Source organism: Lichenostomus cassidix, chromosome Z (genome assembly GCF_008360975.1).
Source record: "Lichenostomus cassidix isolate B80296 chromosome Z, HeHo_3.0, whole genome shotgun sequence".
In the NCBI taxonomy this organism is placed as follows: Eukaryota; Metazoa; Chordata; class Aves; order Passeriformes; family Meliphagidae; genus Lichenostomus; species Lichenostomus cassidix.
The window spans coordinates 63936116-63993353 of NC_139511.1; the positions used below are offsets into that span (position 1 = coordinate 63936116).

The 57238-nt window shown below is 42.8% G+C and overlaps 4 protein-coding genes across 6 annotated transcripts; 2 read left to right on the forward strand and 2 right to left on the reverse strand.

The window, feature by feature from the left end:
* The first annotated feature begins 548 nt into the window (after window positions 1–548).
* AGXT2 (alanine--glyoxylate aminotransferase 2) lies at window positions 549–14923 on the forward strand. The gene is made up of 14 exons (XM_085043385.1): window positions 549–710; window positions 2098–2183; window positions 2604–2788; window positions 3098–3221; window positions 4045–4139; window positions 5260–5353; window positions 6394–6487; window positions 7336–7436; window positions 8508–8600; window positions 9343–9475; window positions 10587–10675; window positions 12047–12196; window positions 12543–12641; window positions 14117–14923. Exons 1-14 carry the CDS (start codon window positions 596–598, stop codon window positions 14225–14227), a joined length of 1569 nt encoding a protein of 522 aa, XP_084899511.1. The 5' UTR covers window positions 549–595; the 3' UTR covers window positions 14228–14923.
* An 805-nt stretch (window positions 14924–15728) lies between these two features.
* DNAJC21 (DnaJ heat shock protein family (Hsp40) member C21) lies at window positions 15729–29739 on the reverse strand. 3 transcript variants are annotated; one of them, XM_085043383.1, is made up of 12 exons: window positions 29582–29739; window positions 29355–29448; window positions 28356–28479; window positions 27362–27484; window positions 22698–23002; window positions 21318–21469; window positions 20897–20984; window positions 20499–20657; window positions 19816–19855; window positions 17769–17959; window positions 17279–17354; window positions 15729–16275 (listed from the first exon to the last, which is right to left on the reverse strand). In XM_085043383.1, exons 1-12 carry the CDS (start codon window positions 29676–29678, stop codon window positions 16123–16125), a joined length of 1602 nt encoding a protein of 533 aa, XP_084899509.1. In that variant the 5' UTR covers window positions 29679–29739; the 3' UTR covers window positions 15729–16122. The 3 variants fall into 3 exon arrangements, with proteins under 3 accessions (XP_084899509.1, XP_084899508.1, XP_084899510.1); XM_085043382.1 differs by having other exon boundaries at window positions 17279–17357; XM_085043384.1 differs by having other exon boundaries at window positions 17279–17347; window positions 17765–17959; window positions 29582–29738.
* Window positions 29740–32341: 2602 nt separating this feature from the next.
* On the reverse strand, window positions 32342–37411 carry BRIX1 (biogenesis of ribosomes BRX1). Its single transcript, XM_085043386.1, has 10 exons — window positions 37206–37411; window positions 36410–36521; window positions 35977–36020; window positions 34853–34923; window positions 34443–34492; window positions 34265–34338; window positions 34116–34166; window positions 33710–33811; window positions 33031–33159; window positions 32342–32737 (listed from the first exon to the last, which is right to left on the reverse strand). Exons 1-10 carry the CDS (start codon window positions 37371–37373, stop codon window positions 32468–32470), a joined length of 1071 nt encoding a protein of 356 aa, XP_084899512.1. The 5' UTR covers window positions 37374–37411; the 3' UTR covers window positions 32342–32467.
* Window positions 37412–37505: 94 nt separating this feature from the next.
* Window positions 37506–48729, forward strand: RAD1 (RAD1 checkpoint DNA exonuclease). The gene is made up of 5 exons (XM_085042398.1): window positions 37506–37772; window positions 39254–39362; window positions 45999–46257; window positions 46589–46687; window positions 47005–48729. The coding sequence occupies exons 1-5, from the start codon at window positions 37578–37580 to the stop codon at window positions 47186–47188; spliced, it is 846 nt and encodes a 281-aa protein (XP_084898524.1). The 5' UTR covers window positions 37506–37577; the 3' UTR covers window positions 47189–48729.
* The last annotated feature ends 8509 nt before the right edge of the window (window positions 48730–57238 follow it).

A 57238-nucleotide genomic window follows, 5' to 3' on the forward strand; every position in this document is an offset into this window, starting at 1 on the left:
GGATTCTCTTGGCCTTCCTGGCCACAAGGGCACTGCTGGCTCACAGACAGTTTGTTGTCCCCCAGGACCCCCAGGTCCCTCTCTGCAAAGCTGCTTTCCAGCAGGGCAGTCCTGAGCCTGTGCTGTACCCAGGGCTGTTCTTCCCCAGCTGCAGGACCCTTCATTTGCCCTTGCAGAATTTCAGACAGTTCTTCTCTGCCCATCTCTCCAGCCTGTCCAGTGCTCTCTGAAGGGCTCACAGTCAAACCGTGTCAGAAGATGACTCAAGATGGGACAGCACGGGATGACACTGAGTGGACAGCATGTGATGCCAGCAGGGTCACAGCACGGGACACCAGCAGGGTCACAGCACGGGATGGCAGCAGGGTCACAGCACGGGATGGCAGCAAGGTCACAGCCCGGGATGGCAGCAGGGTCACAGCACGGGATGGCAGCAGGGTCACAGCACGGGACACCAGCAGGGTCACAGCACGGGACACGAGCAGGGTCACAGCACGGGGTGCCAGCAGGGTCACAGCACGGGATGGCAGCAGGGTCACAGCACGGGATGGCAGCAGGGTCACAGCACGGGACACGAGCAGGGTCACAGCACGGGATGGCAGCAGGGGCACGGCTCGGTGTGTCCGGCCGGCTCTCAGCACACGTGTCGGGGCGGTGCTGCTGTCCGGAGCGGGTGGACATGGCGTGGCGGCTGCGGAGGCTCGGCAGCGGTGAGGGACCGGCGGGGACAGGGCGGGATGGCGAGGCGGGGCGCTCGGGCAGTCTGCCGGAGCTGGGCTGGCCGGGGCTCCGGGGGTCCCTGCAGCCGCTCCGTGCAGGTTTGGGAGGATGGCAGCGCCGTGTCTGTGCGCGGAGCAGAAGTACTTTCAGTGTAGCTGCAAACCCCGTGGAAAAAGTTCAATTAATTTTTTGAGACCGGGCTCTTGTAGATGCTTATTTCCTTAGTGCTGTAAGTGGTTGTAAGGGAAGTGAGAGTGTATGCAATTAATTTCAGGAAACTTTCAGTCATTTACATTTCACACGTGGTTTAGAAATTGTTTAAAACCTTAGGCTTTTAAAATCAGATGTGTAACTCTCAGCAGAGAGTATCCTAGGTGCAGAAAGAGAGTGTTCTTAAGTCCTCACAGAGTCACAGGATGGGTCAGGCTGGAAGGGCCAACAATGGCTCATCTAGTCCACCCTCCCTGCTCAGCAGGGCCATTCCAGAGCACATGGCACAGGATTGTGTCCAGATGGTGCTTGGATATCTCCAGCGAGGGAGGCTCCACAGCCTCGCTGTGCAGTCAGGTATCTCTTTCTCACACCTGCTGAATTGCATTTGCAGTTAAGTGAAAGGCAGAACGGTGTAATGTTCCCAGGATTTTGGAGCAAGGTTGGAAGATGGCAGTGGGAGTTGTCAGGGCCCTAAGCAGAGCTCAGGTCCCCTGAGCAGACTCTTCCAAGGCTGTACCCCCTGCCCAGGAACTCTGTTTCATCTCAGCCCTGACCCTTCAGCTGTGCTATGAGCATTGCCACCAGTCCAGCTATCTCTGTCTGCTGCATGGACCTTGGCCTTCTGGTGTAGCCTTGTGTCCAGGCCTGTCCCTGGCCCCATTCACTGCTGCTCCTGGCTGGGCACCCTGGGTGGACCCTGGACCTGACTCAGCTCTGGTTATGCAGGGCATTCTCAGTGAACCCTGCTTTGCCCACCTCGTTCAGGTTTGTTGGACTCTGCCCTGCTCCCTGGGAGCTCTGCTGCTGCTGCAGTCACCCTGGGCTCCTGACTGGAGAGCATTCACCCACTGCTTCCACATAAGAATTTGTATTAGAGACACTTCCTGTTTTTAAAATAAAAATTCTGCTTCTGTCAAAATAGAAGTCCATGGGAAACTGAAACCTTCTGTTTTACTGGGTGAGAGATAAATGCCTTTAAAAAAAAATTACATGTATTCTGTCTTTACAAAGATGTTATTTTTCCCGAAGGCAGCTCCTCACACAAAAAAACTCTCCAAAACTTGCTTTGACTGTAGCTTGTGTGCTGTCTCAACAAGCTTACTGAGCAAATCTTTTAGATGTACATTTTGCCAAGTGTTTGATAATACTTTTACTATTTTGTAGTTGCCTTTAGGCAGCAGAAATGGAAAAGTTCTGTCTCCACACAAGCAAAAATGCCTCCTTGTGATTTTGTACCTGAAAAATATGAAGTAAGTCATGCATACTACACTGAATTTAAATAAAACTGCACTACTGGGTTTGAGTGATAGACTCGTCTGCTATTCATAGTCAGTGCATTAAATATGATGATAAAATTTACTTCTTTGGTCACAACCCAACTGTTACAACCAGGATATAACCTGTAGATGTACCTGTGTGACAAATACGTGATTTCTACATTGTTCATTAGAAAACGCTTACGGAAGAGATAACATGCAGAACAGCAGTTTTATTTCAAAAGCTGCTTCAGAGGTTGGTAGAACAACCTTCTATGTGTCAGAATATGTTATAACCTTAGTCCTGTGAACAACAGCTGTAGACAGCTGTGTAATTTATGTGATCCATGACAACTCCATCAGTCTGGATCTTCAGAAGGCATAGGTGGATATTGACTGTTTTATTCCACTCAGTCCTACCCGTATGAACGTATGCAGAACATCCGTGAACAAAATATTGCACCTTCACTGCGAACATATTACAAGAAGCCACTGCTGCTGCACCAGGGACATATGCAGTGGTTGTTTGATCATGAAGGACGAAGATACCTCGATCTCTTTGCTGGAATTGTCACTGTCAGTGTTGGACACTGTCACCCGTAAGTATGTTGCTTTTTGATTTATGGTATAAAATACATGAAGAGACATCTATGTTTGTTTTGTTCTTCATTAATCTGCAGCACTGTGAGACTAAAACCAGAATACAATTTACTGAATTGTCATGTATCTCACCGAGTTCAATTTCTGCTACATTTTGAAGAATTCATTAATTCAGCCTACTCGTTCATCCATCTGGCACACAGTGCAGCATCTGCATTTGCAGAATCAATATCACAGAGGTATGTGCATGTACGAGTGTGGAATGTGTGTGGAATTTAATCCCTTTGTCTCTGCTTTGCTACATGCAGGAAGGTAACTATGGCTACCCAGAAGCAGCTGGCTCGCCTGTGGCACACCACCAGTATCTACATGCACCCACCAATCCACGAGTATGCTGAAAAGCTAACTTCTCTTTTCCCAGATCCACTGAAGGTAAATTGCTCCCAGCAGGAGCAAGGGCTGGTAAAGTGGGTGTCTGTCTGTAAAAAGTATTTATTAAATAAGTGAGAGCCATGACATCTCTAGAGAGAAAATCTGTATGGGGATACAGACTGTCAGCTAAAGAGCATGAGGGTCCTCAGGGCCTTTTCTTTAGATCTAAATGTAGACAAGCATAATATCTCAAGCTCCTGCTCTGTTTTGTCCCTGCACTTTTCACTGTGGAGAGGCTTTGCCAGCTTAAAAATTACTGAAGGAACAAAGAAGATGTTTATTGTTCTTATATGTAGCTGTAATTTTCTTGATCTTTTGAAAATTCACAGTGAAAAGTGTTTGACAGTATTTTGTGTAGTGAGCTTTACTGACATTTAAATAAATAAACCACATAAATGTCACGTTTCATATGCAGCGAAACAGTAGGAAAAGTAATTTTTGTTTTCAGTTAAAATAAATTGGTGATAAAATGAAATTGTGGTAGCAGAAGAGTATGAGGCTATTGCAATCTTAAAGATGGAAGGAGAATAAACCAATAAAATGTCATGTTTAGTTTGAGCCAACACTAATTTCTTTCGATCGTTATTCCATTTTAGGGAAACCTGTAAAGAGAAACCCTTTGGGATTTTTTATGCTCTCCCTGAGCACATAATTGGATCTTAATTCTCACCTATATTGTAAGGGCAACCCTAATTTTATTGTGGTGAGGTCACCCTGTGGCAGTGCTAGGCTATAGCTCATCACGTGATGAAGTGCCGTGGTCTGATGCTGAAGAAGAAGGTGGTGTTTTAGTGCTGTCCTGATCCCAAGTGTTCTCTCACAGGTGGTTTATCTCACCAACAGTGGGTCAGAAGCCAATGATTTAGCTATGTTCATGGCAAGGCTACACACTCGTAACTTCGACATCATCTGTCTCAGGTAATGCCAACAGAGCTTTACAAAACTCCTCCGAGTGTGTGATCACTCTCAACATGCCAAAACCAAGAAATAACAGAGAAGTCTTTCACCCCAGGTCTGCAGAAGAGAATGCTATAAAATTACTTTATCTGGCAAAGAGGTGTAAACCAGGAGCTAAAGTTTTGATACAGCATGTTAGGACTAGTTTGCAGTAAAAATGCAACCTGTAGTTTTTGCTTATGTAACTTAGAAAATGGTTTGATGTCTGTGTTCAGGTTAGACACTTTTTTGTTTTGTGCTTTGGTAGACTTTTGTTCATGGCCAGAGCAAGATTCAGCAACTGCTTATTCCTTCATTTCTCTTCTGCAGTGCCCCTTTGTTGGGGGTGCCAAGGTTCCTCTGGAGCAGCAGTGCAGTGAACTCAGCAGGGAACTGCTCTGGCTGAGAGCTGGTTTTGTTGTCTTTGTTTTGCTGCCTTGTTTTTCTGTCAGAGCACTGAACCACAGTTCACTGCACAGGTACACAAACAGCTCTTCTGGCTTAATGACAGGGATGGAGCTGGGCTGAACACCAGTACACTGCAGACAGCAGTGTGAACAGTTCACTTTACTGCACAGCCCAGGGGGCCTCAAATATTAGAATAAAAGGCTGTGTTAATGGAGAGCTGTATCTTTCTGTTGCTGTGATCAACAGAACATTGGGTACCTAGCTTGCTCGTGTATTCTCACAAACCAACTTTTGATTTGTGTATAAAACTGACAGCAAACCACCATCCAGTTTAATGACTGGCACCCTCTGTTGGAGACAGCAGCTGCTTCCAAGATTCAGAGGACAGAAATGTTTGCTCTGAAGGGATCAGGTACTACAGCAGAACTTCATGAGGCACTGTCCGAATTCCTGTTGGTTCCAATCATTGTACTCATCTCCTTGCAAACATTTCTTCATATTTGATATTTGATATTGCAGTCAGAGTAAACAGGCAAAGGAAAAAATGGCAGTAGGAATCTTATTTGTTTTGGTGCAACAACGCACATTTTTCCCAACAATTTATAGCTCAGAAGCATGGCTTCTCAGAATTTGATATTGCTCCAGACACTTCTTGGAAATGAATGATATTGATCTGCTTTGTTTGTTTCAACAGGGGAGGATACCATGGAGGCAGCCCTTACACGCTGGGTTTGACATCTCTGACTCCTTATAAACATGGCGTTGCCAATGGCTTTGGCTGTACAACTGTGAGATTTTTCTTTTAATTTTTTTTATAATCTGAGTGACTAACAATTTATTTGTATATTTCAGCAATTGCTATGTTTTCTGCCCTCAAGTGCTTTCTGGTCACTAATCAAACCTGCGGTGTAGCTGTTTCTGCTGCATAAGGTCAACAGGAGCCAGAGTCCCCTTTTCTTCTGTGTATAGCTCCATAGGCTAATTTTGAGTCAGGACAGCCATAACACAAATGGTCATGATTTGCAATTCTTTAGTCATGCTTAATTATTGCATGGGAGTCTAAATAAGGAGCAAAATAACATTCTGAACCCCTTTTTTCAAGTTTGTTTTGGCAGATCGGTACAAAGCTGCTTTCATGTGGTCTGCAGCAAATCCTTCACTGTAATGAATAGGAACCCTATTTCAGCAAGACAGGAGACATATCTGTTAAGGAGATCCACTGAGGTTAAAAGCCAATATGTTATGACCCTGCCTTTAGGCAGACAGGAGTAAGTTTCTGTCTAGAAGCTGGCATTGGTGACCCAGTAATTAGAGGTGACAGCTCAGCCACAGTATTGAGCATAGGAAGGCTCGTTTACAGCAGCATCCCAACTTCTCTGAGTTGCCTCAGGTCTTGTATCAGCAGCAAGGACTAGAAAGCTGAAGTTCATAGTGTTAGATCTGCTTGCCTTGCTCTATTTTGCAGATTTTTTTTATACTTCAGATTACTGAAATACCACCAGCAGCTCTTAAAATGCTGCCATTACTCTTTGCTAATCAATGTGTTGACTAAGTTAAAGAACAAAAAAAAGGAAAGAAATCAATTGAGTGAGTATTGCTGGAATAGTCCAAACCTGTCAGTTCCAAAACTGTCTTTGTTCCACCAATTTGTTAGGGGGAAATTTGGTGTCATTCCTAAGTGTTCTTCAGACAAATTCATTGAATTGTATTTGCCCCCTGACTCCAACAGATGGGTTTGTTTTTTGTTGTTTTGCCATTAGTCATTAAATCGAAAGATTTCTTAGAGAGGTGTCATCAAATCCATAGCTATTTCTCTTATGCTTAACAGACAATGTTACCAGATGTTTTTCGTGGTCCATGGGGAGGCAGCCGTTGTCGAGATTCTCCGGTGCAAACTGTTCGAAAATGTAGCTGTACTGAAGGTTGGTCCATGACAAAAATTTGGCTTTCAGATTACAGAATCTAGAGAGCTGTGAAAATAGGATATAGTTACCTCCTCAAGAAAAGCAGATGTCTGGTTAAGTTTTGCAAGGACAACCAAAGAAAATGTTGCAGATAATTGCAGGACCCTGCATCCCAATGGGAAAAATTTGGGATGGATGACAGCATGTTCTCAGATTTCCTCTTGAAATCCCAGCCTTTGTTTCCAGTATTTGTCATGATATCTCTGGAAGCTGTGGAACTCACTTTAGCACACCAAGAAGAGCAGAAGTGTTGATAGTGTTTTCTGCTGTTCGTGAAGTTTTGGCATCTTTCCAGCTTTTATATTGGAATAAGGCAAATAGTAATGACAACCTGCAGCCAGCAATAGGCAAAAGTCTTCCATGGGGAAAAACATTCCATGCACAACATAGTGTGAAATCTCATCTACTGCTCTGCAGTTAACAATTGCAATCAGTTTTTCTACTGTTTCAACAAGCTTTAGTATTTTAATTCGTATGCACATGTAATCGAATGTGTTTTTAGCTTTGCCCTCCCTAGTGAATAGGAGCATTAGCCATACTAATTGCTCTGTTCTTTATTTAAGTACAAACTGATATGCAGCTGTTCTGTCCAGAATCCTCCTACTTGCACTAACTTTAGAGTACTCGTGGTTTAAGAGAGAAGGAGGGACTCTCTCCTTTAATGTTTAGCTTTCTGCTGCTCATTTGAGAGGTGATATTTACCACGCAGTAATGTATTTGTTGCTTAGATGTGTAATTTCATGTTTTGAAGCTAGTTTTGTGTCTCATTAAGTAAATTCCCTTCAAACTGTTTCCACTATAAACAGGTGCATGTATTGCTAAAGACCAGTACATTGAACAGTTCAAAGACACTCTGAATACCTCAGTGCCCAAGACAGTAGCTGGATTTATTGCTGAACCAATTCAAGTAGGTAGTTTGCCATTTCTCAGCTACGATAGCACAAATAATGTGAAATACTCAAATCTGCTATTCTTTAGCTGCTACCTGAACATTGAATTTTGCTGATTTTTATAATGATTTTTTAGTGCTTTAAACACCTTAAATCTTTGTAAGATTAGATGCATGGGATGCACCTTGAAATTTCAGCTTTGTTACTGACTTCAATGGAGCTGGAATTTTGCTCATGAAATTAAACACAGAGTCATGATTAAACATACATATTTTTTCTGCATTTAGTGGATACAATGCATGCTATTGTTTGGTTTCTAATACCTTCTTCCAATTCTCATACTGCTTTTCTCCTTACTATTTCTGTAAACTTTTTACTCAAGCCCCCTTCCCCATCTTTTAGACATGTTGTGCGCTGTATTTTTAACAGCTGTTCAGCAAGTGGTGGCCACAGGAGTCATTCTCCTAATGTTTCACCTGACATTCACAATTGCTGTATATGTGGTTTTTCAATAGGAAAATTTGAGAATTTATACTGGGCAAGGAAAAAAATGTAAGAACTTTGACTGCAAAGAAAATTGGAGCAGTTCTCTGGTTTTGCTGTTTTCTAAGCACTTATGTACTTGAGTCCTAAAAGGTGTTCTGGTCCAGGTGTTGGGTAAAATTGAATTTCAAACCCAAATGCAAACTGTCAAGGTGAAGGGAAATTGAGGAAGCAATGTTTTAAACAAATTAACCAAAGAAGGAATGTGAATTCCCTGGTCAACTTCACCATCAAACACAGTTTCTGGGTTTTGCTGTGTGTAGATTTTCAAGGTCCTTGTTTTGGCAGTTTATTGTTAATTGACTTGGTCTTACAGTGGTCATGGCCTCACAACACTCATGCCAGCAAGCTAAAGGAACAGCACGCAGCACTGTGGAAAGGGAATGCATGACCTGAGCAGGAGCTATTTGAAGATGTTTCATTGCTGAAGCCAGAAGCTTTAAACAACAGTCTTGCTGTTACCTGAGGGCTGCTAGGTGTTTTTCTCACATAGAACTCATGTTTCCTTGTTTGTTCCTGAAGACATTGTGTTTCTCTCTTGGCAGGGTGTTAATGGAGCTGTTCAGTACCCCAGAAATTTCTTAAAGGAAGCTTATCAGCTGATCCGGGAAAGAGGGGGCCTTTGCATTTCAGATGAAGTGAGTTGGATTTTTTACATAAGAATTCTACAGTTCAGGGTACCTTTGAAAATTATCATAAAAGAATCCAAGTGAAGCCTGGAAATAATCTAAGTGAAATGCTATGCACTTCATATCTTAACACTGTGTTAAACTGTCTCTTTCCAAGCATAGGAGCCTCCCAGCTTTTACTGCCTTTATTCTCACTTTAGGCAAAGGTAATGAAGTTTATAACAGACTTCAGTCCTTACCTTCTGGGAGCAGTTGATTTGCACAAACATGCAGCTAACAAATGCCACTTGTGATACAAGTGAAAATAATGTATTTGTCAAAACAACTCCTCCTGTGAGTATTGTTGACACACATAAAGTACAGAAGAGAGCTGATTACTGTACCTTTGAAAATACATTACAGAAATAGAATTTTCTTAGCTAAAAATACATTGAAATAGTATCAAATGCTTCTAATGCTTTTAAATGTGTAAGCATCTGCATTTTCTCTCCGTTTTGCAATGGAAGCTGCATCCTATTTGTGCATCCCACCAGGCCTAAGACATGATAACATGTTATCACATGAAAGAAAAACCCCAATGATGATAAATAGCATTTTATGCAGAGCCATCTGAATAAGGATCCTAATACAAGATGACTCCAGGTGTAGTTGCTATTTAATACAACTCAGTAAAATAGAAAGACAAGAAAAGAAACTATATGATAAAGTGTGAGAAAGTGAAGGGTGTTTCTCTGAATTTTTCCTTTGTAAGGTACAGACAGGATTTGGACGGACAGGCAGCCATTTCTGGGGATTTCAAACACATGGTGTAGTCCCTGACATCGTTACTTTGGCAAAAGGAATTGGTAATGGCTTCCCAATGGCAGCTGTTGTTACAACAAAAGGTATAAGTGTTCTGTTCTGCTATGATTTAAAACAGAGTAATTGCAAAATATAATATATGATAATTACATACTGAGAGATGTGTGTTTAAAAAGCTGAGTGTTACTTACAAACTTTATTTCAATCTATCTTTGTACAAATTAATTGGATCCTCGTTACTTCACTTGTTTCACCATGTGTTGTGCTGTAATAGTACAAAGCTGCATTTAAATGGGTTAGCTAGCTGTATAACTAAGCTAGTTAGTTGTGAGTGGTTTGTAGAGCTGGCAAAAGAGCTTGGAAATCCTCACTGAATTCAGCGTTTTACTGACAAATGTACTGTGAGTGAATAGGGCAGGATATTACCCAGCTGCTTGACTCCTGCACCTGACTGGCTGAACCCAGTGAGGAAAATCTGTAGATGTCAGGTGACAGCATATGTTAGAAGCATGACTTTTTTAAAAAAGGGGTTTTTTGGCATCTGCTAGACTCTGTGATTTTTGGTAATACTCATATTTTGCACAGACTTATTTTCAGGACGTCTTGCTGTTTTGTCTCCAGTAGAATCAGAGTCAAACCACAGCAAATGTAATTGTTGCTGCAGTAATAAATGTTAAAGCAATTAAGTACAGTTACCAAACAAAGCAGAGAAGGCCAACAAGATGATCAGAGGGAGGGAACACCTCTCCAATGAGGAAAGACTCTAAGAATTGGAATTGTTCAGCTTGGAGAAGAAAACACTTTGGGGTGACCTAACTGCAGCTTTCCAATGTAAGAAAAATGGAGAGGGACTTTTTACAAGAGCATGGAGTAACAGGACAAGGAGTAATGTCTTTAAACTGAAAAAGAGTAGGTTTAGATTAGATATTAGCAAAAAAATCTTTACTGTGAGGATGGTGAGGCCCTGGCACAGGTTGCCCAGAGAAGCTGTGGATGCTCCATCCCTGACAGTGTTCAAGGCCAGGTTGGATGTTGCTCTGAGCAGCCTGGATTAGTGGAAGGTGTTCCTGGCCTTGGCAGGGGTTGGAACTGGATGATCTTTAAGGTCCCTCCCAACCCAAACCATTCTGTGATTCTGTGATTCTGGGATACTATGAACTGAAAGAGTAATCAGTGTTGTTCTTTTTCTTTTAGAGATTGCAAATTCCTTGGCTCAAAACCTTCACTTTAATACATATGGAGGAAACCCTTTGGCCTGCGTAGTTGGAGCTGCAGTTCTTGATGTAGGAAGAACGCATAAATTGATCTGTACCACAGCTTTTTTGTACCAAAAGCTGAAGAATGCATGTGTCGATTTCTATGTGGGCAATTTTTTAAAATGACTAAATACAGTGCATAAACATATGCATGTGTGCTGCATACATGGCCAGTGTGCCCTATGCATAGGAAAAAATCGTGATTAGTTTAATTGCAAAAATTTTCGAATCTCTAGAAAAAGTAGGGGCCCTCTGATTATGATTTCAGAATAATCTTTATCTCCCTTAGGTTCTTCACATTGTTAATAAAATTGTAGGAGAGTACTTTTTCAAAAGTTTCAGCTAATTCTTTCATAGCACTACACAAATCCACATCTAAAGCAAATCTTTTTTCTGACACACATGCTTAACAAAACATTTTTAACTCGACATCTTTTACCTTACACTTAAAAAAACCTTAATGATCAGACCATTAGAAGTAGAAAGTGCTGCAACATATTTCTCTTATTAGCCTGTAGAAGATCAGTCAGTGGGTAGTAGGTAACTATTTAATTTTTCTTGATTATGTACAGACTGTTCATTCCTGAAGCTCACTTCATTACAGCAGACAGTGTTGCTATTCATTATACTTTCTTGAGTGGTTTGGGGGGTTTAAGCCATTAATAAGATGGATGATTTTATAAAGAACCCACATTTCAGAGTTTTTTTAGCTCTGAAGTTACTTAGAGCCTGGCTCTGAAGTAATTACAAGGAGACTGTTAAAGTCAGGAAGAATAAAGTGGAGTTGAAAGAAAAAGAAAAAAAGAAAAAAACAGTAGAAACAATTACTTTATCTTCTGTAATTATTTTTTAAATGTGATTTTTCAAAATGCAGATGTAAAGTTCATCTAATGGTCTGTTTGTATGTGCCAGTATGTGCCTGCAAATAAGAACTTTGGTAGAGGACAGAGCAAAGAACAAAGAAAAGATTGTTATTAAAAAATATGTTGTTGATAAATATAATTATAGCACTCAAGTTGTTCGCTGCCTAGCACACATAGATAAGCCTTGCCTAATTATATTCTGCTCATGATGCTGAGAAGAAATTAAAATATTTTGGTAAGATTTTGAAAATAATCCTTCTGGTCAGGCATTTTCCAGTTTCAAGTAAATGTGAGCAGGAATTACTGGATTAAACATAAGTAATAAGTAAAATGTGACAAATGCAACAGAAACATCAAAGTATTATGTGCCAGTGTATTCTGATACTGTTAAGAGGATTTTAAGAGAAGGAAAATGTGAGCACTGAAGGAACACAGCAAGGAAGTGAGATAAATATAGTGTCAAGTTAAAAGGGGATTAACAGAATGTGTTGAAAGCTTTACCTGCAACAATCTCATGGTGCTTCATTTTAACCAGGCTATTGAAGAAGATGGTCTACAAAAAAACAGTGAGGATGTGGGAACATACATGCTGCTTGAGCTGGCTAAACTACGGGATAAATTTGAGATTGTTGGAGATGTCCGTGGCAAGGGACTTATGATCGGAGTAGAGATGGTGACAGATAAGGTTAGTGACTTCTACATTCCTTTCAATTTACAGTGCCACTGAAAGTTTTATCACATTTTATTTCAGTCAAAATAATATAAATATTTCCTGTTAAAAAGCAAACAGTGAAGTGGGCAAATATGGCTCTGGCTAAAAATGAGCTGGAACATTCCATCATTCAGCTGTTTCTCAAGTTTTGGGCAAACAGTGACATGCACCTTAACTACACAAACTCATGAGAGCAGATAATTTAAGCAGCAAACATTTTCAGCTAGAGGTGGGATTTATTGGAGAGACTGGAATATACATCTTTGGCACAGAACTAATTTAGAATATCTAAGTGAAGTTTAATACTTCTTTGCCTTAGGACAGTCGACGCCCTCTTCCAGCTGAAGAGATCAGTGAGATCTGGGAAGACTGTAAAGACATGGGGGTTCTGATTGGCAGAGGAGGGCTCTACAGTCAGGTACTGAATCTCTGGTTATAAATAAAGCTTATTTTCTATCCTTGTGAACTACATCCCTATTCCCCTCAAGTTAAAATAATTTAGTTTAGTAAATAAACTAGAAAATGTATACTCTTAGGAAGTATCTTTGTATAATGTTGCTTATTTTTAAGTTGGGCAGGAGCTATTTGATTCTTTTCAAATGTTCTGAACAAGCTCAAAGCTTGGAGTTTTCCTTTAGAGGGACAACTTCCCCTAGAAAACCATGGTACTACAGTCTATGTAAACTAGAACTCATTAATACACAGGACCAAATCTTTGAACAGTTTAGGTTATCACCTGACACATCAGTATAAAACTTGTAGTTCTTTGAGTCTGTGGAGCTGGTAATGTTCTAATTAAAAAAAAAAAAAATGGAAAAAGGTGTTGACAGCAAGTTCAGCAACAGCACAAAAGAGAGAACTGGATGTGAGGGCCATCAGCCCACACCAGCTGAGGATGTACTCCAGGCTGTAACCAGGACACTGCACCAGCTCCCTACAGCACTCAGTTCATGGCAGAGAATTGCCTCAGGGCTGGCTGGGTCAGTGAAGCCCTCTGACACAGAGGCAGCTTCCATGTGAGATGGATGGAGGGTAGCTAAAATAAATCAGACACTGCGTCTGTCACCTCATCAGCTCTTCCCCAAGTCACAGACCAGAGGGCAGGTAACAAGCTGCAGCTCAGTGCAGTAAAATCTCATTCTGTCTGATGACAGGGATGTTTACCTGTGAGTGTTTGCTTTGGCATGGGCTGTGGGTGGGAAAGACCATTATTCCTCTCTTCCTGTATTAAGTCCTTTGAGGAGGTAACATTAAGATCTGAAATTAAGAGTCTTATGGAAGATAAATACTCTTGGAAACACAGATCAAACATTCAGATTTAAGAGCCTATGTTCTTGACAAGCTGCAGATATATCCTTTCCTGATCAACATGCTTTCCAGCTACAGCACCTAACTATAAGATACTATTTAGTGATTCATTCATAATGCATTCTCTTAAAAGCCTTTAAAAAAAGCCTATGATAAAACGGCAAATCAGCTGACACAATCCAAAAGGCTGCCACTCTCAGCAGATACTACTCTTCCCTGTAGTAGAGCTGCAAGAAAGGAAAATACGTCTGTCTCTTTCTTTGTACCAATCCATCTGAGATTTTACTCTGTCTCTGTCTGCAGTAACAGAGCTGCAGACACGACCTACCCTACTTAGGTCTTTTGTGGAGGCAGTTAGGTTATCAAGAGGGGGTTGTGAGTCAGATGCAATTCAATGCAGTCAAGTTCAAAATTGCTCCACTTCAGAGTGCATTTATCATAAGCCTCACTGCCTGTAATACTGTTCTCCTTTTTTCCACACCTTTTTGGGGTGGAAGGGGAGTGCTGACCCAGAGAGGCTGCTTGAAACCATATTCTTTCCATACAATTTGAGCATGTCTTTTTCTTTTTGTTCTCTCTCCTCAGACATTCAGAATTAAACCTCCTATGTGCATTACTAAAAGGGATGTTGATTTCGCTGTGGAAGTATTTCGTACTGCTTTACAGAAACACATGGAAAGAACAGCTGCAAAATAGACTTGATTTGTTTCCTTACAGGAAAGGCACACACAACCTCTGATACTTGTGACCCAGACTGGGCACTAATCTACAGTGGAAAATACAATCATAGTGTGATGATTACATGGTTGTTCAGTATCATAAGAGCATTCTGACAGATGCAGTGTTTAACAAAGGACATGCTCTAATCTGTTTTGTAAATACACAGTTCTACAGTGGTGATTTTTACTAACTGCACATCTATTTTGCCATTATAAAAAAAAAAACATTAACAGGGTATGAGATGGAGAGGCAGGCATTCTTTCGCCTGTGGAAGTCATATCAAAATCAGTAATTTTTAGCAAGAGTGACAGAAAGAGATGGGAAAGAAGTTTCAGAGTTAAAACTGTTTACCCTGTCTACAATGATACACTGTAATTAGAGCATTACAAAAATTTTGCAGACAGTTGAGATGTTTCTAATTACAGTAATTATTTTTATCATGGGGATAAGAAATTCAGTCATCACTCTCTCCAAAATACGCTTCTCTTTTCCTCCTGCTGCTTTTGGGATTGCACAGCACACCCATTAATTATTTTGTAAAGGTGCAAACTCTGGAAGGTGGAATAAGATGTTCTGTCTTTCTTACATAATCACTTTTTAATGTGTAAGGTCATTGCTTCCTTCAGTTTCCAATAAAAAAACAGATGCTGTGAACAGTCAGCAAGAACTGTACATTTATCATTTTACTTTTATTCCAATTTTAGTATTTGAAAAATTCCTTGACCCAATAAAGTACCATGTCAGCTTGGGGGAAGGTGAGTATTCTGCCAGTACTTTAGAGGAACTTGGGTAAACACAGTATCAGTGCCTCTCCACATCTTACTCCATGGGTCCTAAACAACATCCTACAGCCTTTGCTGAGCACTGCCTTCTCCAACTCCATTGACAACTCCTTTGTACAACCCAACTCCACTCCCACAATCAGGTGTTTGTTATGCCACCTTTTTTTTTTTTTTTTTTTTTAAGTGCTACTCAAGATCTGGTAGATTATGCATTTAAACCGAAGTGTAGTGTTTTTCTTTAGAAATCAGAACAAATTAATTCATTCACGTCACTCACTTCTCCCTCACTTATTCCGGCAAGGCTGTTCCACTAGACTTTTCTTCCCCAAACATGTGCCATGGAGAGAGATGTACAAAGCAAATAGGAATTGTCAAAATTGATTAAACAGCTTTGTCATCTTACTCCTTTCCCTTTTGTCTGCTGCTTAATGTGATTAAGTAATTTGAGGATGGCAGAAGAAAAGCCCATGTCTTGGCCGTGTTTCCTATTTGATAGAGGATCAAAGAATCACAGAATATTCTGAGTTGGAAGGGATCCACAAGGATCATCAAGCCCAGCTCTTATGTGAAAGGCTCATAGAGGGACCAAACAAATGACCTGGGTGTTTTTAGCACCATGCTCTCACCAACTGAGCACAGCCCTGCTACTGGCTGCCGTAACCCTGAGCTGAGCCCTCTCAAAAGAAAAGCAGCAATACAAGTGTCAAAATAATTTATTATTTTCTCTGTGCAGGTGCTTTATCCATGCAGGTTTCTACAGGAACACAAGGTGAGTAGCTTTGAGTGACTATTTCCCCACCCATGGTGTGAAAGCTGCTGCAGGTTAAGGGGCTTTACACAAGGTGGCTTGGTGGAAGATCCCCTGCCTGTGCCATTCCACCAAACCATTCTATGATTAAAGGAGGGCTGTTACAAACAGAAGAAAGCACAGATTCCTTCACAAGATCATATTCCTTTTGTTGTATCTTCATTTTTTTCCTACATTGGTACTTGCTGTCTTTGTTTAACTCCAGACAAAGGCAATGTGCATGTTTCAGTTCTGGGAGAGTGTTAACGCACAGTTCTGAGGTCTGCCACTGTAGCAGAGTTCTATCTGTTTTTACGTTTCTCTTTTTTGTTTCTGGCAGTTACAGTCGGTGGTGTTGTTGCTCTTGCATGTCCTGTGGCTTTTAGGTGTTCAAACAATTTATTTCGGGATGGAAACACACAGTTGCAGGTTACACAGTGGATGGAAACTTCATTCTATAATGAGGAAAAAACCCCAGAATGCTTCACATTCATATTGAATATGTAGTAAGTGCAATACACCAATTTCTTGTATATAGTTTCTCTTTGATAATAAAGTGTAAAAAAGCTGCTTGTTTCTATCAATATTCCATTACTGATTAACAATTAAACATATGTATTTTTAAAAAATAATCGCAAATATAACTGCATGAAATTTCAAAGAGCTCCAAGTAAAACCAAGAACAAGAACAGAAGCCTTACAAATCTAATTCAAAGTAAAGAATACTTTTGATTTTGCCTGACCATACAGGCTCTGAGATGCAGTGAATTTAATACGTCTTAGCTGTAGTTACTACAAAGTTTTGCTCTCTGAGAAGCATCAATATTGAGAAAGATGCAAATAGTACTGCCTGTCACCTGCTGGGTGACAACAGCTCTGTCCTCAGTTGTTTAATTTATTTGAACTGCCTTGAGTAGAGAACTTTACCAACTCTCTTATAAACGAAGCTTAGTCCTGCATTATCTATGGGGAGAAGCGCCAAAGTTCCAGTTCCTTTAAAATCACAGAGGCAGAATTTGTGGACTGGAGGTGACCAAAAAACCAGCCTTCTTTGCAGTAATATGACCCCCACCTTTACCCTTCCTATAAAGACAGGCTAGAGAGATGAAGAGAAGCCTCCAAGGAGAACTCATTGCAGACTTCCAGTGCCTTAAGGGGGCTTACATAAAGGAGGAAGAGTGACATTTTATACAGGCAGAGTGACAGGACAAGGGGCAATGGTCTTAAACTGACAGAGGGCAGGTCTAGATTACACATTACGAAGAAATTCTTTACTGTAAGGGTGGTAAGACACTGGCCCAGAGAAGTTGTGTATAGCTCATCCCTGGAAGTATCCAAGGCCAGGCTGGATGGGGTGTCGAGCAATGTAGTCAACTGGAACTAGATGATCTTTAAGGTCCCTTCCAACCTTAATGAATCTATGGTTCTGTTTTAAATAGCATAAGTAATTTGACATACCATTGTTGAGATCTCTGAAGATGCCTTAGAAGACTTTTTTGCTTCCTTGGCTTTTTTCCCTTTAAGAGGCTTAGTGCTGCTAACAGACAAACAGGAACCAAGATCAGTGCACAGGAACATTCAACATTTACAAGTTTCTGATGTTTTTCAGTTATCAATGTCTCTGCTGCTTTCCCCTGTTTTTCCTTCACACAACACAGTACAAGTGTATCCAGAAAAAAAAAATTACAATTTTTTTTAAAAATTTAAAAAATCAATTGTCAATCTCAAGATGTTGAATTGGCTCCTGGGAAGTGATATAGCAGCAATCTACAGTCAAATACCATTTTCAAAGAAGTTCCTACACTCTTTGTTTAGTATCATATTTACTCAAACCAATTTTGGTGAGCAGCCCCCACAGTTCACCTTTGTGAGTAAATCTATACTTGTCTGACAGTATCAAACATGACACAGAATGATACAGTGACTGCAATGTTGCAACCCAACACACCTTTTTGCTTCACTTTTTGTTTCATTCTCTTGGCCGACATCATCTGTAATGCTTGTGTCCTCTGACACAGTACATCTTTGGCCATCATTTACCAACTCCTCTGTTAAGTCACTGTCCTTCTCCATGCTAGGCACCTCCTTTTGTTCAACTGTTTCTTCATCAGCACTGTGATCAAAAGAGTCCTTGTAACTCTGTCCAAACAGAAGAAATCCAAGTTAAATACTTTCAGTTCGTTAGTGACTATGTTTATACTATTATACTCATTTACCTCAAACATGGGTGGGTTGGGAGGGGAGAAAGCCATGGACCCTCTTAATTTTATTATATGTTTTCAGTGAGATTGTAACAGGTAAAGTTCTCCTGTTTTGAAAGATGAGACCACCTGTGGTGAAGGGAAGAAACACCAATAAAACAGCCTCTGAAACTATGGAAGAGGAGAATGAATGTAGCTTTTAATTATACACAGGGTTCATCCTGCTCTGACTACCATTTCTCATTTCACAGATAGTGGCTTGGCTTATGCCTTTGCAAGGTTAATTATTTACACTGAAGTTTTCTGTGCCAAACAACTACATTAGGACACTTGAGCCAAAGTAACTGAGCTGACTGAAATTAGATAGACACAGTATTTTCCTTCCCTAACATTACAGATACTGGCAGCTTTTTCCATATGCCAGATTAGACTCAAAATATGCGGTTTGGCAAAATATCAACTCCCTCTCTGAAGCAAAGCAGCAAAGCTCCAAAAAGCAGGCTAACTAATTTGACCTAACACCACATTAATGCAACTCTTATAATCTCTAGTGCACAGTCTCAGCTACCTGGAAAACACTTAGTTAATGTTAACTTCAGGAAAAGAGAACAAAACCCACAGATATTCCCTGAACTCCACAACACTTGGTAGAGAATGGAGGTTAGGATCTCTCAGCACAAGATTCCAGCTCATGCTATGCAAGAGTGGCACCTACTGTCCAGGCTGTAGCAAACTGATGGAACAGAACCACAGTGATTCTGTGCCACCTCTGTGGTAAGAACAGACCAACAGACCTTCTGGTTTCAGAAGAGGAAAGAGTTAACTGAAGCTTCATGACCTGCATGGAAACATGAAGGTCAAGCCAATACTGCCTCAGACTATGCAACTGGACCAGCCAATGTGATGCCAAGAAACATCAGTTGCTTGAAAGTCTCAGAAAAATTTCTTAAATACAACAGATAATGATGGAGTGGGAGAGGGCAGAGAAGGTAAACAGAGAAAAGGCAGTTAGAGGGGAAAACATGGAAGAGGCAGGACCTGTTACAGAGAGCTCACTGGAACAAGGCTAGGACTGAGGAGTAAGTATGACTTGAAAAGGAGAAAGCCTGAGGAAGGCAGACAGAAGAGTGTCCTGACCATGGCACTCCTGCCACTCAAGCCTGAAACAGCTTGCACGTGGTGAACTTCACCTGTTGCTGTCAGCATAGATCTATCATATCACACACAGACTCAGATCCTGGATTACAACAGACTGGTGTTACTTGTGTTTGCAGGTCAAGAGGAATGAACACATCCATTCCACCTTCCAACAGTTACAATGTCAGCAGAAAGCCAGTACTGTGGCAGTCTTTTTGACTCCCCTCTAAATTAGAGGTTAACAAAAAATACATTATACCAACTCCTGCAACTAAAGCCAAAAGTGACCACCAAACTGAGCTGTTATTGCACCAAGGCCACTGCTGGTCTTCCTGATGAATTCCTTGCGTTCTCCCTATCTGCCTGTTTCTGTCTGTTTTTCTTATACCTCAGACTGCAACCTTTTTAGAGCAAGAACCACATATTAGCATCTGCACTAACAGAACAAAATGAGTTCTATGATGTTACTATCATAAAATATGATTATAAGTCTAATAGAAGCTATTCTGGCATCAAAGAAGAATTAGAAGTATTTTAACTAGTCTTCAAACTCTGTAGAATTTCAAGTTCTCCTATTTTGCAGGACTGAAAAATAATTTGTTGGGAGATAACAAAACCAGGCTGTAAAGTTCCCAGAGTACCATTATGACTACGTACCTTCATTGTTTTCTGTTTCTTCCTTTGTTTCTTTGAGAGCCTGTAAAGATAATTTAAAAATTACCTTTTTTAATAGAAAACCCAAAAAAACTAACAGAATTTCTAAAATGTTATCAAGCTATACTTTTCTCTAATCCTCTTAACATGGTACTAGGGAGGCAGTAGCCCCAAAAATAAAGTTACTCATGCCTGAAATTAAAACAATACGTCTCCCAAACTACTCACTGCACTTAGTAAAACATTTATTCTGCTCAGACTGGACCCAAAGATACTAGTGAGATAGCTGGGACTATGCTCTGGCTGTTTAAAAAATGAAGTTGTGTAACAATTCTGATTTTGAGCACACTAATTTTCCATTTATCCCAGCAATCTGTAAGTACCAAATCAGTAAGCACTGGCTCTGTGGAAATCCCTCTGTTTGAAAAATAAGAAACTCTTCCTTTCCTTAACATGCAGCTTGAGGCAGCAGAGAAAACCTGAGTCCATTGTTCTATGGCACTGGAATGCTGTCCTACAAATGCATGTGTTTTACTGGAACCCTGACACTAAGAAGTATTTCAAATTGCACAATACAGAGAGCAAGGCAACTGCAAATCATCAGAAACTCCCTCTGAGGGCACCAAGACTTAGTAAATCATGAGTCACATTTTTTAACAGATAAAATTAAAATCAATTTGAAGTACTTCTGTTTGGGCATGTCTTGTGTTTCTTCCTCCTCTTTGGTCTGTATTCCATCTGCATCATCCAAAGACACAGGAAATTTCTCTTCTTCCTCTTCCAATTGCTGTCTTAACAATGATACCATCTCTCGATGCTTTTTTGATTTTTCATGATTCTTCATGCTGTGAAGACCAGATTATTATTGCAGGTTGCTCTGAGCAAACATCGTTATATTTACATATAAATTAATAACAGGCCCATTATCCAGCACTACTAAGTACGGAAATTTCTGCACCTACAATGTCTCTACTGGAAAGATGACACTGACCATTAGGAGAATTTAAGAATTTTTTAAAATGCAGTTTTAAAGAACTTAAAACACAACACACCCACCCCCAAATCTCCAATCGTAAGCACTTACGCTTTCTCCGTTTTTAACAATTTGTCACAAGCAGGGCAGTACAGACCATCAACAAATTCAGCTTCTTCAGTTTCATCACTCAGTTTGTCTGAAGAGATCAGAGGGGATCAGAGAGACAAAGTCAGATGAGCGATTTTTGAGCAAGCTGCTCTCTATAAGCTCCAGAAAACAGTCACAGCACTAACATTCAATTTCTCCAGTATTACTGACACACAGAGAGATCAAGATCACGTCACCAAATCAGACATTAGCACAAATTAACAGCTTAAGCTTGTTCAAAGGAAAGCACCAGAGAGGGACAGACTCTAGCCCAGCACCCTCAGGGGGAGGCAGTGAGTTGCACTGCAGTCAGAACTGTGAATCTGGGGTTGTGAGCCACACTGCAGTGGCTCAGTACAGATCACCTCCATACACACCATACCTTCAGTGCCTTTTGTCTCCTGTTCTTCTAATTCATCTTCACCACCTGATCCATCTCCAAATTCCTTTTCATATTGTGCCTCCATCTCTTGCAGCTCTCTCTCCAGATCTGACATAGTTATCCAGCTCTGCTCTTTGTACTGCTCAGCAAGCCTGCAAATAGAATAGTACAGTAACTTCTACACTGTGTCCATGAGATGGAAACCACAAGAACAGTGTTACTTAAAGATACCTTGTTCATCTCAGGTATTTCAGGAGGAAAGTTCTGGACTTATTATCATGGAGAAAACAACTGGAAATCTGAGCAGAGTTAATTTGTGATGTCAGTGGGCACCTCTAAGCTGCAGGCAGAGATATTAACGTAGGCAGATCCTGGCTGAATTTTAGGCAGAACACGCTGAGATGCAGCACAGTCATTATCAAGCTGAGAGCAAGAAAGTCAGCTCAATCCTGCTCCAAGATCCAGCTAACAAACAATACAGGACAACGAAGTCCACAAGCACATTACTCCTTGACTGTGCACTACAGGAATGTACCAGCTCAGTTTTCCCAATCTAAGTGTGGCCCAAGTTATCAAATAGGGCATCACAGGACAGCTGAATTTTGCTCCAGCTGGCTTTTGGCCTCAGAATTATCAAGCCACTTGCCAGTAAATACATACCTCTGCTTTACTGTCCCTAAAGGGAGAAAGTGTATATGTATATATTGAAAAACAGGACATAATATACTCCTTATATGTTATTATATAATTTTGATCAATATGCTGTGATTTTGCAAGCATACTCTTAGTAAGAATTTAAGCTCCTCCCTCATATGTGCAGGAAAACAGTTCTTACAGCTGAAAAAAATAAACTGTGCTTATGCTCAGGAGACCACCTCCTCCTGTTTTGGAAAAAAAAGCAACAGACACTTCATTTAGTCCAATGAAAGGGTCCTTTCTAAAGAGTTAAAATCAAAGGCAAAGCTAAGCTCATTTTCCCCTCTTTGTTTTTGGCAGGTACAGCTCAAAGGCAGATGAAGGTGATCCAAGTCCAGGCTGTCATAATCCTGTTCTCCCTTATTCTAAAACTTATATTCTGTTTTCTGTAAAGTAACAAAGATAACTATTAAATTCTATTTCCCCAGCTAAGATAACCATTCCCCAGTTATCTTAAATATCTACAGTTCAGTACAATGCAAACACTTGAGTTTTACAAAGCTCAGACTTGACACCAAAATTAACACCTAAAATTTTCTAAGATGTTTAAAAGAGCAAGTGGAGCTTGTTAGATTGTTAGTATAGACAGTATAGACATAGATTGTTAGAATCTAGGTCTATACTGTATCCTCATAGATAGTTTCTTCAAGTTAAAAAGAACAGATTTGTTCCACATTTACATACTTGGCTTGTTTGAGCTTCTGTTGCCTCCGAAATTCCTCTGCTTTCCTAGTTTTTTCTGCATTTTGTTCTTCTACAAGTTTTCTGTGAGCCTGTACTCTTTTATCCCTTCTACGAATAAAGGCTACTAGCTGACGGATCATTTCATTCCTCTCTTTCCTTGCTTTCTCTCTCGTTTTCTTGTTCTCTTTTTCCATAGCTCGTTTCTCCCAGCGGTTTGAGGCTTGTCGTGTGTCATACTCTTCTTTCCAAGCAAAGTTTTTCTGAGTACAGAAACTCTGCCAATATGCATAGAAAGGGTGGACTACCTGTAAGAAAAAGCGTAACGAGTCACTTGCTTATGTTTAGCAAAAACCAGACAAATAGTTCTGGACTTTTGTAAGAGTTTTGAACTTCTATATAGGCCACAGTTTTGCCTCAAAGGAATGAAGGTTTAGAGAAACCTCTAGTATAACCCTTAAAATTTCAAAGTGTATCAATTCAACAATCTTGTCTAAACTATTACAAACTGCATCTTCTAAAAATATCCCCCTACAGGACTGGATCATGCTGACACTAGTGTCCAGTTACTTAGCTGTGCTGTATCTCTCCTGTCAAACTGAAAAGCACAATCAGAATCAGACATGCTGCCTCCAAGGTGCTGTAGGCACAGACTGCCTACAAACCTCCACATTAAACCACACCAGAGGTCAGCCATACATTTGCAACAACGTTAAAAAAGCAGCAAAATAAATACAGGCACATAATGCTATTTCTTCACTGTATACTCTCTCTGCTTCCTGAGCAAGACAGAAATGAATAGCCCTTAATGATACAGCAGCAAGGAGCCCTGACATGCACAGTTTAACAAGGGGCCATGTGAATATACATTTAATCCTGTTTTGTTAGCAAACTACATGACCATAGGTTAAAATTATGCCCCCTAGCTTTCCTATTAAAAGAAAAAAAAAAGTGATTGTTACTTACTTTCCCTCCCTTTCACTATTCATGGGTAAATGCTGGACTAATAACATGGCATAATAATTACTATGGGTTTGTTCTTTATTTCTCTCCAAACAATTATTATCCTCCTGCATTTTTCATATTCAGCAATCAAGATATGCCTAAACTCCCTTGTTACACTACTTGCCCCATCAATCTTTCTTTTTTACTACTCACTCTCATATGCCCTACTGCTCATATTTTGATACATAGAAGTATTTAACCTAATGGTTTAGTATATTTTCTTCTAGTGAGCTGTCTCCTTGTGCCATTCCATTGTTATCCACTGGAACTACACCTATCAACACCTCCACAATAACTTTCAGCAGCCTATCTACATGCAAAGTTAATGGCTGTGGCTTCTGGCCGGTAAGTCACTACAGTTTTTCTCTGCTATCACAAAAAGTAAGCTGATATGATAAATATTCATATTTAATCCAATAACCTAAGTGAGATTAGACTACCTACCTCAGATTTCTGCTTCACAAGAGGCTAATTCTGTGCAAAAGGATGCACAGCCATCAGCTGATGACAGGGATCATCCTTCCCTTCACCAGGTATGAGGTGAGACTCTCCCCCTTCTCAGCAGCTTAACAATCTGCACATCTCTGGCATTCTCCAGCAGCCTGTACAGCAGCTGAACTCCCAGGTGGATTTTGTTTTACCTACTACTCAGAGCTGATCACCCTTGTTTTTGCATCTAGTTGACCTACATGTCTTCCCACAAAGGCTTGTGAACTCATGGCCTTAGGAATACCCTTCCTGGCTGCCTGGCACCGATCAAGCTGTCTCTCAAGCTTCTTCTATATTCACAGAGTAGACCAAACTAGAAAGAATTCACATCACAGATTTTGAAGCCTTTGTAGAGTATTTGTAGCTCCCTTCTAAAACTCTTTTCCCATTGTACTCCTACTGAGAAATTAGCACTGCAATGCTGGAATCCTCTGACAGTGTAATCTCCTTGTCTGAATATCAAACAACAGGGAAAATTACCCTTCTACGTAACAGAGGCTAGTTCCTATAAAATATCCCTATGAATCTCTAGGGGGGGAAAAAAATGTGAGGGCTCTGCTTTCAGAATAGCATGAACAAGGCAGATTTTGGTGCATGTTGGTGCTAGAATTCCAGCCCTTTTTGAATTCTTAATTGACCTAAGCATTAAAGCTATTTTGAGTGTATAATCATATCTAGCCCATGGCCTCAAAACAAGCAGTTTTCAAAACATGTTTCAAGACAACTACATTAGAAGGCAGATTTTAGCTGGTTCAGTGACACATATTCTCCCTGGGAAAGATTTCCACTTGTTAAGCCATCCTGTAACTTTCCCTCTCATCCAAACACCTATTCAGACACTTCCTAAGAAGTCTGGTTTGTAACTTTTGTTCCCAACTCCAGTTAAGTTTTGTACCATTGAAGTAACTAACTATTAAGTTATGTATCAATTTAAATTTCATAAATAATTAGCCATACAGGAAAGGTGACAGGGAGAAGTACCAGACTAGGAGCAACATTTGAATGCACTTCATACTGTGCAGTTATTCCCTTGGGAAAGTGTTATTATCTCATTATTTAATTTCAACACACAAATACTGGTAACCTTAAAAAAAAACCCCTAAATCTGATAGTTTATAACAAATAGCTGGCAAACCAGATGTCAAGAATTCAAGTCACTCAAGTCCCCATACACTCTTTTCTTGCTTTAGAGAGGAAAGCATGCAATGTTTTCTAAACCAAATCTTACTACAGGCTAATTGCAGACGTTAATTTAAACATAATGGAAGCTCACTCTGCAGGTCAACCAGTACATTGCCTATTTTCTAAAGTCTGTGCTGTACACTAAGCGCTATGCAGTTTTTCTATATGAGGCAAGATACTATATGTTACTGAAAAAAAAGTTAGCTCGATACCCCTTTCAGTAATGTAAGTTGCGTTAAACTACTCTCATCAGAAAGCAAAGAAAACATTTATTCTTTTGCTTTACAGGTTGTGGTGGTTTTGATTGGCCCAAAACATCAGCAAGGTATTTTTAACATCTAGGAGAAATTTAGACCCCTCAGAAGCTGTTATAGTAGGCCTGAGGAACTGTCTCAGGGGTGGGGTGTGGCACAAAGATGGCTCCTGTGTGTCCTGAGTGAAAGTTCTAAAGTTTCTTCATCAAGTCCAGCAGAGCCAATCTCTGATGGCTCTGAAGGTAATGGACATGCTGCTGGCCAAGTGGGCCAATTAGAAGTGCTAGTTACACCTCTGTCAAAACACATTTAAGAAGAAATCAAAACAAGGTAGTCACGCACTTCTTTGTAGTTAGAGGTGGAGGAGGTGGAGGTAAAAATATGTTAAGGGAGAACAGCATGGAGACGCCAAGGTCAGTGGAGAAGGTGGGGGAGGAGGTGCTCTGGGCGCTGGAGCTGAAAACCCTCTGCCAGCTGTGGTGAAGGCTATGGGGGGAGCAGGAGGTCCCCCTGCAGCCCATGGAGTCCACAGGAGTGCAGAAATCCACCCACAGCCTATGCTAGAGGAACAGGTGGATGCCTGGAGAAAGCTGTGAACCAATTAGAGTCTCATCTAAAGAGTTAAAGCTACAAAGGCCTTGCAAGGGAGAGAAAGGCCTTGCTCCTGGGATGGAAGCAGCCTGGCCTCGGCTCGGGAGAGTCTGCATCTTGGACAAAGAGACAAAGAGACTCATGTTGCAACAGAATTTGGGCAGGATGTTGCTCATGAGATCAGACCCACACCAAAGAAGTTCCCAGAGGACTGTCTCTCATGAGAGGGACCCCGTGGCTCAGTAGAGAACCTCTCTCCCTGATGGACTGGCCAGAGAACAAACCCCTTACCCTGCCCCCTGCCCATGCTGTTAGTTTAGAAAGAGGGAAGGGAGAGTGAGCAGAGAGATTGCTTCTCAAGAGGGAGGGGTGAGAGCAGAGAAACTGTCTGGAAAAAGAGAGAAATAAGTAGAAATAAAGAGTATTTGTAGTAAAAGAATTGTGGTGATGAATAAATTTATGGACCTGCTCTGTGGAGTGAGAAAATACCCCACACCCTGCCCCCCTACCCGAACTGCTGGTTGGAAGGAGGAAAGGGGGTGAATAAAAAATGGGTTCGTAAGAGGGAGGGGGGTGAGTAAACAAAATAGTGTATAAAAAGTTTATTTTTGCCTCTCATGTATCCTGCAACTCGGTTAGGTAATTAAATCACTTTGCAACTTTAAGTTCAGAGTCTGTCTGCCCTTTCTTCTGTGCGTTCTCCTACCAGTGTCCTATCTCACTTAACTCATGAGATTAGTGTGTGTTTTTTACAGGTTTTTTTTTTCCTTTCCCCTCTCCTGCACATCTGCAACAAGAAAGGGCCAGAGTGCCGGCGTTTAATCAAGATCAAACCCCAACACAGGTCTTGCACTACACTTAAGTTTCACTGGCATAATTGATAGCTGGCCCTGTGAAGTATTTGTCTGACAACTCACCCTATAGGCCCGGCTAATACTACAGTCCAACAGGAAACACCAATTTTAATTCACCTAAATACTATGAATCAGAGCACAACTTCCTTTACAGTAATGGTCAACAACAGTAGAAAATAACCACAGATACATGAGTTTGTATTCACTTCAGAGATCAGCAGGAGCCTTTCCTTTGGGACAAAGTAATGGTTTAACTCTGTTACCTTCAGTTTAGTTTCACATTTGCCCTTACCGTATCATAATCACTATGGGAATATCCAAACGTAGGGAATTCTTCAATATCTTCCTGGGTCGTATATTCCAACTCTTCCTTTGCAATCTTCTCAAAAACTTGTCGATAGACTGTAAAGAATCCCTGAAATAAATAAATAAATAAATAAATAAATAAATGTTTTGCATGGCTCAATAACAGATGTACAAATACTCATGTTTAGCAGTGTATTTTAGAGAAATGTTGCCACGCTGCAAGAGCAACTCAGAACCATGGTAAAGGCCTTGTAAGCACTTGCTCTAAGTACAAGACCCTTCTTAACAAAGTTCCATTATCTCACATGCCTTTTATTTCCACCTCCTTTGCGTAGTCTCTGTCCCTCACACCTGTAACCAAATACAAATTTTAAGAGGAAAAAGTTTCCGCATGCTGGAGATGGTGATAAGTTTCTAGTTACACAGGACCAAGTTTTGTGGAAGTTCCAGATATAAAATTCACTTTTAAATAGCCTATCTTTTTCTAAATTAACATGTTACTAACTGACTCCTAGTACAGTAACACGAAGACAGGTATTTTATCTAGTGGAGGTTTTTCTAACCACCTGGAGCTTTTCAATATATGGTGAGTACTTTAAAATCGAACAGGGAATTCAAAAATCCAATAGGGAATTCAATTACAGGAAGCACACCTTCCCCAAGGACTGTTGCTACATTGCTTGTTTGTAGTTTTAAGAATTCTAGTTCAATAACAGTATTTCTGAATAAACAGATGGTATTGCAAAGCTCTGGAATGCTTCACTATATAACATAAATAAACAGTATATGCATCTGTAGTAGGACATCACGGTTAAGTCATTGTTGGACAATATGCAGGAATTAAAGTTTCCCTATACATCCAGCATAAGTTTTGTCTTAGTTTTGCACTAGTAATTCTACTTATAACTTAAACACAAAATAAATGTCAATATTTATAATGGAATTTAAACTGTTTCATTAATGATTAATTAATTCATTACCTTTTCATCATCCCCATATCCAGAGTAACAGCTAACAGTGAAGTAGTGCAGCAGATCTAAGCTATCGTCTTGATAGTCTCCATCAACTCCCCCCTTCAGTAATGCCTCCCTGTGATTATCATACCTAGAAAAAATTCACAGCATCAAGGATGTAGACACAGAACACACCTCAGTGCTAGTAAACTAACACAGTACACCTACCACATCACTGCACAGCTTAACCCACTGCCTCTAGTTTGTCTCTCACATACAAAGTCTTCAGAGAGAAAAACATGACAGACCCAGTAAATATTCTCCCCCGACCTTTAGTTTACTGTTATTTTATCTGCAATATTTGTAACAGTAATTCGTTCACAGCCAGCTACCAATCAATCTCATCTGAGCAAGCTGCCTCAACAAGCGTTCAGAAATGGGTAGGCCATTATCTATATCACCCAATACTTACACACACTCAAAAAAAAAACCCCAAATCATACATTTGCACATAAAAACTGAACAGCAGTCCCGTATTTCCAAGAACGACAAACTTAGTACAGGTGGGACTAGCCACATAATCTGGTAGATGCTTTAGCCCATGTGAAAAACAAGCTGCACACAAGATTTAGAGTAGCAATCCCTCAGAGCGGTGTGTGTGTACATTTCAAATTAAGCCTGAACACCTGTACGCACTACCCAAGGCTTGAGGGCTGAGCAGAGGGGCACCTGCGCTGCCGTGCAAGCTGCTCGCTGCTCGGGGAGGAGGCAGCAGGCCAAGCCTGGCGGCCGGCCGGGCGCTGCTCGGGCCCAGCTCGCCACCATCGCCGGCACACCACGCGGAAGGTGCGGAGCTGCGCCTCGCCGGGGCTGCATGGCTCTCAACTCGCACAAAGCCCAAAGCCAAGCGGCTGGTCCTGCCCACGGATGCCCGCGCTGACTAGCAGCGAGGCCCACGAGCAGCGCAGGACAAGCCGTGGCAACGCCAGGGCTAATAACGCCTCTGCCAGGCCAAGCGCCGCTCACCAGGCCCGTTCCTGTGGGTCGCTGAGCACGTCGTACGCCGCCTGGATCAACTTGAACTGCTCCGCCGCCTCCTCCGCGTTCTCGAGGTTTTTATCTGCGGGACAATTTAACGAAACGGTGTCAGCGGCGGTAGGGCTCGGCGGCAGCAGCCGCCCCGCCGGCCCCGGCTCCGAGCCAGGCCACAGCACGGTGCCCCCGCGCCGCTCGGGGCCGGGCCCGGGCCGTACCCGGGTGCCAGCGCAGCGCCAGCCGGCGGTACGCCCGCTTCAGCTCCTCCTCGGCGGCGTCGCGCCTCACGCCCAGCACCTCGTAGTGGCACTTCATGGCGATGGCGGCGGCGGCCGGCGGGGCGGGGACACCGGGACACGGGCACACCGGCACCGCCGCGCCGCGCCGGGAGGAGCGAGGCCGGCAGCGGGAGGAGCGAGGCGGAGGGGAGGGACCTGCGGCGCGGTTTGACCCGCCCGGCCTGCCGGCAGCACCTCTGCGCGCCTGGCCCCGGCCGCGGGGGAGCTTGGGGCTGCGGTCACGCCGTGTCGGGTTAACCGGATACCTTGTGGTGGAATTCACTGAATCGGTGAGGGTGGAAAAGATGTCCGAGGTCATCGAGTCCAACCTGTGACCCAACACCACCGTACCAGCCAGACCGTGGCACTGAGTGGCACGTCCAGGCTTTTCTTAAACACCTCCAGAGACGGTGACTCCACCATCTCCCTGGGCAGCCCATTCCGCTGTCTAATCACCCTTTCTGTGAAGAGATTACTCCTAATGTCCAACCTAAATCTCCCCTGGCATGGCTTAAGGCTGTGTCCTCTTGTCCCGTTGCTAGTTGCCTCAGAGAAAATGCTGACCACAACCTGGCCACACCTTCCTTTCGGGGAGTTGAAGAGAGCAATAAGGTCTCCCCTGAGCCTCTTCCAGGCTGAACACCCCCCGCTCCTCTTAGGACTTGTGCTCCAGGCTTTGTTGTGCTTCACTGGCTTCGCTGCCCTTTTCTGGACTCACTCCAGCGCCTCAAAGTCCTTCCAGAACTGAGGGGCCCAGACCTGAGCACAGGACTCAAGGACCTCATCAGTGCCAAGCACAGTGGAAAAATCACTTTCCTAGCCCTGCTGGCCATGCTATTTCTGAAAGAGATATTTCTGATTCCTGTGGGTGCTGAGGAGCTCAGAGGCACAGCCAGAACAGCACCCCTTCTCAAGGTAGCTTTTTTTGATTGCTTGTCAGAGATCTTAGGGTTGTCCCAAGCCACTTTCTTCTCTAGGTCACATGTGTATCGGTGGGCACCACATGAACAGAGCTTTGGAGCAGACAGTGAGGTCTGGAGGCCCTGATCTCACAGTAAGATCTGGAGGTCCTTATCTCAGTGTTTAATCCAAAGATGGCAAGTTGAACACAGGTCAGCAGTGCCCTGGCAGCCAGGAGGGCTAAGCCTGTCCTGGGGGCATCAGGCACAGCATCACCAGCCAGGCAAGGGAGGGGATTGTCCTGCTCCTCTCTGCTCTGGGGCAGCCTCACCTTGAATGCTGGGGGCAGTTTTTGGTGCCACAATATAAGAAGGATATAAAGCTATTGGAGTGGAGCACGAGGGCAACTTAGATGGAAAAAGGTCTCAGGGGCAAGACTTAGGAGCAGCTGAGGTCACATGGCTTTCTCAGCTTGGAGAGAAGGCTGAGGGGGGACCTCATTGCATGTACACCTTTGTCACAGGAGGTTTTGGCTGGAATAGAGTTAATTTTCATCACAGTAGCAGGTATGGAGCTGTGTTTTGGATTTGTGCTGAAAACAGTGTTGGTAATAACAGAAAAGTTTCCATTATTGCTGAGCAGGGCTCAGAGTCATAGTCACTTTTTTTACCCCATGCACCAGTGAGGGGTGCACAAGAAACTGAGAGGGGATGCAGCCAGGACAGCCAGCCCCAACTGACCACAGGGCTATCCCACACCACATGGCACCATGCAACACAGCTTTCCTGGGAACAGCTGAACAATTGCCTACCCACAGGACCTAGTGGATAAATTCCTTGTTTTGCTTTGCTTCTGTGCACGGCTTTTGCTTTACCTTTTAAAGAGTCTTTATCTCAATTCACAAGTTTTCACTTTCATCCTTCTGATTCTCTTCCCCACCCCATGAGAGTGAGCAGGCAACTCTGTGTGGCTGAGGCGCCAGCTGGGGTTAAATCATGTGTCAGGTAAAGTTCAGGTTGGACACCAAGAAAAGGTTCTTCCCCCTGAAGGCTGTCAGCTCCCACAGAAGTGGTCATGGCACCAAGCCAAGTTAATGAAGGTCTGGATGATGACCTTAGTATCACAAAGTATTACATGCTTTGGTTCTTGGTTCTGCAAGGAGTCAAGTTGGACTTAATGACCCTCGTGGGAATCCCTTCCAACTGTGACTATGTATTAGACTACATGAACTGAACACATGTCTGTATCCACCAGTCCTTCTTTCCAATCATAAAGCAGACTACCTCGTTGAAGAAGTTATTTGCAGAAGTCATATGGGATTTCCTTCGCCCTGCTGGATGGAAGAAGTCAGCTTCCTCTCGAGCCAGTTGTGTCTTTTCAGCACTAGCATGCTGGAAATTGAAACAGAGGACTCAAATAGAAACAGGGCACAAGCAAGACCTTGAAACACAAGAAATTTTGTGGGAGTGCACAGGGAGACAGAAATAGTCAGTGGAAGAACCAGGTCGTGAGGCCAGGAACAGTGAACTAGATTAAAGGTTATGTTATAAAGAAATAGCCCCCGAGATGTCTGTCATTAACATCAGTCAAGAAAAGTTTATTGGAATCAGACTATAGATGTTAGGAAACAGTTTTCTGAGGTGGTGATACACTGGAACAAGTTGTCCAGAGCAGCTGTGGACGACCAAGCCCTGGAAGTGTTTAAGACCAGGTTGAATGGCCTTAAACATTATTTAAGGCCATTCATTTATTTTTCAAAACCCAGAATCCCAAAAAACAATAAAGAATGCAAACTCAATCTTTAGAAAGAAATGTATGTTTTGTTTACTTAAAAACTGAAGTTCAGACATGTTTGTCTGTACAACAGCAATTCAAATATTTACAATATTCAGTCAATACATTATCAAGTTACATCCCTTGTAACATCTATGCAGATCCTTCTTTTCTGAATAGCTTTTTTTGCTTCTTCCTCTGAATTTTGCGTAGTTTCTTTTTATCTTTAACAATTGGCTTTGACTCTGGTTTCACAAGCTGTATTTCCACTGGCTTCTCTTCAGCTGGAGTTTCAAAGACCACTTCGGTAGGATCTTCTTTAACAAGGACTTTAGTCCCTTTTTTCTTAATCATTTGCACTTCTTTCACTTGCTGCTTCTCTCTGAACTTAGCTGCCACTGACAATCTCACCAGCCGGCGATGCTATAAAAATAAGAGTTTAAATTTCATGTTTCAAATAAGCAAGGTGGAAGAAATATGGTATTAAAGAAAGACACGGTAATTCTTTCTACTTTATGGTCAAAATCCTCAGCATAGAACCATCTTTTCAGAGATATCTGCATTCATTTAATGATTACAAAATTACTCTGTTCTCAAACATCATCAGTTTAGGGCACTCTTTTCTGCATACTCAATGCTCCTGCACAGACTGACTCGAAGATTGGTTTTCAAATTAGTTGCTAAATGAAAGAGAAAACAAAGACAGAGCTGCTTACCATATTGGGGGACTGGTAATGAGGATTTTCATACAGAGTTGGTCCTCCAAAGCTACCTTGGAAGATTTTTATGAGGTTCAGGACAAAACGAGGTCCGATTTCTACTAGAGATGCATCTTCCTCTATTATCTGCAATAAAAAGAAAACTTTCTCCATTGCCCACAGATAGAATCAAAGCATATGACCTTGTATGCATCTTGCATATGGTAATACATAACTGAATTAAATCCAAGATAACGTGGATCAGTGGATCAACCAGTGAAGTTGATTAGCTAGATTTGTATGAACCCAGTTCTGTTCATAAAGCAGTTATTTTAAATTCAAGCAAGCTTTTGAGCTACAAGGTATTTGTGAATTCCTTCTACAGAAAGCAAGTTCTAGCTCACTTTGGGCCAAAGCAGTAATTTAGGTTAAAAGGCACAGTTTAGGGTTTGGGTAGTACTTCCTGCTACCAAGACATCGATCACAGAATCACAACTCATTGAATGCAAACTGAGTGAACCAGATCGCTCCAGAGATACAGGAGAGGTAAGTCATTTCAGGACACTGAATCTGCAAGCACTAGTGACTGGCATATCCTGCTAACAATAATGATTCTTCTCATTTTATTTTAATTAACATATTTTATATGAAATTACTCCCCTGAGCTCCTTCTGAAGAGACAAGAGAGGCCACTGACCTGGTAATTGCGAAACCAGATCCTTCCATCAGTAATGGAGAAGGTGAAAACATGATCAACAAAAGGCTGGCTTTTGGGGTGGTACTGCGGTGTACTGAATATCTGCAATAAAAAGCAGTTATTTCGGAATATCTGCCACTTAAGAGGTCAACCATAAATGGCTCATTTTAAATTACTTTTAATTTACTAAAATCCCAAACCCAGGTTACACTTCATAATCTGAAACTTAAGAACAAGTGTCTGAGTCATGCTAAGAATATGATCCCAATCCTCTGTGACCTTTCAAAGTTTAGAAGTGTAAAACTGCTATTTGAAGAAAAGACTTGCAATTTTTAAGTATGCTGCCAAAAGACACTTCCAAGAAGTTTCCAAGAAGACACACTGGACAGCAGAACTACAGACTGACCTGAATAAACAATTCTTTTAGCAGGGCATAGTGTGGCTCCTGGTCAAACATCTACAAAGAATAAAAATATAATTTTACATACAAGGCTAAACACAATAGACATACAAAGAAAATAAAAACATACTTGATTAAATAAAATCTGTACTTACTGGATCAAAAGACAAAAGGGGTCTTGAACCCCTTAGGCAATTTCCTGTCATCTTCAATTCAGCCAGTGTGTGAACTACAGTGATTTTTTTAAAAAAAAAGTTATTTTATTACTGATAGAAAACTTTTCACACAAAATAGCAAGAGTACAAGCACAGAGAATAATGTCAAGCACCTTACCATTCTGCACCAAAAATTTAGCAGATGGTCCCTGTGGTATGTTTGAAAACCTGCAGAAGACAGGTGTTGTGGAAGAAGGAAAAGAGAAATGTTAACAGCAGCCAGAAGACGTGCTGGATTTCCACACTACACCCCAACCAGTTATTCCTGTACTGAAGTAGTTTCTGTCACTTTTATAGCAGTATTTAGTTCTTTAACAAGCTCATAAACACTTGCTTTCTAAATAATTTTGTGAAATACTGCTGCAAACCATCTCCAAAAGCTGGTCATGCATTGTAAATTTGCACTATCTGTGGAAGTGCAATATTAGAACAGAATTAACTAAAGAGCACTATTTCAAGCATCTTCACTATTACAGTAGGAAACTTGAGCTATGAAACAAACAGAAATGTAACAAAACACTTCCTTACCACATGTAGAGATCCTGTTTCTTTTTGGCTTCAAAAAAGATGCACTTATTGCAGTTTTTCATTTCACACACCTACACAAGACACAGAAAATTAGTTGTTTACAAACATTCTAAAGACGTTTTTGAAAACTTTCCACATTAATCTCTAATATTTTCCTCTCTCAAAATGCAAGTTTAAAAGCAAAGATCTTGTCTTATTAAATTACACCTACAGATCTGCAAATTATTACACAGAGTTACAACTTCATTAAAGCTACAAACAACCTGCTAAGCTCTCCAAGATATACACACAAGAGCAGGAGCTGAAACAGTAGGTTCTACGTTCAGAACTACCAGTGTCCTACTACATTTGGGCTGGGTGCATATTTGTGTCCTGCACTGTTCAAGTGTAAGCTGTACTACACCTTTTGATGCCCTAATAATTTTGGGTTTGGTTTTTTTTTGTTGTTTGTTTGTTGTCTTCATGCATCTGTAACTTGGTGTACTTCTGAGCTGTTACAGAATGCTGAAAACCTCTGTTCCCAACACATTTAACCAAAACAAAGCTCTCTGGATTCAAGGACATATTAGTTACCCTAGGGCCCAAAAATATGTAAACAATGGTGGAAAGGTGGAGCAGGGCCTGGGGTGGTCAGTATCATCACCTGAAGGTGTGATTAGAGAATTAGGGACCAATATGCTAATAAGACAAAACTTATAAAAGGTAAAGAGCTAAACCCAGCATCCATTTTGGGTGTAGTCCCCGAGAGGGACTTGGCTTGCCTGAATGTACCTTGAAGGCCTTGAATAAATGTGTCTGCTTTTTACACACCTAATTGTTTTGGCCTCTGTTTTCAGGTAGCCTGTTTCAGGCATCACTTTCACCTATACAGAAATGAACATTATGCTTTATTTCTTCATTATGAAAATCTGTATCTAATTAAAAGTTTCATTTCGGTTTTATTAATCAAAAGTCAACCTTCTGTTTAAACATAAGTGATTTCTGAATATCAATGATTTTTGCTATGAAGTTACACAACTCCTGTAACTAGTATGATATATTTTGAACTTGGTTGCCCTTTGCCCTTGCATACTGAATTTCCATAGAAAATAAAATAAAAAAGCACTAGATAAATCCTTGATTACCTCGTTGATTACAAATAACTGGTCTTTACAGTCCATTTTTGTATCTGGAAGACAAAAACAACATTTACAAGGCTGGAAAAGCAATGCAAAAGATTCTTCTAAGGGTCAGTCCTTTTGTAAAAATTTTGCTTGCTTATAAATGAAAGATTAACTATCAAACTGTTTCTGCCTTTATGTAATAAATAAACACAGCAACAGAACCAACTGTGCAGGTTCAGGACTTATGCCATAGGATTCATTTCCCAGAAAATATTAATATACAACAACAATTACTGTACTTTTTGGCTCAAAAGGGGCTTACTGTTCGTTTAAGATGTAAGTTTCATCAAAACACTTCTGTACCACATTTAAAAGAATAAATGAACAGCCTCTTAGAAGCTGTTGGCTTAAAAGTATTCTCAAAATATTACTTAGGAATTATGTTTAACCCTACCTGCTTTAGAGTGAGGCATCAATGTCCTTAAGTCTTGCATTAGGTGCCTTGTTCTGAAATTAATTCCACGAGAGGAGAATATCAGCACTCGCTCCTTGTTTTTCCATTTACCCTAGAAAAAAACCACAACAGTTACGTGGGAAGCTTCTATCCTTAATACCTGTTCAAACACAGCAAAAACGGGAGTTTGGACAGTAATTACAAAAAGGCACAAGAAAGAACCTTTGTTTTCACCACCCAGACAGAGCCACCCTCTCAGAAAGAGCGGTGACTCCCTACAGAATGGAGGAGCGCTGCTTTTACAGGAGGAACCGTCCTCATCCCGACCCAGCGTGCTCCCAGGCACAGCCTTTTACTCCCACCGAAGTATTAAAAATTCTTATTTTCATTTTCCTATATTTTCCTTATTTTCCTAAAAAATGAGCTCAGGCACAGCCCCAGAGCACAATCCAGCTTTTACTGTCGATAAGCATATTGCGAAATCTTTGGTTTACACGCGGTGCCTTCCGTTTTCCTTGAAAGCAAACAACTGCCGAGGCCTTCTCCGGATGATTCCTAAATGGAACACAATCTCCTTACATCCTCTCTATACAACAGAATTACCCAACTCTGCTTCTGAGACTGTGGTAACACATCTTACCGACATGGAACACAGCAGCGCTCTTCGCGCATTCTCTCGGAAACAACACACCGCCACTTGTGCTGGGATTATAAAAGAATTACGACTAAACCCGTCTATCCTGGTTTAGCAGCCGTGTTCCCTCAGACAGCCCGAGCCCGGGCCGACCGGCGGTACCTGGGACACGGGCGGCGGGATGCTGTGCTCCTGCGGCGGGTTGCCGTGTTCCTTCGGGGCAGCCTCCGGCACCGCCTCGCCAGCGCTCGGGGCTCTCCTGGCGCGTTTCGCCTTGCCGGCGGCCGGCGCTCCACGCCTCCTCTTGGCCGCCATCCGACTGCTCGCCATGCCGCGCCGCCTGCTCGTGTGCTCCGCTTCCTGTGCCACCCTTCCGGTGCTCCGTGTTCCTCTGACCTCACTTCCCGCGCTCGATTTGCCTCAGCTTTCTATTCGCTGTGCTCTCTGTTGGCTGTGCTCTCTGTTCGCTGCGCTCGACCCGCATTTCCTGTTCCCTGCCGTGTTCCCGGCCCGCCGCGCTCCCGCTGTCCGGCCATGCCGTTCTCGGCACAGCCGCCGGCCAGCGCCGAGCCCTACGTGCTGTCCGCCAGCCTGGACAATGCCCGGCACCTGTCCAGCCTCCTGCGGGCAGTGCACTTCCAGGACCACGCCACCTGCTTCGCCACGGCCAGCGGGCTGCGCGTCACGGTGGAGGATGCCAAGTGCATCCAGGCCAACGCCTTCATCCAGGTATGGACAGCAGCCCGGGGAGGACAGCGCTGCTGGAGGCCACAGAGATTATTGTATCGAAAACTCTGAAGGACAGGAGCATCTCTGTTATGAGGGGAGACTGGGGTCTGGGCTTGTTTGTCTGGAGAAGAGCAGACTGAGAGGGGATCTCGTTAATGCATATAAATATCTTAAAAATGGGTGCCAAGAGGATGGTGCCAGATTCTTTAAAGTAGTAACCAGTGACAGTATAAGGAGTTACGGCCATAAACTAAAACAAAGGAAGTTCCACCTCAACACAAGGAAGAGCTTCTTCACATTGAGGGTGGCAGAGCACTGGAATAGCTGGCCAGGGAGGTGGTGGGGTTTCCCTCTCTGGAGACATTCCAACCCCACCTGGATGCCTTCCTGTGTCACCTGCTCCAGGTGACCCTGCCCGGGCAGGAGGGTTGGACCTGGTGATCTCCAGAGGTCCCTCTCAACCATAACAATTCCATGATTCTGTGTCCACCTGTGCAGAAGGGGAGACTTTGCAGGAACCATGACATACGTGTGTGAGCTGATGTGGAAAAAGGGCCGTGAAGTTGCCCTTGTTCATGGGTGCCCATGCTGCTGGAATTCCGAACCCTGCACACAGTACATTGCAGCACACTGACAGTGTGGAGGGCTTGTGGCCTTGTTTAAAGTGTTGGTGCCTGCTAAACCCACAGCTCCCTCAGGCCCTGCTGTGCTTAGTTGCCCAAGCAAGCTTGTAGAGTATCCATCATGGAGTGTTTTTATGTCTCATCCCAAAGCCAGAAGGTGGGATTTATGTCAGCTGTGAAAGAGTACAGATTCACACTTGATTGAAGATGGTTGTGATGTGCTCAAAGCACCCCAGGATGGGGTTTTCCCTCTGAGCTGCCAATAAAATATGAAATTGCTTTTCCAAGAGCAGCTCATGTCACTCTGCTTTATTTCTGAGATACTCTGTTCCTGCACATGCCACAAAGCAGTGAGTGCCAACGACAAACAGGATAGCATGGAGTAGTTTACCCCCATCAGGCTGGTCAAAGGCAGGATTCAGCACATATTTCAGAGTGGTGAACTCACTGTTGTGTTGTGTTCTTACATACTTTTAGTGTTTGGAATGTTTATTCATGCTCTGAGTGTAGAAAAGTTAGTATTGTTACTAGAGAAGGGTGGCACATTGTATAGTTCCATAGATGTTTCCAGCTTTAAAAGTAAGTGGCTTTAGGCTTTAACATTTGTAACTTGTCCTTAATCCATAAAAGACAAGTGTTTAGGATTTCATGGTTATGCCATCCTACCTTGTTTCAACTGTGACCTGACTGTATTTTCCTAGTTTTGAGGATGAAAACACATTTTTCTATGATCCGTGCTGTGTTGCATGTAGAAATCTTTTTGTGTTGTGCTGATTTCTGAAAGGGAAAGCTCTGAAGTGTGAACTGAAAATAATTGCAGAAACTCACCACTTTTCATCTCTTTACTTTAACTTACAGGCAGAAATCTTCCAGGAATTTTCTGTTCAGGAGGAATCTGTGATGTTCCGGGTCAATTTGTCAGTTCTTCTGGACTGCCTGACCATTTTTGGAACCAGCTCCGTGCCAGGTGTGGTACAGTGAATCCATGAAAGGCTGTGTGGGTGCTGCAGAATGCACTGCATGCTTGGGTGGAATGGAATGGTACCATGAGAGCTTTTTGGGAAGTTCTGCCCTTGCGGGTCTGTGTTGAACTCCTCATTCCTCTGCAGTTTTGGTTGTGGCTGACCTAAAGTTCTAAATCAAGTGTACCAAAGAACACTGTGATTTTGGGAAACCAGAGGTTCAGATGGTGATAACCTGGAATAGGAGGGTGTGACCATAGCACAAGCTTGGCTGTGTTAGCTTCAGTTTGGGTTGCACAAGTAACAAGAGTGGTAAGGTAAGATGTTGTGAGCCAGAGAGAACCACAGGACCGTGAGGATTTTCCAGTTCCCTTAAGCTATTTGTACCATGTCTTCATTGGTACACCTGGCATTACCAGTCTGGTGGGTGAAATCACTTGGATTTGAACTGTCTACACTCAAGTCTTTTAATTTTGCAGCGTAACCACTGGCATTTCAGGGGGTGTTTAGAAGGCTACACTAGCTGTGCTACAGTAATATATTGGAGGCTGAATCCAAATGATCTGTGCCCCATGTGCCTGTATTGGTTTGAAAACAAACCAGTGGGAGATCACAAGTCAAGATTGAAATTAAAAATAAGTGAAATAATACAAGGAAAAGCACTGACAAAGTCAGATACAACCTAACACCCTGTTAGGGTGGTAGTAGCAGTCCAACTGAAGTAGTCCAGTTGAAGCGGTGATCCTGTGAAGGTCTAGTCTCCAGCTGAAGATCCAGTGGTAGCTCTGGTCCTCTGGGAACCCAGTAGACAGGGCTAGCTCAGGCAGTTCCAAGGCCAGGTTATATCCAGGTGGGAACACCTGGCTCCTCCCTCCTCGGCAGAGCATCTCACAATGGGATGAGATAAGTCCATGAGTCACACGGTGGGTCCCTGATGGCCCATTGCCTGTCATGCGGGGTGGGTCATTAGCAAGTGATAATAGCTAAGGATGGCCCATTGCCTGTCATCTGGAGTGGGTGATAGCAGCTAATGGCCCACAGCTGGTGGTAATAGAATACTTAACTACATCAATATTGCAACCTAGGACATTATCCACCCCTTATTCTATTACCATCTACACAGTTCTCACTCAAGATAAGGTCTCCTTGTGGTACACAACAGGTTTCCCCATCTGCCTTCATCACCCACCAAGTATAACCAGGTCCTTGGGCAAAAACCACTCCATGGATGGGTTTGCCTTTGCCTGAGGTGGGACTAATCCAAACAGTCTTTCCTAAAAAACCTCTTACGTGTACCACAGGGACTTTATCTCCATCCACTGGGTGCAAAGGTTCGGACTCGGCAGGACCGGCTCGATTGATAGAACCCCTTGTGTTAACCATCCAGGTGGCCTTTGCTAAGTTCAGTTCCCAATTTTTGAAGGTTCCCCCGCCAAGTGCCTTCAAAGTTGTCTTAAGTATTCCGTTGCACCGCTCAACTTTCCCAGCAGCTGGTGCATGATAGGGGATGTGGTATATCCATTCAATTCCGTGTTCTCTAGCCCAGGTGCTTATGAGGCCATTCTTGAAATGGGTTCCGTTGTCAGACTCGATTCTCTCAGGGGTACCATGTCTCCACAGGACTTGCTTTTCCAGACCCAAGATGGTGTTCCGGGCAGTAGCATGAGGCACAGGGTAGGTCTCTAACCATCCTGTGGTTGCTTCCACCATGGTCAACACGTAGCGCTTTCCTTGGCGGGTTTGGGGAAGTGTGATGTAGTCAACTTGCCATACTTCCCCATACCTGTACTTTGACCATCGTCCACCATACCACAGAGGCTTCACCCGCTTGGCCTGTTTGATTGCAGCGCAAGTCTCACAGCTGTGGATGACCTGAGAGATGTTGTCCATGGTCAAGTCCACCCCTCGGTCACGAGCCCACCTGTATGTCGCATCTCTCCCTTGATGACCAGAGGCATCATGGGCCCAACGAGCTAGAAATAATTCTCCTTTGTGCTGCCAGTCCAGATCCACCTGTGACACTTCCACCTTGGCAGCTCGGTCCACCTGCTCATTGTTACGATGCTCTTCATTAGCCCGACTCTTAGGAACATGTGCATCCACGTGTCGAACTTTCACAGTCAGTTTTTCTGTCCGGGTGGCGATGTCCTGCCAAATCTCAGCGGCCCAGATGGGTTTTCCTCTGCGCTGCCAGTTAGCCTTTCTCCAGCGATCTAACCATCCCCACAGTGCATTGGCTACCATCCAGGAGTCGGTGTAGAGATAAAGCCTTGGCCATTTCTCTCGTTCAGCAATATCCAAAGCCAGTTGGATGGCTTTAAGCTCTGCGACCTGACTCAATCCACCTTGTCCCTCGGTAGCCTGTACAGCTTGTCGTGTGGGGCTCCATACTGCAGCTTTCCATTTCCGATCTGCGCCTACAATTCGGCAGGAACCATCGGTGAAGAGGGCATAGCGTCTTTCACTCTCCTGCAGCTCGTTATACGGGGGTGCTTCCTCGGCACGTGCTACTTGCTCCTCTGCTTCTTCTGAAGATAATTTAAAAGTCTCACCTTCAGGCCAGTTTGTTATGATTTCCAGAATCCCAGGGCGATTCGGGTTTCCAATACGGGCGCGCTGTGTGATGAGAGCAATCCATTTGCTCCATGTGGCATCAGTGGCATGGTGGGTAGAGGGAACCCTTCCCTTGAACATCCACCCCAGCACTGGCAGTCGGGGTGCAAGGAGAAGTTGTGTTTCTGTGCCGATCACCTCTGAGGCGGCTTGGACTCCTTCGTAAGCTGCCAAGATTTCTTTCTCGGTGGGAGGGTAGTTGACTTCAGACCCTCTGTAACTTCGACTCCAGAATCCCAGTGGTCGACCTCGGGTCTCACCAGGCACCTTCTGCCAAAGGCTCCAGGACAGACCATGGCTCCCGGCTGCAGAGTAAAGCACATTCTTTACCTCTGGTCCTGTCCTGACTGGTCCCAGGGCTACTGCATGAGCGATCTCCTGTTTGATCTGGGTGAAGGCTTGCTGCTGTTCAGGGCCCCAGTGGAAATCGTTCTTCTTGCGGGTGATGAGGTAGAGAGGACTCACAATCTGGCTGTACTCAGGGATGTGCATTCTCCAAAAGCCTATGGCGCCTAGGAAGGCTTGTGTCTCCTTCTTGTTGGTTGGTGGAGACATCGCGATGATCTTATTGATGACCTCAGAAGGAATCTGACGCCGTCCGTCTTGCCACTTTACTCCCAGGAACTGGATCTCTCGGGCAGGTCCCTTGACTTTGCTCTTCTTGATGGCAAAACCGGCTTCCAGGAGAATTCTGATGATTTTCTCTCCTTTCTCAAATACTTCCGTTGCTGTGTCCCCCCACACAATGATGTCATCAATATACTGCAAATGTTCTGGAGCCTCACCCTTTTCCAGTGCAGCCTGGATCAGTCCATGGCAGATGGTGGGACTGTGCTTCCACCCCTGGGGCAGTCGGTTCCACGTGTACTGCACACCTCTCCAGGTGAAAGCAAACTGAGGTCTGCACTCTGCTGCCAGAGGAATGGAGAAAAAGGCATTGGCAATGTCAATGGTCGCATACCACTTCGCTGCCTTGGATTCCAGCTCGTACTGGAGCTCCAGCATGTCCGGTACAGCAGCACTCAGTGGTGGTGTGACTTCATTCAGGGCACGGTAATCCACTGTCAGTCTCCATTCTTCACTGGACTTACGCACCGGCCATATAGGGCTGTTAAAGGGTGAGTGAGCCTTGCTGACCACCCCTTGGCTCTCCAGATCCCGAATCATCTTATGGATGGGGCCACAGAGTCTCTGTCAGTGCGGTATTGCCGGCGATGCACTGTTGCTGTAGCAATTGGTACCCGCTGTTCTTCAATTCTCAGTAGTCCTACAGCAGACGGGTTATCTGAGAGACCGGGCAGGGTATTCAGTTGTCTTATGTCTTCCGTCTCCACGGCTGCTATCCCAAAAGCCCAGCGATGTCCCTTCGGGTCCTTGAAATATCCACTCCTGAGATAATCTATGCCGAGGATGCATGGGGCGTCTGGACCAGTCACAATGGGGTGTTTCTGCCACTCATTCCCAGTTAAACTCACTTCAGCTTCCAGTACAGTCAGCTGCTGGGATCCTCCTGTCACCCCAGAAATAGAAATGGATTCGGTCCCCACATACCTGGATGGCATCAGGGTGCACTGAGCGCTGGTGTCAACCAAAGCCGTGTATCTTTGTGGGTCAGACGTGCCAGGCCATCGGATCCACACAGTCCAATAGATCCGATTATCCCTTTCCTCTACCTGGCTAGAGGCAGGGCTCCTCTAATCCTGTTTTTGGTGCACGATGTTCTTCTCCTGTAAATGTGTTCCTGAGGTCCCTTCAAGAGGATCAGTCATATTATCACTTCCATTCTGTCGGGGGTTCTGTCCACAAGAGACTGGGGCAGTGTTGTACCTAGATGAGCCTCCTGACGTGGATGTTTCTGTTTTCAATTCACGTACCCGGGCTGCTAAGGAGGAGGTGGGTTTCCTATCCCACTTTCTCATGTCTTCCCCATGCTCCTGAAGGAAAAACCAGAGGTCACGTCGTGGAGTTTGTTTTCTTTCCCTGGCTGGAGTATGTCTGCTCCTGATGGCAGAGACTCTGGTTGGTTTCGGTGTGGCATGAAAAAATCCTTCTTTGAGCTCTTTCTTTAGTTTCTGGAGGCTCTCTTCAATCAAGCTCCGGACTTGCTCGGCCAGGTTTGTTTCTACCGATGAGACCTGGGTCCGTAGTGGAGCGGTGACAGTGTCCTCGTAAATTCTCAGTTTGTTTGTTAACATGCCCACCTGGTCTTCGCCTTCCCTCCACTGCAATGTTGCTAGGTAACGAGAGTATATCTCTGGTCCGAGCCGCGCGAATCTTAGCCACATTTGTGAAGTGCACCGGACATTATCTGGGCTCTTGGGGAATCTCTCGTTGTCTGAGAAAATGATCTCTAGTACGGCCAATTCCCTCAGGCATCGGATACCTTGTTCTATTGTGTTCCATTTCCTTTGGTGCATCTGGAGGTCTTCTTTGCACAGGTATCTGTCCCGTACACTCAGCAGCAATCGCCGCCAGAGGCTGAGAGTTTCCTGGGTTTTCCCAATCCCCTGGTCAATGACCACATCCTGAGACAGGGATCCCAGTTGCCTGGCCTCACTTCCATCCAGAATGGTGTCATTAGCGGCGGCATCCCAGATGCGGAGCAGCCAGGTTAAGATGGACTCGTTTGCCTGCCGGGTGAATTCCCTCCGTAGGTCCCGCAGCTCCCCCAGGGACAGAGAGCGAGTGATGATCTCCGGTTCTGTCTCTTCTGCTTGGTGAGATGGTCCTGCTGCATCCTCATCAGTCGCTGTGCGGACTGATTTGCTCTTGGATTTCTTTTTCTGGACAGGGGCAACCACTACTGGCTTTGGCTGCTCTGCTTCGGCAGTGGTCTGTGTTGAGACATTGATTGCTCCTTTGGTTCCTTTCCTCTTAGTGGCAGTTTGCGTGGACATGGTGCCTGCTGACTTGTTTCTTTTCTCCTCCTCTTCAAGAAGACGCTGTACCACACCAAGTATTGTTCTGATCTTCAGCAAGATGTACACGATGCTGATCAAAGAAAACAGAACTGACAAAAAGATTATGCCATCCTTAGCATCCAGAGGGAACTCAATATTTTCAAAAACGGCCGTGCCTGACCTGAAAGGCTGGAAGAAACCGCTCTCTCCTCCTAGCCCCAGAGGGTGGGTGCGGTTGCTGAGCAGGTCCCAGACGAAGCAGCTCAGGTTAGGCCAGGCAGACAAAGTCGAGTATATATAACGAATGGTGTTCATCGCCTCACAGGTAACCATGCCATAGGCATAATAAACCAATAGAGCAATTCTCATGCCATTTCCTGGTCGCAACAGGAGCAGTACGACGGGCAGATAGTATCCCATTTGAGGAAAAATATAGAGAGCGAGGTACAGTACCCATATAGATAAGCCGAGCATCATGGTGCTAGGATTTCTGAGTTTCCCCAGGTCGAGCCCCACGTTGGGCGCCAAAATATGTATTGGTTTGAAAACAAACCAGTGGGAGATCACAAGTCAAGATTGAAATTAAAAATAAGTGAAATAATACAAGGAAAAAGCACTGACAAAGTCAGATACAACCTAACACCCTGTTAGGGTGGTGGTAGCAGTCCAACTGAAGTAGTTCAGTTAAAGCAGTGATCCTGTGAAGATCTGGTCTCCAGCTGAAGGTCCAGTAGTAGCTCTTGTCCTCTGGGAACCCAGTAGACAGGGCTACCTCAGGCAGTTCCAAGGCAAGGCCAGGTTATATCCAGGTGGGAACACCTGGCTCCTCCCTCCTGGGCAGAGCATCCCACAATGGGATAAGTCCATGAGTCACACGGTGGGTCCCTGATGGCCCATTGCCTGTCATGCGGGGTGGGTCATTAGCAAGTGATAATAGCTAAGGATGGCCCATTGCCTGTCATCCAGAGTGGGTGATAGCAGCTAATGGCCCACAGCTGGTGGTAATAGAATACTTAACTACATCAATATTGCAACCTAGGACAGTGCCAGAAAAATGTGGGTTTTCTGAAGTGAGCAAATGTCCTAGCTATGCTATCTGCGGAATGTGTGTTTCATTCTCTTTTTCAGGAACATCAACGGCCCTTAGAATGTGTTATCGTGGCTATGGGTATCCCCTGATGCTGTTCTTGGAAGAAGCAGGAGTAGTGACAGTGTGCAAAATCAACACTCAGGAACCTGATGAGTTGTTAGATTTTGATTTCTGCAGTACAAAGGTTGTTAATAAAATTATCCTGCAGTCGGAGGGACTAAGAGAAGCATTTGCTGAACTGGATATGACCAGTGAAGTTCTGCAGATTACCATGTCTCCAGATAAGCCCTACTTCAGGTAGGAAACTGCTTTCAACTCAAATGTTCATGCTTGGCTTTCTTTGGTGAGGACTTGAAGTTTTCAGGGTGGAGAGAGAGGACCTATTTTAGAATACTGGTTCATTTCAGGAAGAATTTTAATGAATATAGCAAATTATAATATGTACTCTAGTTAACATAGTAATGAATATCTTGACAACCTGGTAAATGTGACACTGGTGTGGACAGTTTAGCATTTTTAGTTAAATAAAGTGAAAGAAACAGTCATTGGGATGTACCAAATGACTCATTTTGATGAGTTTTACAGAGCTTTGATCAGGTATTTTGAGATGGTGCTTTTTGTCTTTCAGGTTATCCACTTTTGGAAATGCTGGAAGTGCACATCTGGACTACCCTAGGGATTCTGATTTGATGGAAGCATTCCACTGTAACCAGACCCAGACAAACAGGTTAGAAAGTCTGTGACTGGTGCCCTCTATGCCAAGTCCTGTGTTCTTGATAGGAAGTTTAAAAACTGTTCTTGCATTACTATACCATTTATTTCACTAAATAAATGGATATAGGGGGCAAAAATACTCCCCATCTGTTAGAAGTCCATATCTGTAATCAAAAGCCAAGTGCTGACAAATGACAGTTTAATGTTACCAGGTAAAGACCAAGTGTGTTCCTAGTTGTTTTTTATTTATTCTGTGGCTTTAGTTGTGAGTAATGTTTCAGCTCCTCTTTGCACAATGTATTTTTCAGATTTATATTTTTTTTCCTGCAGGTACAAGATTTCTTTGCTTAAACCATCCACAAAGGCTCTGGCATTGTCTTGTAAAGTGTCCATTCGAACGGATGCTCAAGGATTTCTTTCACTGCAGTATATGATTAGGAATGAAGATGGACAGATCTGTTTTGTGGAATACTATTGTTGCCCTGATGAGAATGTCAGTGAAGCAGAAGTGTAGATCTGTGTGCTGGCATCTGTAATATATTTTTGATTATATAAAATACCATATAAAGTACTATTTTTTTTACAAAACTAAATGAAACCTGTAAAGATGGATAGACTTAATGTCTTTTTTAAAAACTCTGTGAGAAGAAAGCTGAAGACTTATGTTTTCTTCCACTGTGAACATTTCTTTCAGTGTTCCACTGTGAACATTTAGTCACATCCTTGACTTGAACTGAAGCTGAAAAAGCAAAAAGAGGAGTTGATGTCCTACAGAAACTGCTTCCAGCACAGATGTTAAAGTAGTGTTTGTGTAAAGCATTGATGCTTTTTATGGTGTTCTGCAAGAATTTTTGCTTGTGTTTCATTTTTTGTCTTTGGCTTCCAGTAGGCAGTTACACAAGGGAACATCTGAATACTAGACATATATTAGCCAGTTAACTTTCAGTGACTTACAACCAAATTTGTCTTGAAAGAGGATAACATTTTGAAATTGATGTCTTAATAGCAACAGGTGGTTTCTTTCTGGTGAGTGCTGACATGTTTTGTCAGTGAAGCCACTAGGCTCCTCCTCATCTTGATTAATTCTTAATATAACTCAATTCCTTCGAATTTTATCTGACACCAATTTACCATTTTGTCTGCATACTGATGCTGAATTGGTAAATTGATATAGAAGCCAGGATTTACTTAATCATTAGTCATAACTGTTTTGGCAACATCATTATTTTGGATCAGTAGTTTATTACACATCTGCAAGAATGCTGCAGCTGAAGTGTTTCTGTATGTTCATGTCCCTACTCCTACCCTGCTCTCTACTAATGCTGTTAAGAATCGTAAGAAAGAAAAGTTTCATATTTAAAATTATTTATGAAATTCGTTTGCCTTCTCAGTAGCCTTTTTCAGCAACAGAAGTCACTCCTAAACTGCAGCAGGGGAGTATCTGCCTGTGTCCCATGGAGTGGTGTATTCATATTGCTGTTAAAAATGGGGCTGATCTTACATTCACTGAAAAGTGTGTGGTTCCTGGGTTGTTTAGTGCAGTGTCCCACCTTCAGAACACCGTGTGGGTTGTGTTTGGGTCCAAAGTCCACTTGTCCTTTCACACCAACCAACCTGCTCAGAGCTGAAGGTACCTGGGACCAGCTGGGCACTGAACTGGATGCAGAGTCTGCAAATCACACACACAGACTGAGCCCTCCCTGCTGTGGGATGTGGTCCAAGAGTCAGCAATCTGCAGCTGGTTTCTACAACTGCAGACTATGGTCAAGTTTTGTTGTTTTGTCAGATGACGTTCTGCCTTGTTTTCTGTGGAAAACAGTGTGTTTGTGTGTTGCCAAGTTGATTGCTCCAGAGTTCAGCAGAATCCTTTGGGTTTATGTTAAGTTTAGTGCTTAAAATGTTTTTGTGAATCATTTTTCACATCTTACTTATGTCAGCAAGAGTATACTTTCAGAATGCACAGTGTTAGCAGTTCACTTTTGTTGGTTTTTATGTGAATCATCCATTTATTGCAATAAAGTTTTCATTTGATAAACACGAATTTATGAACTACAAGGCTGACATAGATACCCAATATTCTAAGTTACTCTTTTACTGGAGGTTTCTTTCCAAACTAAAGTATTCAGCATAAACTAATTTCTTCCTGGATTACTGTGCCGGTTTCTTCAGTGAAAAGAAGTTACAGTCTCATTAGGAATTATTAATGTTGTCCCTGACTACTGAGTGTTAAGGATGATTTATATAATCCCTGGGTGACAGGATAAAAATGAAGCAGAACACACCATTCTCTTGGTGTGACTTATTTTAGAGTATCCAAGTTTCTTGTGTTCAGGAGTTGTAGCTTAACATTTGAATTTTTATTCACAGATTTGCTGTGTTACTTCTTGAAATAGTACTTTTAATGATTTTGTCTATAACCTACCAACAGTGATCATGGAATTAATACCCTAAGAAGTTAGAACACCACAAAATACCAGAAAGTAGCTTGCATTTCATAAGTATTAGGTATGACAGGCAATGTATGGTTTGTGCAGGACTTAATGTCTGTTCCCCAGATGGGCTTAGTCCTGGCCTAGACACCCAGAGGTGGAGAGGTGCTTGTGCACTTCTGCCTTCACAGGTACAGTTATAGGGGACAAGGACATAGGAAGTCTGGGCTACAGAACTGGTGCTGAAAGGCAGTGAATTATTTAGGATCCATCTGTGATCTATTACACTTCTGCCTTCAAACACAGTAAAATAAAAAGGGTGAAGAGGAAGATGACTGGAAGGGCACTGTGTCTTTTTGACCTAGTAAGTTACTTGAATTCTGCAGGTCTCCATGTTGGATTAGATTTAGTTTCCTGCCACACTTTGCATGGGATCCAGAACTCAGATAATCTTTAGTAAATTTTGTCGCTGCTATTTAACAAGAGTTTTGCCCTTGCAGACTACAGGAAACCTGCAGCAGAAGAAATGTTTAGTTCATGTTTTTTTTCCCTTAGTAACATCACAGAAGAGGCTTGTCATAACTCAGATTTTGCCCACCTGCTTTCTTTTAAAATGGTGCCTGCAAGTACTCAGAATTACTGGCCATGTAAACTAAACCAGTTCTGGGCTGGGAGCTGTAACAAGTGCCTTCCACCTAGTTCAGTATATCTGTGGCAAGTGCTGCCTGGCAGCTCTGGTGGGCAGCTCTGGGGGCTGTGGGAATCCCACATCCAAAGGCCACAAAACTGCCAAGTGATTTTCTGTCCAATTATTTTGATTTGTGCTTTTCAAAGAACTGACCTCAGGTTTTCAAGAAGGCACTTCTTTGATTCTACCAGAAAACTACTGCCAATAGGCCTTGGGTCCCCACCAGTCTTTGAAGATCCCAGAATTCAAAATAATGCCTTTGGCTCCTGGTCCTGACAATCTTTATGCAACAAAACACCAATAATGCTGGTGCTAATGTTATCTCCTACCTCCCAACATGTTGAATTTTTGTGTCTCCTTGGCTTTCTACAACCATTTGGGTCTGTAAAGCACAAAATTCCCCAGAAGCAATTCAGTTCTACACCTCTGTTTCAAAGTTCGTAATGGGAAATAATCAGTTTTTTAAGTTTAATTTACACATGGATTTGTAAGGAAATAGTATTATTGCATACTTGACTAGATTGGTCTTCAGTGAGGATAGTGGAGCAGCTGGGAAAGCTGAGATAAGCTTTATGCTGTTTCCTCTAGGTGTCTGTTTTTAACTTAATTTTGTAGCAGCTTGAAGAATCCAGCAGGTGGGTCTTACCAAAATAAATATGTAGAAATTGTCTATAGTAGCACTAAACAGTGTTTTTGCTGAAAGAACAGTGACATGAAACTGAACAAATACAGAACTATTTTTAAAATGCTGCTATTACAGAATAGTTGCTTGATGCCTTTCTGTTGAGACAGAAGCTAATTTTTATGTGAATCTGTGTTTGAGGGAGGCCAGGACTCCTGAGGTGTAAGTGGAGGTGACTACAGGTGGGTTCAGCCTCTTTCTACCCTGCTGGTACCTTTAGCTGGGTCTAAGGACAGCAGGGCAGTGCATTAGCATTGCTGCAGGTAATTGCAAGGGCTCTTCTAGGCAGAGTGTTGGAGGGAAATGTAATCAGGTGCCCCACACAGCTCTGATCTCGAGTTAAACTCTCGCAGAAGTCAGAAGTGAGCTTGAATATCCACCACTACTGTGAACGTCAATCTGTGCAAGCATTCCGGAGGAATGCATGCAAAGAAGTCCAGAAAGACCTGCACTTCCTTGGAAAATCTTCCCTTTTGTTACACCGTTGAAAATCTGGGTGGGCAGAGACAAACAGGAGTTTCACTGCCACTTTCACCCCCACCGCATCGGCGTTTGAGGTGGGGTAGTGGGTGAGGGTGTGTCTGTGCGTGGATTAAAACTCCCAGTGGAGAAATGAGCAGCCTCCTACCCTTCCAGTTCAGATGACTCCATAGGGTTGACCAAAAAAGAGCAAGTGAGCAGAAAGCTGGAGGTCTTAGATAACAAATCTGTCTGAACATGCCTTTGGATTTTACCGCGTAAATGCCAGTGGAGTCGCAGAAATAGGTTTGCAACATAAGGGACGCGTGGAGCGACTCCACCCAATTAGGCACTTTAATCAACAAGAAAAGAGATTTAATCCATCACACAGATAGCAGTTAACAAGCCCTACGTTTATGTTCAGGTTGAGACTCTGAGCTTTTTGCCCCCTTCCACCAGCACAGGCGCCTGTCTGTGGCCGCCAGGGCTGAAGGCTGAACTCTTAATTCAAATTCAAATTGTAGGTAACAGCTCTGGCCTGATAGCTTATCAGCTAAGCATGCATTTGAAACCAGCACAGAAACCGCTGAATCATCCCATGAAGGACTGTCACCTTGGAGGGGCTTTGGGGATCTCCAAAGACCACCAGGACATACGGAGCATGCGTGGTGCACATGCTAATGATATTAATGATTTGTATAACCACTCCTATCCTGAAGAATGTAATTAATATTCATGATTTTACCTATAACTCTGTGTCTTTGGGGTACTGAGGTGTGTGTGTTTGGTGGAAATCCCCACACATCCGGTGCACCGAATAAAGCAAATACCCACTTCTCTGACTTGGTCTCTGAAGTGTCTCTGAGCTCGATTGGGGCGAATCAAACTGGCACCCCAGATGGGACCCTGACTCTGCTCGGCTGCCGGATCCAGGGGTAAGCAGACCTCCCAGTCGCGACCCTGAATTTTCAGGGGGAGCTCAGCTGTCCTTTGGCTCACGGCGGGAGTAGACTAAGGACCATCTGCACCAAATTAAGGTATTTGCTACTTTTAAAATAAATGCCTGCAGGTCCGGGGTGCTAGTCCCCGAGGGTGGGTTGAGACTGGGTCTCCCGAAATTAGTCCCGGGCAAGGGGTTGGACCCCCGGGGTTGGACCCCGCTGTCAAGAAAAGGTACTTTTAAAGGGTTGGACCCCGGGGTTGGACCCCGCTATAGTTAAAGGTGCCTTTAAGGGGTTGGACCTCACTGTATTACACCATACTGATATTTTTGTTCTGTCTGTTGTTATTCTGTTACTGTGTTACTGTGTCATTATTTTGTTACTGTGTGAGTGTGAATGAATGAGACGTGTCTCCGACACTGAGTGAGAATGGAGCTTTATCTATGTTTCCGTTCTCTGGTGACAGAAACGGCCAGAGAAAAGCGAAGAGACTGGCAAAGAGTGAACGAGTGTGGGTCATATATAAACCGTTGGTTTGGAGTGTCTGGAGGGAGGCAGATTATATTATTGAATGGAGGGATTTTGGCTGCTGAGTTGAGAACTCTCGGACCCCAACACCTTTCTAGTATTGCTCTATTTGATTTTGCGATTAAAATTCTGTGTTTTGTGTGTGGAAACCGTTGTGAAACTTAAACTCAGTGCTCGTGTATTAATTGTGAGAGGAAGTGATGTTGTCTATTTGCTCGGGTGCTTCTAAAATTTTTTAATGTGTGTGCATGTACTGTGTGTGCAAAATTTTACCTGTGTTAATTGGTATTTTTGCCGGCATATAAATTTATGCGGGGACGCCCGCAAGATAAAAATAACTAATTGAATCTAATAAGTACCTCTTTAGAGCTCCTGTGTGTAGCTGCTGAAATATAGTTGCATAGAATGTTGTAGTAGATGGAGCTTGCAATTAAATAAGAGTAAGGGGGGAGGAAAAGAAGGAAGAGAGGAGAGGTGTTTCGGGACCCTCCCCCATCTTGCCTAAAATTTTGACAGCTAACCCAGGGCGAGCTGCAGTTCCCTGTACCCTCCCCTTTCGGCGTGGCAGTGGCGAGCTCAGAGGTGGGGAGCTGGATGCGCAGGCTGAGGGCCTGAGGGGAGGTGCAGAGCCGAGCTGGAGCTGTGGGACAGCTGTGAGCTCAGCACCAGGCAGTCCCTGACCCTGCCAGCCCCTGGGGCAAGGCGGCTGTGGGACACACCGATCACCTGTGGTGCTGCTGGCCTTGCCTGCTGACAGCCTAGGGGGGAAGGGCTGCGTTTGAATACTACAGAGAGAATGTTTAGAAATGTGGATTGTCTGTTAAGAGTTCTGTCTAAGTCACCAGAATGACTTTGTGGGACAATGAGCACCCCCAGGGAGTAGTGCGGGTGGGGGCTGGAGAAGGGCTGAATAAGCCCTGCAGAAACTAGTTAGAAAGATACTGCAAATGTATGTAAGAAAGGATAAAAGAAGGCAGGAGCAAAAGTAATGCCAAAGAGACACTGAAAGCAAAAATGTCTGTAGAAAAGATATACCAAATTTTGTAATTAACTATTTCAAAGTTAAAATCTCCTGCCTGGGTTACTCTGAGTTGCTGCTTTGGTTTTTTTGAACAAAAGTTTGCTCGACCCTTCAAGCAGCCAGCCAAATTGCCTTAGAGAAAAAGCAAATTAACTGCTGCAGAGGAAAAATTTTAGAACTGCTGAGGAAAAGGTAGAGACAAGGTGTGTCTCTGAGCCACTGTCTGAGGCTGTTCAAGCAGCCAAGAACGTGACAATGTGTACTTAATTCATGTCCCCAAGAGGGTTCAGTCCTTTCTGTATGGTTGGTTGTCATGGCAAGTAACTTTTGCAAAAAGGTGTTCTTCCCCATGCTTTAAAAATTTGACAGCCACTTTTGGAGAACACGGTGGCGTGATGCTAATTTCATAAGTTACCAAATCCAGTGGCTGGCGGCTATTGATTGTCTCAGAATGTAGCCAGAGGCTGGCCACGCTGTCTGCAAGTTGTGCAGCCAAAGCTCTGATGGTAAATAAAGCCCGAAAGCTGACAATAGGAATATACCTCATAAGTTTCACACCAAGCTAAAGATTTATTAACTCAAAAAAACATCTGAGTAGATGACCAGCGCAGTTATTGTACTGTAAATCTTATCTAGTAAAACAAGAGTATTTTAAAAAAAAAAAAAAAGAAAAAACCCAAAAACAAGGGGTTTGACTCAGCCTCCTTAAGGAAGTTAAGAAAAAAAAAATGTATTTAGTAGTAAGTCTTCAAAAGTACTAAAAGAGTAACAATTTAAAAAATACACTATCGTTAACGAAAGGAAGTTAAGTGAAACATTGCCTCTTACATAGTCAGCTCAAGCAGCAGAGCTGTAAGTGCTTATAAAATCCTGCGAAGTATATAAAGACAAAATAGTGAATATTTTTACTAATTCTGAATATGCATATAGAGTAATACATGCATTTAAGAAATTATAAGAAAAAAAGGGAAGTTTATTAAATTTTAATTTCTCACTTATTAAAAGAATTTCCAATGGGGAGTTAAATGAGGCAAGAATTCATCATTCTCCCACTCTAACATGTGTTATCACTGTGCAAGTTTGTTTTAACATCTTTCAGTGTGTCCTCATCAGACAAAAAGCTGTGTGAGACAAGGAACCACTCAAGCCACAGAAGCAAAAGAACTGCTAACTTCCCTCACGGCTGTGAGTTCTACAGCCAGAGACTCCTCTCCAGTGTGAAACCAAAATGAAACACATTAAATGGTTTTGTTTTTTTGTATTACCAGAACAGTGTTATCCACAGTCAGCTATCCTAGCAAAACCTTGTAATAATTGTAATGGCAAGTATAGCTTCAGATGCAAAGGGGTAAGTAAGCCAGAAAAAAAAAAAAAAAGGGAAAGCTATGTGAGCTTGAATCTAAATTTGTGAAATTGATATATAACAATAACAAAATAATTTCATTTTTAAAATGAAAAGGTTTCAAAAGGATGGCTGGCTATTTTACTAAGTATTTATAACTGTTGCTGTTTAATGCATATTTGTTTGTCCAGTGTTTAAGAATGCTAAGCCCCACAAAAGAAAATACTGCCTTTGAAAAATCGCTAAAAGTCATAGACTAATCTGCCAGGCTTTGGGCTCTGCAATTTAAAAGTTAATTTAAAATAGCAGTTAAAAGTGCCATTCTTCAGTAGCACATTTGAAGTCCTAGAAAAAGCTCGCAAAATCGTATAAAAGATCCTGAACATCTGTTGATTTTGTGAGTGGCTAATATTTGTGAGCATATTTTTTGTAAATTGAAAGATAATCTAAATTTACGGAGAGTAAAACAAAAGACTGAAAAGGTGAGAAAAGATAGCCTAATAGATCACAAGCAAAAACTAACAGCATGAGAATCTTAGTCAGTTATCCTTTATGCTTTCCTCTTTCCTTTCTGCTCTGTTTGCTAGAAATTCTACCAAGGTGAAGAAGAAAAGTACCCCATTTTACAAGCAAAAAAGCTATCAGTGGTCCTGATCACTGTCTGGAGCCATGATGTGAGCTGCCAAAACTGAAAAATTTAATGTCTCTGCAACACTTCAAAATGCCTGTGTGTATGGTGTGTGTGGGGAAGGGACAGGTCAGGCCTTGCCCTGGTGAGACAGTGAACTGCTCCTTACCTCACCCCCAGGGCATCCCAGCCCTGCAGTGAGGTCCAGTCATGGACACAGCAGAGGCAGTGCTGCACAGAGCTCCAAGCCCAGCCCTATAGTGGGGCGAGTCATGGACACAGCAGAGGACAGTGCTCCAATCTCCCCATCCCTGACTCCAAAGAAACCTGCTAGGAGATGGAAGGCCCAAGAAAGCCAAAAGAATTAACATTCCTCTTAGAATTTCTATAGATTCTGTCTTTCTTCTTTTTCTTCAAAAAAACTGCTCAACCAATATCTCTCCACATTAGTGTTGTTCCTCAACTAACAAAGCTTACTCCGAATATATAAACCCACCAATTTTCAGTTTTGCCAGGTAGTTTATACCCTAGCCTGAAATAAGTAAACTAAAAAAAAACCTTTCTACCATTGTAGAGGCCATAATAAGTGCCACTGCAGATGCCATAAAAGCACAGCAAATCAAGATAAAGAACATCTTACAATTAACTATAAATTTGCTGTATGCCAAAAGAGAAAGAGTATGTACAGTTATGAATACAAGCTGTTGCAATTATGTTAATCCTAACTTAAACAAATGTATATAATAGTTTGTTGTGTTATTGCATTGTTATTTACTGTCTGCAATAGTAATTATTGTTATATAATATTATGTACTTAGAACTGTGATGTTTATATCCAATAGCAAAAGTATAAACTTAGATATAAAATAGAGAAAGGTATTTACTTTCATAGCATACAAGATTTGTAAAGAATTACAAATTACAAAAGAAAAGGGGGGAATTGAGACTCTGAGCTTTTTGCCCCCTTCCACCAGCACAGGCGCCTGTCTGTGGCCGCCAGGGCTGAAGGCTGAACTCTTAATTCAAATTCAAATTGTAGGTAACAGCTCTGGCCTGATAGCTTATCAGCTAAGCATGCATTTGAAACCAGCACAGAAACCGCTGAATCATCCCATGAAGGACTGTCACCTTGGAGGGGCTTTGGGGATCTCCAAAGACCACCAGGACATACGGAGCATGCGTGGTGCACATGCTAATGATATTAATGATTTGTATAACCACTCCTATCCTGAAGAATGTAATTAATATTCATGATTTTACCTATAACTCTGTGTCTTTGGGGTACTGAGGTGTGTGTGTTTGGTGGAAATCCCCACACATCCGGTGCACCGAATAAAGCAAATACCCACTTCTCTGACTTGGTCTCTGAAGTGTCTCTGAGCTCGATTGAGGCGAATCAAGGTGTTAGAATGATAAATTACTTGTCGGTGGAATTGCCTTGTTATGGTTTAGGGCTTGACATGTTTCAATGATCACAGACCAAGGGGGAGATTAACAAAGCTTGGAAAGAAGGATGTACTATTGATAGTAGGTAGACAAAAAGAATGCAGAACTTTAATGCCACAATGACATTTGGCAGAGCTCCCAAGATAAGGAAGAAACTAATAAAGCCAACTCAGCAACTCCGCTGAAACAGACTCCGACTGGGTAAAAAGAATTCGAGCAGGGAGAGATCATGACAGAGTGACTCATGGCCCACCAAGTCCAAAGCAGACGAAGAGTGAGTGTGCAGACGAATTAGCTTAAGAACTGAGAGAATCATTAGCCGATAGAAGATAGAATAATTAGAGAACTATAATTAATAAGAATAATTAATAAGAAAACTATGTATGTACCTTGTAGCCCA

What these genes read in the sequence shown, in the direction of transcription:
- BRIX1 (XM_085043386.1), bottom strand. Translation starts at nt 37,373, where the DNA reads ATGGCGAGCAGTCGGATGGCGGCCAAGAGGAGGCGTGGAGCGCCGGCC. An exon ending in CCCTTTTGTCTTTTGATCCA is followed by an intron (nt 34,167 to 34,264) that starts GTAAGTACAGAT and finishes TATTCTTTGTAG; the next exon opens with ATGTTTGACCAGGAGCCACA. An exon ending in TAAAAGAATTGTTTATTCAG is followed by an intron (nt 33,812 to 34,115) that starts GTCAGTCTGTAG and finishes TTTTTATTGCAG; the next exon opens with ATATTCAGTACACCGCAGTA.
- DNAJC21 (XM_085043382.1), bottom strand. Translation starts at nt 29,678, where the DNA reads ATGAAGTGCCACTACGAGGTGCTGGGCGTGAGGCGCGACGCCGCCGAG. An exon ending in GACCCACAGGAACGGGCCTG is followed by an intron (nt 28,480 to 29,354) that starts GTGAGCGGCGCT and finishes AATTTTTTCTAG; the next exon opens with GTATGATAATCACAGGGAGG. An exon ending in CAGAAGCTCAAACAAGCCAA is followed by an intron (nt 21,470 to 22,697) that starts GTATGTAAATGT and finishes TTCTATTTGCAG; the next exon opens with GCTTGCTGAGCAGTACAAAG.
- RAD1 (XM_085042398.1), top strand. Translation starts at nt 37,578, where the DNA reads ATGCCGTTCTCGGCACAGCCGCCGGCCAGCGCCGAGCCCTACGTGCTG. An exon ending in CCAGATAAGCCCTACTTCAG is followed by an intron (nt 46,258 to 46,588) that starts GTAGGAAACTGC and finishes TTTGTCTTTCAG; the next exon opens with GTTATCCACTTTTGGAAATG. An exon ending in AACCAGACCCAGACAAACAG is followed by an intron (nt 46,688 to 47,004) that starts GTTAGAAAGTCT and finishes TTTTTCCTGCAG; the next exon opens with GTACAAGATTTCTTTGCTTA.
- AGXT2 (XM_085043385.1), top strand. Translation starts at nt 596, where the DNA reads ATGGCAGCAGGGGCACGGCTCGGTGTGTCCGGCCGGCTCTCAGCACAC. An exon ending in TTCGACATCATCTGTCTCAG is followed by an intron (nt 4,140 to 5,259) that starts GTAATGCCAACA and finishes TTGTTTCAACAG; the next exon opens with GGGAGGATACCATGGAGGCA. An exon ending in TTGGAGCTGCAGTTCTTGAT is followed by an intron (nt 10,676 to 12,046) that starts GTAGGAAGAACG and finishes CATTTTAACCAG; the next exon opens with GCTATTGAAGAAGATGGTCT.